The sequence below is a fragment of the Rhamphochromis sp. 'chilingali' genome (genome assembly GCF_963969265.1).
Source record: "Rhamphochromis sp. 'chilingali' genome assembly, chromosome: 6".
NCBI classification, from domain to species: Eukaryota; Metazoa; Chordata; class Actinopteri; order Cichliformes; family Cichlidae; genus Rhamphochromis; species Rhamphochromis sp. 'chilingali'.
In genome coordinates this window covers 8,047,889-8,119,977 of record NC_137933.1, presented here as the reverse complement: position 1 = coordinate 8,119,977, position 72,089 = coordinate 8,047,889, and the positions used below count along the sequence as shown (strand labels likewise).

At 39.2% G+C, this 72,089-nt stretch overlaps 3 protein-coding genes and 1 long non-coding RNA gene across 5 annotated transcripts; 2 read left to right on the top strand and 2 right to left on the bottom strand.

Annotated features, from left to right (window-relative positions):
- Positions 1-29,407: 29,407 nt before the first annotated feature.
- On the top strand, positions 29,408-33,605 carry LOC308398544 (immunoglobulin superfamily containing leucine-rich repeat protein 2-like; the record flags this gene model as incomplete). Its single annotated transcript, XM_080885223.1, has 2 exons — positions 29,408-29,525; positions 31,487-33,605. Exon 2 carries the CDS (start codon positions 31,497-31,499, stop codon positions 33,603-33,605), a length of 2,109 nt encoding a protein of 702 aa, XP_080741349.1. The 5' UTR covers positions 29,408-29,525; positions 31,487-31,496.
- Positions 33,606-40,154: 6,549 nt separating this feature from the next.
- LOC308398338 (receptor for retinol uptake stra6-like) lies at positions 40,155-51,880 on the bottom strand. Of its 2 annotated transcripts, none has more exons than XM_080884912.1 (17): positions 51,742-51,880; positions 51,489-51,555; positions 49,326-49,411; positions 49,113-49,252; positions 48,681-48,847; positions 48,017-48,124; positions 47,576-47,643; positions 45,805-45,884; positions 45,632-45,693; positions 45,369-45,531; positions 45,193-45,268; positions 44,826-44,959; positions 44,313-44,430; positions 44,114-44,215; positions 43,107-43,270; positions 42,757-42,894; positions 40,155-41,818 (listed from the first exon to the last, which is right to left on the bottom strand). In XM_080884912.1, the coding sequence occupies exons 1-17, from the start codon at positions 51,840-51,842 to the stop codon at positions 41,535-41,537; spliced, it is 2,058 nt and encodes a 685-aa protein (XP_080741038.1). In that variant the 5' UTR covers positions 51,843-51,880; the 3' UTR covers positions 40,155-41,534. The 2 variants fall into 2 exon arrangements, with proteins under 2 accessions (XP_080741038.1, XP_080741039.1); XM_080884913.1 differs by having other exon boundaries at positions 40,155-41,794.
- Positions 51,881-55,936: 4,056 nt separating this feature from the next.
- LOC308398259 (photoreceptor-specific nuclear receptor-like) lies at positions 55,937-61,090 on the bottom strand. Its single transcript, XM_080884791.1, has 8 exons — positions 60,734-61,090; positions 60,194-60,344; positions 59,430-59,533; positions 58,986-59,288; positions 58,166-58,344; positions 57,300-57,540; positions 56,850-56,955; positions 55,937-56,552 (listed from the first exon to the last, which is right to left on the bottom strand). The coding sequence occupies exons 1-8, from the start codon at positions 60,822-60,824 to the stop codon at positions 56,420-56,422; spliced, it is 1,308 nt and encodes a 435-aa protein (XP_080740917.1). The 5' UTR covers positions 60,825-61,090; the 3' UTR covers positions 55,937-56,419.
- A 4,829-nt stretch (positions 61,091-65,919) lies between these two features.
- Positions 65,920-67,959, top strand: LOC308398643. Its single transcript, XR_013971990.1, has 3 exons — positions 65,920-65,993; positions 67,001-67,049; positions 67,674-67,959. It is a non-coding gene; the product is annotated as an uncharacterized lncRNA (long non-coding RNA).
- Positions 67,960-72,089: the final 4,130 nt, after the last annotated feature.

Genomic DNA, 72,089 nt, shown 5'->3' with positions numbered 1-72,089 from the left:
TTTCATTTTTAGATTTTTTATTTTATTTTTGTGAAATTGTAAATTATGGCAGACTTTACTGGAGGAAAAATGTTTTTCCCATCACAATACCTGCAAACATTACTGCTCTTTTTCTTTACAAAGTAGAATGTAGAACCTTCCGTTCTTAAATCAGCATCTCAAGAGTGTTTGCTTTGATACACAATAACAGCCAGTGATCCTCAGGCATTCAGTGTCAGTGAAAACATGTAGGAAATGATGGTTAGGCAATAAGAAGATGATGAGCACACTTCTATAATGCACAATCATTCTGACAAAGTTTTTAAACATTTTGACCATATTTTAAAATATTTTTACTCAAACTGGCCTGGCACAGAAACCAGCTGTGGAATATCAAGCCAGCAGGCTTTTTCTGATGCCATTTTGCTGACCTTTGTGTAAATAAAATTCAAACTTTGATCCTTTTTTATTGTTTGTGATTGATAAAAATTATTGGAGTTGGGGTGTGATTTTTTTTTTTTAAATTACAGACTTTCAAATAGTTTTTTTTAAAGAAATGTAACTGTTTAACGGTTACATTTTTAGCAGTATGTATGTATGTATGTATATATGTATTTATTCAATTTTATTAGAAAATTGAATAAATACAAAACCATAAAAAATCTCCCACGACCTGGGGCTCCAGGTAAGATGTTACCTCGTCATTTGTACCAAATGATGTTGAGAACAGTGTCCCTGTCCCTTATGCAGAGACGACTGATCTGTATTAAGGAAAGGATGAGTGAGGCCATGTATCGTGAGATTTTGGGCAATAACTGCCTTCCATCAGTGGGAGCATTGAAGATGAAACGTGGCTGGATTTTCCAGCATGACAATGATCCCAAACACAACACCTGGACAACAAAGCAGTGGCTATGTAAAAAGCATTTCAAGGTTTCAAGGCCTAGCCAGTCTCCAGACCTCAATCCAACAGAGATTCTGTGGAGGGAGTTGAAAGTATGTTGCCCAGTGAGAGCCTCAAAGCATCAGTTCTTGAGCAGATCTGCATGTAAGATTGGGCCAAAATACCAGCTACAGTGTGTGAAAACCTGGTGAAGACCTACAGGAAATGTTTGACCTCTGTTATTGCCAACCTAGGACCACAGAAATAAGATAAGGTGAACAAAATCTAACCAAGTCAAGAACACTCCTGAGGTGGTAGGCATTTCATTTTCAAAGTCTATAATCCAGAGGTGCTTTCATGAACAGAAATACAAAGGGTTTACAATGAGGAACAGACATGGTTACATCTAAAAGAGCCTAAGCAGTTCTGGAAGAAAAAAATCTATTGGGCCAAAATCTTTCTCCCTAATGCAAAATGCAAACATAAAGTGAAAAGAAATGGGATATTCTTCAACAGCCAAGTCAAGTGAGCTGGTCTTTATGAAGGACTGGAGAGTCACACACACTGAAATAACACATTTATTATGAATTGTGCAAAAGTGGTTAATCCTGGCAAGGATTGTGAGATACTGTATGTAAAACGTCTGTGTTTTACATACAGTATTTCACAAAAGTGAGTACACCCCTCACATTTTTGTACATATTTTGTTATATCTTTTCATGGGACAACGTTAAACATATGACACTTTGATACAATGTAAAGTAGTCAGTGTACAGCTTGTATGACAGTCTGTCACCTCTAAATAACTCAACATACAGCCATTACTGTCTAAACCGCTGGCAAAAAAGTGAGTACCCCCCAAGTGAAAATGTCCAAACTCTCCCCGAAATGTCAATATTTTGTGTGGCAGCCATAATTTTCCAACACTGCCTTAAGTCTTTTGGCCAAGGAGTTCACTAGAGCTTTACAGGGTGACACTGCAGTCCTCTTCCACAACCTTCATGATGACATCATGGAGCTGGTGGATGTTAGAGCCCTTGCGCTCCTCCACCTTCCATTTGAGGATGCCCCACAGATGCTCAATAGGGTTTATGTCTGGAGACATGCTTGGCCAGTCAAATACCTTTACCCCCAGTTTGTTTAGCAAGGCACTGGTCTTTTTGGAGGTGTGTTCAGGGTTGTTATCATGTTGGAGTACTGTCCTCTGGCCCAGTTTCTGAAGGGAGGGGATCATGGTCTACTTCAGTATTTCACAGTACATGTTGGCATTCGTGGCTCCCCTTAATTAACTGTAGCTCCCCAGTGCCAGCAGAACTCATGCAGCCCTAAACAATGACATCCTACTACCATGTGTGACTTTAGGCAAGAAACACTTGTCTTTGTACTCCTCACCTGGTTGCTGCCACACACCCCTGACACCATCTGAACAAAATATTTTATCTTGGTCTCATCAGACCACAGGTAATCCATGTCCTTAGTCTGCTTGTCTTCAGCAAACTGTTTGCAGGCTTTCTTGTACATTATCTTTAGAAGAGGCTTCCTTCTGGGATGACAGCCATGTGATGCAGTGTATGGCATATGGTCTGAGCACTAGCAGGCTGACCCTCAACGTCTTCAACCTCTGCAACAATGCTGGCAGCACTCATACATCTACTTTCTAAAGGCAACGTCTGGATATGACGCAGAGCACGTGCACTCAACTTCTTTGGTTGACCATGGCGAGGTTTGTTCTGAGTGGAACCTGTCCTGTTAAACTGCTGTGTGGTCTTGGCCATGCTGCAGCTCAGTTTCAGGGTGTCGATAATATTCGTATAGCCTAGGCCATTTTTATTTAGAGTAACAATTCCCTTTTTCAGTTCCTCAGAGAATTACTTGCCATGATGTGCCGTGTTAAAATTCCAGTGACCAGTATGAGAGAGTGTGAGAGCAATAACACCAAATTCAACACATCTGTTCCCCATTTGCACCTGAGAACTTGTAAAACTAATGTGTCACATGTCACCAGGGAGGGAAAATGGCTAATTGGGCACAGTTTGGACATTTTCACTTAGGGGCTACTCACTTTTGTTGCTAGCGATTTAGGCAATAATGGCTGTGTGTTGAGTTATTTAGAGGTGACAGCAGATTTACACTGTTGTACATGCTGTACACTGACTACTTTACATTGTAACAAAGAGTCATCCCATATGGAAAAGATATATATAAATCTTATAAAGTTTGTATCTGTCTTGTATGAAACTTGTATGAAAAGCATACAAGAGTGAAAACAGATATAAGATCCCTTGAAAAATTATATAATGAAACTTGTATGTTTTGGATACTTACTAAAAAAATATATGAAAGTAATGAGAAAGTGGCCACTTTCATGAGTAAATCATATATGTTTTTACTATTTCTTTTCCATATGGGATATCTTCAGTGTTGTCACATTAAAAGGTATAACAAAATATTTACAAAGATTTAAGGGGTGTACTCACTTTTGTGAGATACTATAGATATTATATCTGTGCAACAATTTCAGAGATCGAGAGAGAGAGTAGGAGAGAGAGAGAGAGCAACGACCACTCATCAGCAAGAAATTGTTCCCTTTCTACAGCTTTGTTTGAAAGATATGGGAACAGGCAAAATAATAAATACCTCAATTTCAGGTAGATGATGAATAGGGACCTGTGGCAGGCAGTTCACATCCCTGAGCTGCCCTGTGCCAGAGCTCATAAATCTAACTTTACAATTTCCAGAAACAACAGCGACTTAAAATAAGACAGTTTACATACTTTGAAAAATGCTGGAGCAGGTATGATCTGACTACCAGAAGAAGGTCGAGTAAATGGCAATTTTTAACTTCCTTACACCATCAGTCCATTTTAAATTGGGACTTTTCCACACTTTATACATCATTATGCTAAAACATGTTTTTCACTTTGTTAAAAGATCTAAAAAAAAAAAAAAAAAAAAAAAAAAAAAAAAAAAATATATATATATATATATATATATATATATATATATATATATATATATATATATATATATATATATATATATATATAATGCTGTGGTTTTCAGTAGAACACGTGTTTCATAACTCATCCAAGTGATGAAGTGGATGTCATTTGGATAAAACATTTCTCCCACTGAAAAAAGATTGGCTCCGGATGAACTCAATCAACTTTTAGGGACTTGTTTATGTGGATTATTGAGCATGCATAAAGACATTCTTTAGCATTTCTTTTGCCTTATTTTCAGCCTTAACAAGCAGCAACAGTTTACAGAAGAAAAAACTGTATCTGTGATTTGCCAATCATCAAACAGAAAAAGATTATTCAGCCAAGTTTTATCCTCGAGTGTTTATTAGGACCAAAACTGAGCTGAAACAGTGAATTAACTTTATCCTGGAAATCAGTATTTGCATATAGTTTAAGTGTCTCTAACAGTCAAAATTCACTTGGACTGTATATTCATCTTTAGGATTTAGGATAGGATTTGATATGTAATCCAATCAACTCACAACATCATGCAAAATGAAAGAAAACATGAATTTGTGCCCTTATTTTTAAACTCCTGAAACAAGTAAAAGTATAAACATGTACAAGTCACAGACTTGTCTCCTAATAATTCTACACAGCTCTTTTGAAATGATTTTAATTGGGAGATTAAACGTGAGACTAGCAGATAAAGTAGGACACAGAGTCAAAAATCACTGAGGCCGGTCACTTTACCAGTCACTGCTGATAAACATATTTGTGCCATTTGTAGGCACAGTCCCATTTGATTAAACAAGGGGTATATAAATAGAAAATATATGAGGGTCAGGAGATGACTAAACCATTAAGGGGAAATCCCAACTCTGACTCCATCCTCAAATGTCAGAGTTTGTGCCATTCCTGGGGTACACATTATTTCACGTCCTTTTTCGACATTCATAAACAATGAAAAAGCTGATCTTTGTGGAATGAAGGCTCTTGTTCACTTTACCCACATTAATCGCATTTGATTTACTTTCACTGCGGTGACCCTATCCATCACCGCTCAGAGTCCACTTTAGAATTTGTTGGTACCTTAATCTGGAAAACACACCGGCCCATTACCTTGATAATGTAAGTTGTTGTTAATTCTGTTTTCCAGTTAAAATGTGTAAGGTAGCTGCAGTTAAAATGAACTTTAAAACAAAAAGAAACTCAAGAGGAGAGCTTCATCTGTAAAATCACATATTATCAGAATCAACAGTAAAGCGAGCAAAATGGAAAGAAAACGTTTAGTTTAAAACGCTCTAAGCACACTGGGCATGTGTTTGCAGTCTTCTCTGCAGAGGTCTCCAGTCAAAAGCCTATCTTTAGCCTGCTGCGTGATTGTGGCAGAGCTCTGTAGGCCTTGTTTAGTCCCCTAGTGCAGAACTAATGTGCTTCAGATCAATAGTAGCTCAGAGGCAGGGCTGAGATGAAGTCTGCACTACAGCAACAGGAACACGGCCACTGTGCTCCCTCTCTCTCTCTTTTAACAGAGACAAATGCAGGCTGGGCTTAATTTCAGACTTCTTCTGCTTGATCTGAGGTTTCTGACATTCCAAACTTTTAAATTAAAAGAAGAAAAAGTTCAGCATGACTGCATAAACAACCCTGGACTACTGGTGCACTTGATATTTTCACTCACTGTGTCCGCAATGATTTTCCTTTCTTCTTTTCAATTCTGCAATGCTGATTCATGTGCAGCATTCTTCAAGCTTTGGCCAGGACTAAACAGCCTTATCTGTGCCCGCCTCGTGCCTTGTGTACGGCATGTCAGAGACGATTGTTTTCAGAGGACATCACAAGCAGATGGACAGATACTGCCACGTGCCGACTCCTTGTCAATTCTCGGAGCGGCAGCGTATTCGTTCGCTCTGTGTTATCAGGCGGGAGATTGATTTCTGTGTCCATCTTGTTTGCCCTTCCCTTTTGTGTTTCAGAGCTCAATTTAGAGAGGCCTATGATGTATTGACGCACGTACTGTGAATTACTCTGCTAAAAGATGCAAGCGCACAAAACATCTCGCCGAAACGGATAGGTCCTGTCCTTCCATTTCTGATGGCTGGTTGTTGCCGTTCAGGGCACGTCCTCATTGTGAGGCAGCGTGTGATGTCTCGCAGAGATGAGGCTAATGTTTGGCAGCCAAACGTCTGACTGCAGCAGCACTAACCAGATCAGGCTGCTCTAAAATAGGATGTCAATGGTGACTAATATGAAGAAACTATTTGCCTCGTGGCGACGCTTTTTTTCTCTCTCTCTTTCTCAGTTTCGCTCTGTTCGCCTTGCAAACACATTCATCACCGAGCAACACAATAAGCGAAGAAACACCATCACTCTCTACTCACTCTATGAAACCCACCATCCCTCTACACACACACACACACACACACACACACACACACACACACACACACACACACACACACACACACACACACACACACACACACACACACACACACATTTGTCCTCTCTTTATCCACTCTCCCTCCATAAACCTGGGCCTTTACTTCATTACCTCGACAGGCCGTTTGTAGTCCTGAATGCTGCACATCTAATTAAGAAACTTGCTTAATTAAAAAAGAGGCAATAAGCCCTTAATGGTGACTAAAAATAATGATTATGTCAGTGAGGGAACCAATAATGACTAAATGAAATACTAATGCGGTGGAAGGCGTCTGTGTAAACATGGCTAGTTCTCCATACATCCAACCACTGTCCTCCTCCACCACAGACGGGTCCTCCAGAATTCTTCAGCCCGCTGCCGTCGTTGTTTGGTCAGGAGGAAAAATGAGACAGTTAGTGACTGTAATAGATGTGGCTGTAAAAGCTGGCATGGCTGTATTAGCTCTGCTCTCTCTGCCATCAAGAGCGGAGCCGAATATCTCAGCCACTAAAGGCCTTGAGGAGAGGAGGCACATGTCCAGCATACAGAGGAGCATCCAGCTAAATGCCAGCGGGCCGCAGTCATTTATCTCACCATAATGTTTTGTGACTATTATTATGCCCATTCATACACTGTGATGTACAGAGTGGAGAGTTCAGTGGCGTCAAATGGGTCTAATATTGCCAGTTGTTGGGTTTTTTTTCATGTTAATTGTCAAGCATTTGACCCTGCACCCCTGAATCTGGGGGAGGGGGGGGGGACCCAGACATTAAAATCTAGTGAAAATAGCTTGCATGTTTAATGACTGTGTTTGTGGAGATCACAGTCATCTGATTTTGTAAAACTCTGAAAGGATATGATCATCTGCACATTTGCTATTGCAAACTGAAATAAGACCAACTGCAAGATAACATATATTGCTCCGCGACATATGCTATGCTATATGCACAGACTAATTACAATTGAGAAAAATCAGTCATCAAGTCAAATCAAGCCTATCACTATGAATCAACCCATGATTGATTTATAGTTTGATGACAAAAATATTTGATAATGTACTTAAAGTGGTGATGGCATCAAATCAGATAAAAGGTAACAGGTTTAGATAACTGGAGCACTGCAACTGACACAGCTGATTGGTTGGTCCACGCACTGCTCAGCTGATCAGGGACATGTTAAAATGGGTGATGATCAAGAAGGGTGGTGACATGGTGAGGATAAGGAAAACTAAGATTAACTCGTATATACACTTTCTAAACACTAGGTAATGAACTCCATTTTTCAGCTTCAGTTTCAAAGTCCTGCTTAATTTCGTTCAGCTGAGTTTTACTCTTGCATGAACTTATGCCCATTCTGATATTTGGTCCTTGAAGGTCTTTGATTTAATTTCGAGTTAGTTATCTTATCTTATCTTATATCTTAACATTTCAAGTGAATAAGTCAAGTTTTGAGAAAATAATTCAAAGTTTGGATAACTTGAAATTTTACAAATTTGAGTAAGTTGAAATTACAAGTTAGTTTTAGGATTCAGACAGGTCTGTGAAGGACTGCACTTCTTTGTTACCCAGAAGAAAATTCAGCAGATGCATGCACGCTCAAAATCAGGTAGTGACAGCATCAGTGAGCTACCCATGTATAGCACACTGGCACCAGTGAATGATAACTGAATAAAAGGTATAGAATCAGTGTGTTCATGGTAAACTGTTGGACAGCTGATGCCTTCAGCTTCTGGATAACAAAGAAACTCCGGACCTTCACAGAGCTTCCTGACTGGCAGACCTAACTCGAAATTTTGAAATATTTTACTTGAAATGTCAACTTATGGATAATAATTTGTTTTTCATTGCTAGAAAAAAGCTTACATACCTTGAAGTCTGTGCTGCTCACTAAGACTGTGTGGGCTCAGGGTCGTTCCACTGTGAAATCGTCAAGTGCATCTGGGAAAGTGGGTGCCCTTTTTGAACATTTTTTACTTTTTATGTCAGCTGTATCAAAATTAAATATCCGACCTCAATTTGTCAAGATGACACACACACACACACACACACACACACACACACACACACACACACACACACACACACACACACACACACACACACACACACACACTTTTCAGCAAACTCACCATTTAAAATCTCAAATATGCATTAACTTTGAATTCATTGCTACTGATGGCAGATGTGCTTACTGTAAGACATCATGCTGCAAAAGCCACATGTCTCCGTGATTTGAAATAATTTACAGAGGTTTAGGTGTGGGGACTTGATTTGGCGTGTTTTAATTTAGCCAGTTATACTTAACACAAAAAGGTGGGAAAGCCGCAGTTCATCTTTTCAACATTGTGAGTTATTTGTTAAATTCTCCCTTTAGCGAGAGCCATTATAACTTGGAATGCCATAAGTTCTGCTGTGCGCAAGGTGTGATAAAAAATATCGGCTTGGAAATGCATGTAAATACCTTCATGAATGCTAATAGCACATTTACAATACAAAGCAGTGCGCTCAAGAAGGTGAAGGAGCTCGAGCATCGTGCATTTGCTATATAACAGATGGTTACATCAGGCTGTAAATTTCCTCACACAAGGCCAGCGACTCTACCGTGATGTGACCCAGTCTGTGAGGAGAATGGGGAGAGGCGAAATGGAGGAGGGTGAAGTCAAGGATGAGTGTGCTCCACGCTCAGTTTCGGCCAGGCTGTAATTGGTGGGCTAGAGTTCTACAGCTTTGTTGCTGTAGCGAAGCAATAATCAGTGCCTTTCTATCAGCATGAGAACGACTGTCTGAGGCCTGAGAGGAGAAAGTATGAAGAGCAGTGGTCAGGGATAGTGCTCAGTGTGAAATGGCGGCAGAGGTCATGGGCTTTCATGCATGACAAACAGGCCACAGTTGCTTCCTTTTAAACCCAGACCTTGAACTTAGCGATGAAAGTAAGTGCAGTCTTCCACATCATAATTATGGACATGAAAGAAGGGAAAAAAACCAAAACAAAAGAATTCACCTTGTTATTTCCTGCAAAAAGAACACACCCTTCAGTCCCTCAACGTGCTGTTTCTTATTTCATCCAAACGCATCTCGGCTCTGCAGCACTTTATTATGTTTCGCTGTTTCTAAGTTGATTCAATGAACTAAAATGAGATGAGACACATTCATTCCCGCAGGACAAGACAAAACCTCTCCAGAAGAGAATCACTGATTGAAGCTTAAACAGAAAAAATAAAAAGAAAAGCCCTCATGCATCAAGGTTGCGTTTTCCTGCTCAGGTAAATGACTCGTCATTCGTTAAACTGATCAGATTGTGTTTCTGTGCAGAGCCCTGGCATTATTTATTTAAAAAACTGAAGAAGAGTTTTACTTGAATCTTCTCCAGACATGACTTTAAAGTCACTTTTCTGTAAAAGTCTAATCACAAATTTAAAAAATGCACCAGGCTGACCCAAGTTCCCATAACTCTTTCAGGAAAAGATAATTCTGAGTTTCTGTAATATCCATGGTAAGATGTGTATAGGACTCAATGTATAGGTAGCCAAAATAGGTCACCCCCACATGCAGCAGGGCAGATGAAATACATCTGCTTCAGTATTGTATGAGTCAGCCCCAGTACACTGAAACCATGTCCAAGTGCTGACACTGAGTCCTGTCTCTATTTTATCATCAGACATGGCCTATAGTTTCAGTGTGACCACATTCACCAAGTGTCAGTCAAGCCGGTCCAAATTGACACCCCCCCAAATCTCTAAATTTTTTAATGGGCAAATATGTTTGCCCCTCAGGTTTTTCCAAGTCTTCACACATCCCCTCACGTCATTTCCATAGATTCAGCAGGCTCCATCATGGCACTTGTTGACATTTTACAGTCCTTATATTGATGTCATCATCAGTATTGGCTGTTGTCTCAACAGTATTGAGACAACAGCCATTGTCTCAATACTGTTTTACTTGTATTGAGACAATGGCTGTTATTTTCTCACTGATCAATTCAAAAACTTGCTGGAAACGCACAGGAGGAATCAGGTCTGTCTAGTACAAAGACAAAGCTTGAGGGGCAAACAGTTTGCCTCCAAAAAGAAAAGAAAAGAAAAGACAAAGCTAATAACAACATTGGCCACTTATTTTGGTTACAGATACTACAGTGCCACCATTCAGTTTTATTCCACAAAGCATTCACAGCATGCACAGAAAGCTTTGAGCTAAAAGCTAATGCCCGCATGCTAATGATTAGCTTGGTTTCATGCTTCCAAACACCAAGTTGGCAACCATTTAAGCATTTAGCTCCAGGTTTCAAAACTAGATTTTCCAAACTTGGTGGTGGATAAGTCGATCTTTTATACCGTCTACGCTGGAATTTGTGTTTGTCGCTATGAAAATTCATTTTGCTCTAAATAAATTTGACATGGTGGTCTGCTGGGAGATTAATTGGATATTACACATATCCCCAGATTTCAACACCAGTGTGGGGATCACAGAAGCGAGGAGGAAAATAATCTATGCCAAATGCGAATAAATCTAAGACACCCAAAAAATTCCTTACTATCTTGTCCTACTTTTTTGTTGTTGCTTGATTTGATACACACCTGATGAATAATTTTTATGCATTAGCCTGAGAGAACAGGAATCACTTTATTTCAAGATGTTTGGTAGAAGTAGTGAACTTCACAACCGCTGCCTCAATCAGTCATTACGGAACATTTATGTGTCTGAAAGACTAAGAGCCATTAGTTTGACAGATGAAGCCAGCCCTGTTATGTATTTGATGTCTAAAAGGGGCTTGGTCTGATTCACTGTTCATTTTTATTCCACACAGCACCGTGTACCCTGCCTTTACTAACGGCTGCCTCTATGATAAACAGAGCTTCACATGGCGCTCTTAGTGTTTGAGTGTCTGATGAGCGCATGGACAATGTAGCATTAATGGGTTTGTGAGTGCTGTTTTAATTTCCCATGTGGAGGCCAGGGGAGCCCGTCCTCCTGACCCTGGCGTGTGTCAGACAGCCCTTCCAGAGCTCAGTGGAGAAAAACGGCCTTATTAGCCCAGTTCATTAAAATCATTAATAGTCATGAAATGAGAGGCACCAGAGTCCAAAAGGCTTAATGCTCCATCCATATTAATTAGACACCCACAAATCTGAAGTGAGGGAAACTGGCCTTGCTGCAGCTCCTGGCGCAAACACACACACACGGGCACACACGCACACACACACACATGCATGCACACTCAAGCAACCTGTCTAGTGTGGCGTATCCCCCTCACACCCCTCACACTCCCCTCCTCCGACTGTCAGTGCCGCTACCCTCCTGTTACTACTCCCGATTAAATTCTGTTTTAATTAAAACTGATCACATTAAGAAACTGATGTGGTTAATTAACTGGACTCTAGTGGAAGTGCCTTCCCCTACATCTGACGGCTGTATTGTAGAACACTTCCTGCTGAGGGAAAGGGTGCTACATATAATACCAGGGCCACAGTCCACCACTGCCGCACTCGCTCTCTTCTCCAACATGATGCTTATTTGTCTTCGGTTCATGGAAACACTCATCAGTCCTCACAATGCATGCAGACGTTTTCAGTCTCAGTTTAAGGTAAATAAAGAGTGCACAACCAAACATCTTTACTTTGATCAGGAGGAAACTGCTCTTTAGTAACATCTACTGGCAGCTGTAGAAAACCAAATTAATAAAATGCATGTCCACCTGAATAAACCTGTTTTTTTTTTTTTGTTTTTTTTGGGGGGGGGTTGTAGAATTTTGCATTCATTCTGTATTTTTATTCTGTATCTCAATCATGCTACTATTTACTATACAGGTCCATTTTTAATCTAACCATCTAACATGAACAAAGTTTTTATTTTAAATGTTTTTGAGGATTCCAGACAAGCATAATGCGTAAAACCAGTGGAGAGTGTACAGGATGCCAAAATTAAATGTGCCAAAGTGTTGTTTATGGAGTGTGAGAAACATTGAGGTTACCCAGCAAATACACTAAGCCCATATAGAATTCTGTTAACTTGGAAAAGTGGACCTGTCTCTGTAAACATCCTGTTTTAGTCTGAATTCTTTGGAGGTTACAGAGATCGACTTTACTAGATTAAACTTCAGTGGCATATTATGGTTACATAAAAAACTGGCATATGCACCGACCCCTGTACAATGTGAAGAAAATAATGTTAGATTATTTAAAAGCTGTTTTAAAAGTGAGAACAAACTTTTCTGCAGGTTTTCCAATCTTTATGATCACCACTGTCCTTTCCCTCGTCGTGCCTTTTCCCTTCCTTTCCTTGTCTTCCTCCCTGCCTTCTTTGCCAGCCTCCGACCACACGGCGCTGTTGCTAGCAGTTAGAAGTTATGGTTTGTGGCTTGTGAGCTGACAGCGCTACAGCAGAGGGCGAGATAAGGTTGCGACCTCTCTGGCCAGAGAGGATGAGATGAATGCATTTGCTCCCTCTGTGATGGGAAGCCGGGATGAGGCAAAGAGGGAGAGGAGGTGTGGAGTGTGCCGTCCCTGGGTGCCTGGCCCCCCAAATATATCTGCTCTATCTGAAGCAAGACGGCACAAAGGCGGGCGGATGTGGGGGATGGGTATATGCGTGTTCATGGGTGTGTGTGTGGAAGTGGGGGTGGGGAGGTGGGGTGGGGTGGGGGGGGGGGGATAAATATATATATGAGTGTGTATCGTCTCTCCTTTTCCCCCAAGGCCTGATATTGGATGATGTCCCAAAATCAAGGCCTCCTGGCCACGAGGCCACTATTCATCACCCTGAATAGATTTGTGAATGCGTGTGTGTGTGTTTTCTACATGCACAGCGCACTGTATAGTATAATATTTTACTGCGTTTTTTTCTACCTGCAGTACATTAGCACGCCATAAAAAAGGTGAATTAAAATAGCTTCTTATCTGATTTTGTAGATCTAAAATGTGTCTGTGAAAATATTAAATATAGATATGCAAAACTGTTGCACTATCCCTCTCTGGCACTGTTACTTTAACTTTGTTGTTAAATTATTGCAGACTGTACTATTTTTACTCTGTATCTGGCTATTTAACAACAATTTGTGGGATCGATAAAGTTTCTGTGACCTTACCTGGAAGTTAACTTAATTTAGAAATGAGGTGGTCAGTTAGTATATATTATATATATTGGCTTTCAATTCTGACTAAAGTTCTGTCTAAACCAATAGAGATAAATTGAAAAGAGACATTTTACTACAACACTCCATTGCTTTTTCTGTTTTATGTATAAAACCAGATGTTAAACCCAAATGACTTACTGTCCACATAATTTGGGAGCTGTGGCTACGAAGTAAAGTAGATCTTTCACCTGACTTTGGTCCTGACTGCTCAGAGAATCTGTGGAAGAAATTGAGTGCCGCGTCTTGCTGCATCCGTCATTGTGTATGTTATAGAATAAGATACCGCTTCACATTAGGCTGGCCCCAAAACGTGGGGTTTAAAAATCTCTGTAAAAGGCATTTTAGAAGTAACACCAAAGTTTTTGGTTATTTGGCCACACACTGATCTTTTTTATTTATTGTTAATTTTATTTATTTGTCTGTTTTACTGTTTTAATATTATTTGTTATTTTTTATGGTTTTTATTATTTATGTTTCCTGTTTTTCCTGACAAACTGAAAAAGTAATATGTGGTGTTTCCTAGAAAAAAAGGAGACTTCTTACATCAACTGTTCACAACAGTAAAAATACTTTAAGGAAAGAGGCATTGTTACTTTGTCTTTCATGGCTTTGAGCAAAGCAAGGTCAGTGGGCTACCTTGCAGACAAGAGCACCAGAAGTAAGGAGGCAGAGTGGTCACTGTTGATGACCGAACGGGTATAAATGAAAAACCCACAGAGTTATTTTATTTAGTTTTGTAGGAGATCAATATGTATATTCATCTCCTGGAAAACAGAAGGAGGACCCACCTGTGTCACCTGTGTGTCAGTGGACCAGCTATGTGGATTTACACACATTCACAAATAATAAGGGTCCTTATTCCTCTAATTAGTAGTGCATTAGTGCACTTTCAGCTCCTTGCATGGCATTCCACATCACACAGGTTTGTCCACACTATGAGATTAGCTATGTCCAGAGCAGTTTAGTGGAGTTTAAGTTTAAAAGCCTATCTAAAAATTAGATAAAGCATATTAGGTCCTTACAAATTGCTAGTTGCAATTGCTAATGACTTTTATATCAGATAGAATGAAGATGAATAAACAGCTGCCTGCAACAGAAAACAAAGTACATCCACATTTCTAAAACACAGTAGGGAAACGTTAAGTTGTGTAAAGGGTAATCAATTTGTATTAAATGGCTGAAACATGCAAACACACTGGTGCAACCCTTCCTGCATGTCTTTGCTCAAATGTGCTTGTGTCTCTCTTTTGGTTGTGTGTGTGTCCACCAAGGGCATCATTTATCCACCAGCCCAGAGGCAAAAACAACCTGCTGCCAGTATTGATGGTTCCTCCTGCAGCACCTGTGTGGATTGGGTTCAGAGGTCACCAGTCACAGGCAATCAGGAGTAAATGGAGCCTGTGAAACACTAGACAAACGGCTAAGAGCTTTAGAACAAAGCCAAGGCTGCGTCCCGAGTGTGCTGCTGTGTATGTGTGTGTTTGTGTGTGTTACTGCAACGCTCCCTTATTTCACCCAACCTTAGCCACTGTAACAGGATTAATTCGTGTTTATTTTTAAGCGTCTGACCTTCCTGATGATCCGTTTATCCTTATTTGTCCTCAAGACTGCAAACCTCACCAAAAACGCGCATCTTTTTTTCTTTTTTTTTCTTTTTAACTCAGTAAAAATGACCGCCAGGTGAGCCGTGGCAGGCCTGAACACATTTCCAATCCCTTTATGCCAGTAGTAAGCTTTAACACAGTCAGCTGATACAGCCAGCATCTTCCCCCTGTTCATCCGCAGGCTAATCCAATGCTGTTTTATTGTCTTATTAACTCTCTGGGCCTGAACGCCAAGGCTCGTAACAGCTTGTGGGAAGCGTTGTGAAGCCAAGACGCCAAACGCATCTCCGAGTTGGCTGATGGGGGCTCAGTTGAGGAGGACGACACATATCAAAGAAGGTTTTAAATGCACTGATCTGCCTTGCCTTAACTCACTCTTACATCATCATAAAACATCATCCAATTTACCAGCACTGTCAGAGAGGAACCATAACATATTTGCATAATGCAGAGTCTTCACTATGTTAATCCTCCCTCAACTCAGCCATGTAAAGAGGACTCTTTTGTGTTTAGGCTCATTCTCTCTTACTCTGTCTAGAGTGTGTGCATGAGTGCATTGCACTGTACTTGCGTGTCGATGAATGTGAAAGATTATGGAGGTAAATGAGGCTTTCTACAGCCCCTCCAAGCTCTCCATACAGCGGTGTGATAGTCAGTGATACCGCAGGGCATCACAGGAGGAGCAATAGAAACGCATTACTGCTGAAATCACATTGCTCTCCTCCACTGAGGGGTGTAAGTTACTGGGGAAATGGATGAAGCTCGCAGGAGGAGGCGAGGGCGATGAAGGTGGGGGAGAGGTGCGGCCTCTCCACAATTTGCACTGACACGTATGATCTCTTTTTAATTTCCCTGGCAGTGTGAAATATGGATGATGACTTGATTAGATTGTGTCTCGGCTGGATTCAGATGCAAAGCAGCGCGTGTACTGACTGACTGGCTGCACACCCACCTCTGGTGCATTTGGAAATTCAAGTGTGTTAACGGGAGAAATGCTCCTTCAGACCCTATGACACAGTTTTGTAGCATCGATTTGTGGCTTTCAGTGAAGTGCAGGAGTGATTATTATCACTTTTAGCAATGCTGGCAGCTGGATTCATCTTCCTGTAACAACATCATGAAGTAGATATTTTTTACTTTTAGTGGAAGAAGTAAAAAAATTTAAATGGTAAATGGGGTTTTACAAAGCACTTTACCATTCCACATTTAAACACACACATAGGAGGAGGTGGCCATAAACTACCAAACCCTGCATAAGTAAGAAAACAACATTACCTTCATGAATTGGTACAAAATACTGAAAAGATGCTCAAAAATGAGTACACCACATGATTCAGCAGCTTGTAGAACAACAATAACTTGAAGTCCTAATTTTCTATGTGTATGTAAGACTCTGAGAATGATGTGGAGGCCCACTCTTCTTTCCAAAGTGACCTCAGTTTAATTGGGTTTGTGCGCATTCATGTAGACACAACTCTCTTAAAGTCCTTCCGCTGGATTTCAGTCGGGTGGGTCATTGCAACACCGTAATTCTTTTGTTGTAGTTGCTGGCGTGCTTGGGGTCATTGTCCTCTCGTACGAGGACCACGATGCAGCCAAGCTTTAGTTGTACATCAGATGGACTCACATTTGACTCTAGTTGGCACCAGTGTTGGTCAAGTTACTTGAAAAAAGTAATCAGTAACTAATTACTGATTACTTCCCCAAAAAAGTAATCCCGTTACTTTACTGATTACTTATTTTCAAAAGTAATTAATTACTTAGTTACTTAGTTACTTTTTAAAAACACGATTTACAACCTGAAGAGGTGATAAAGCATAGATCTTTCAGCCCAATTCGACTTTTTCTACATAATCCATCATACAAAATGTAATCAAATGGAGAGGTCCCTTTTCAGTAGGCGGAGGTTTACCCTGGTGCAGGTGTGCCACGGTCAGTTGAAGAATCCGCGAGTTTCTCTGTGAGTTTCCCATTACGTCATTGCGCACTCGGTGCTTGCTTGGAAGTTTAGGGGGTTTTTTCGCTGTAAAAAGAAGTTTTCTTCCCATGCACGATGGACACTAATGTTTTTGTCACTTTTTATGGAATCAAACTCAAAGTAAGGTCAGTACTTCCACGCTTTAAACGCTGCACGCTCATACTCTCTCCCACAATCGATATGTGATCCATTGTTGATCTGCACACAGCTGTTGTCACTAACGACGCACTTGCTTACGTCACTGTCGTGAGACATTCTCGCAAAAAATCACGGTTTTAGTAACGCAGTAACGCAGCGTTCCTACGGGAAAGTAACGGTAATCTAATTACCGTTTTTGCAATAGTAATCCCTTACTTTACTCGTTACTTGAAAAAAGTAATCAGATTACAGTAACGCGTTACAAGTAACGCGTTACTGCCCATCTCTGGTTGGCACACAATTAACTCACAGTTAATTTGCAACTGAGTCACAGTTTACTCAGTTCATTGTCCACTCAATGACCGCAAGATGCCCAAATCATCACCCCTCCTCGGCCGTGCTTGATAATTGGTATGAGGCGTTTAAATGTGACACTGTGCATTGATTTTGTCATTGTTCGGGAAGTTTTGTGGTTTCTTCAGGTGCAATTTTAGATAGAGGTTTAGATAGAGGCTGTCTCCCAGCAACCTTCCAAATGAGCCATACTTTTTAAAGACTTTTTTAAATTGTGCCGTTATGAGGCTAAAAGCCTTTGGCATGCTAAGTGAGGCCTGTAGAGTCTGAGAAGTAGCTCTTGGATCTCTTGCAAGATCTCTGAGCATTACAAGTTTACTTTGGGGTGAATTTGCAGGGAAGCAGAGGCCCCAGTCCGCGAGATCTTCAACGGACACCTCCGGCAGAGCTTCAACAGTATTCCGAGGGAGACTGGGGACATTGAGTCCGAATGGACCATGTTCAGCGTCTCCATTGCCGAAGCTGCTGCATTGAGCTGCGGCCGCAAGGTGGTTGGTGCCTGCTGTGGTGGTAATCCCCGAACCAAATGGTGGACACCAGAGGTTAAGGGAGCCACCAGGCTGAAGAAGGAGTCCTATCGGGCTTGGTTAGTCTGTGGGACTCCGGAGGCAGCCGACAGGTATTGACAGGCCAAGCGGAATGCGGCTCGGGCAGTGGCTGAAGCAAAAACTCGGGTGTGGGAGGAGTTCGGAGAGGCCATGGAAAAAGACTTTCGGACTGCCTCGAAGAGATTCTGGCAAACCGTCAGGCGTCTCAGGAGGGGAAAGCGGTGCTCTACCTGCGCTGTGTATAGTGCTGGCGGAGCGCTGCTGACGTCGACTGAGAAAATTGTCAGGAGGTGGAAGGAATACTTCGAGGACCTCCTTAATCCCACTGACACGTCTTCCGAGGAGGAAGCAGAGTCTGGGGATGAGGGGAATGACCCGCCAATTTCCGGGGGCGAGGTCACTGAGGCAGTTAAACTACTCCTTGGTTTCAGAGCCCCTGGTGTTGGATGAGGTCTGCCCCGAGTTCCTGAAGGCTCTGGACGTTGTAGGGCTGTCCTGGTTGACACGCCTCTGCAATGTCGTGTGGAGATCAGGGGCAGTACCCGGGGACTGGCAGACCGGGGTGGTGGTCCCCATCTTTAAGAAGGGGAGGGTGTGTTCCAACTACAGGGGGATCACACTCCTCAGCCTCCCTGGGAAAGTCTATGCCAGGGTGCTGGAAAGGAGAGTTCGTCCGCTAGCCGAACCTCGGATACAGGAGGAACAATGCGGTTTTCATCCTGGTCGCGGAACACTGGACCAGCCCAACCAGTCTACATGTGTTTTGTGGACTTGGAGAAGGCATTCGACTATGTCCCTTGGGGTGTCCTGTGGGAGGTGTTGCGGGAGTATGGGGTGTCTGGCCCATTGCTACGGGCCATTCGATCCCTATACAACCATTGCAAGAGCTTGGTTCGCATTGCCGGCAATAAGTCGGACTCGTTCCCGGTGGGTGATGGGCTCCGTCAGGGCTGCCCTTTGTCACCGGTTCTGTTCATAATTTTTATGGACAGGATTTCTAGGCGCAGCCAAGTGGCGGAGGGCTTTCGCTTTGGTGGCCTCAGAATCTCATCTCTGATTTTTGCGGATGATGTGGTTCTGTTGGCTTCATCGGGTGAATTACCTCCAGCTCGCACAGGAACAGCTCACAGCCGAGTCTGAAGCATCGGGAATGAGGATCAGCACCTCCAAATCTGAGGCCATGGTTCTCAGCCGGAAAAGGGTGGAGTGCCCACTCCGGGTCGGAGTGATGGGAGAAGGGAGCCGGAGATCGACAGACGGATTGGGGCTGCAGCTGCAGTAACGCGGACGCTGCACCGGTCCATTGTGGTGAAGAGGGAGCTGAGTGTAAAAGCGAAGCTCTCAATTTATCGGTTGATCTACGTCCCTACCCTCACCTATCACCACGAGCTGTGGGTAGTGACCGAAAGAACGAGATCGCGGATACAAGCGGCAGAAATGAGCTTCCTCCGAAGGGTGGCTGGCCTCTCCCTTAGAGATAGGGTGAGAAGTTCGGCCATCCGGGAGGGGCTCAGAGTAGAGCTGCTGCTGCTCCACATCGAAAGGAGCCAGCTGAGGCTCCTTTCGAGCCATCTGACAAGGATGCCCCCCGGGCGCCTCCTGGGTGAGGTGTTCCAGGCATGTCCCACCGGGAGGAGGCCCCGGGGCAGACCCAGGACACGCTGGAGAGATTATATCTCTCGGCTGGCCTTGGTGTTCCCCCGGATAAGCTGGAGGAGGTGGCTGGGGAGAGGGAGGTCTGGGCCTCTCTGCTTAGGCTGCTGCCCCTGCGACCCAGCCTCGGATAAAGTGGATGAAGATGGATGGATGTATTAACACACAGCTGAATGCTCCAGATGTAAAAAAACAAAACAAAACAAAAAACCCAACTACCAAAACTTCTCCTTTTATTTCACGCTTTTTGATCACTTCATCAAGTGCATTTGATTAACAGCACCTCACTGCTAAGTCATCTGGAAGCATTTTTTAACAGGACTTCATAGAGTCACATGAAAACTTTATATGAGTGTATTTTAACCAGTGCTAGGTCAAAGGTTTCCCTTATCCTATTAAATATTTCCAAGTCTACAAATTTACACCAGCATTTCTTCAGACAGTTATAGTCCCCAGTGGACACATTGTAATGACTGTAATGACTTGGCAGCTCTGCTGACCTTACCGTGTGGTTGACATTTGTGGTTTGGAGTGAAATGTCTCAAGAACTATCAAATTAACTGCCGTTAAATTTAGTATTCATTAAATTCACCTTCAGGATTTTCTAGTTTTTCATCTAGGGTGTTGTTGCTCAAAACTTTTATCAATAATTTATTCAGTAATTGTTTCTCCAGCCAAATACCATCTTAAAAATAATACAACACTGCACCATAATGTAGATTGAAAACTATCACTTCACTTCGTCGCCATGCACTGACCCTAAGATGATGAAGTTAAATTGAACTAAGTCTTTAGTCATTTTCTCTGTCATATTTCAGTGGCAGGGAAGCAGCTGCACTGACAAAACTCTTTTACAGGCTAGATTAGTCTTTCTTGTTTATTTATTTATGTATATTTATCATCTATTAATTTTCTGAACATGACTGTGTTTGTCAGTTACTTTTTCTGTAGGTTTCATAGCATTTGACACACTATACACCAGCTTATAATTACAGTGAAACATGATACAGAATATTAAAAACAAACAAACAATTAATCCAGTCACTAAACTGAGTGTAGTTTAATTAGTTTAGGAATCAATAATACATAATGCAACTGATTTATATTTTTTAATCACTTGTGCATGAAACACCTTTAGCAGGATTCCAAACTTAAAACTTAAATTTAATTATGACACTAAATCAGTGGTCAGAGGTGAAAGTAGTAGTAGTACACCTTAGGATTTCTAGGCGTACTACTACTACTTTCACCTCTGACCACTGATTTAGTGTCATAATTAAATTTAAGTTTTAAGTTTGTCCAACATTTGAATACCAAATAGCTGCAAAACTAACACCATTCCAATAAGCCTACATTTTGAGTGTATTTAGATAGAGCACAGATACCTTTATGGTAGATGCCATAAACTGTAAACCCTGCTAACTTTGGTGCAGAGGTGCTACAGCAGAATGAGCTCAAATCTGATGTGACATGGTTTGATCTCAATCCTTGATATGTGTATGTAGGTATATATTTACATGTACATATATGGGTCAGTTTGCATGATCTCATTCTACCATGTTTAATGTTTTACTTTTATAAATTTTATTTGCTGACCTCTAGAATATTCCTTTATTGACTTGTTTTTTTTTCCCAGTGTAACAACATTTAAGTAATTACAGCCACCTGTATAAACAGTTACATGTTTGTTTGCTGGTAACTAACACGTGAAAGTGCCCCACTAAGTATTTATGATAGATGTGATTAATTGTTTCTGTTTCTGTTTACAGTAGTTGTCTCTTCATTTATGAGGAATCTTCACTTTACAACCCCAATTCCACAAAGCTGGATCACAAATGCAAATAAAAACCGAATGCTATGATCTGCACGGTGGCACAGTGGTTAGCACTGTTGTCGCACAGCAAGAAGGTCCTGAGTTCAATTCCACCATCAGGCCGGGGTCTTTCTGTGTGGAGTTTGCATGTTCTCCCCGTGTTTGCGTGGGTTCCCTCTGGGTACTCCGGCTTCCTCCCACCGTCCAAAGACATGCAGCTTGTGGGGATAGGTTAATTGATTAATCCAAATTGTCACTAGGTGTGAATGTTCGAATGAATGTGAGTGCAAATGGTTGTCTGTCCCTGTGTGTTGGCCCTGCGACGGACTGGCGACCTGTCCAGGGTGTACCCTGCCTCTCGCCCTATGACAGCTGGGATAGGCTCCAGCGCCCCCCGCGACCCTGAAAAGGATAAGCGAATGGATGGATGGATGCTATGATCTGCAAATCTCATAAGCCCATATTTTATTCACAAATGTTCACAAATCAAATCTTTCCCATGTTCAGCAAAAATTACCGTGGACATTGGGCCAGGTAAAAACAGATATACTTTCACCACACAGAAAACTCAGTATTTGAGCTCAATATGGGTCACTGAGCCATTAATCACACTTTGTAGTACACCTTTGTGTTTTAATGCATAAACAGGGTCAGTGTGTCATCAGAAGCTAACTGTACCAGTAACCCTGCAAAGCATCTGGAAAAGCAAGACCTTTTTTTTAATGAGTGGTCAGGCTTTCTGGCCAAAATCAAAAAATACTGGATTAGAAAAGAAGCAGTTCAATTAAATGTAAAGAAAACCTTAACAACAAGCCTGATGGCAGCAACACTTTGCTTTTTTGTTGTTTGGCTGCGACTTGCACAAGAAGCATTGAATTCAATAAACAACTTCAAAAAACAGAAAATGACTGCTTTAAGTATTTACTAAAATGTTGTTTATAAAGAAATGGTCAATTAAAACTCTCCACTGAGACTTGATAAAAACAATAAACTTGAGATAACAGCAGAAAGACAAGTTTTCTCTTTTTTCACTTTGATGCAAACTATTACTTGATGTGAAAGCAAATCGTGATTTTATTTTGTTTAGACTAGAAGAGATGCTCCTTCATGTTTTGCGACATATTTGCCATCATGCACTTGTAAAGGGAGGAGTATGCATAAAAGGACTGTGGTGCCATCTGCTGGTAAATTCACCTCTTTGCAACAAAAATGTAAACCAAAAAAAAGAGTAAAAAACAATGTAAAAAAAAAGGTCTCTTTTTCTCTTTATCTGCTTTAAACAACAAACCCCAGACACATTGCCAGTGTGCCTATGAATCTCTTTTAATCACCCTGTTTCCATGTCTTTAGTATTTAAATAAACAAACAGGAACTTGAAATTAATAAAACTGTACAGTGTCAAAATCATTAAAATAAAGACTGTGTTGCTTTTCTTTACTAAAAATGAAGATTATGAGATCGTATTTAAGCTAAACGGCTCTTAAAACATACCTCTCTTTCAAAAACCATCACAAAGAATACCACGTCAAATTTCAAAGACACATTATTGTTATGTACTTACTGTCTTTTTAGCCATGTACACATTTGCATTACAATGGAATGCCAATATAACTAAATATAACTATGAAAACGCTGTGGTATGAAGATAATATCCTCTCAGGATATTCAATCCAGTAATACACAATATTAAAGAAAGAAAAACCCAATGTGATGAGATGAACAGGAAGAGACTTCTGACAGACCCAGCTTCAGGTCTTGGCTGTCACTGGCTGTGACCAGGTGGGATGTGAAGACCTTAAACAACAACCAGGAATTTCAGTGGAAGAGTTCCAGATGAGACCCAGCAATAATGATTCTCAATACACAAGCCAGGTAACATTGAGTCCATGGTAATACTGCAAAATTCAAATTTATTTTAGCACAAGCTCTACAGCCACTGTAAAATAAACTATGAAACACTTACTCGGGAGGAATGATTTCTGGGCTTTTGGTTTCATTTTGTTGACGATAGAGCCATAGAGCTAATCACAGAGAGTAAAGAGTAAAAGAAGAAAGAAGCCTGACACTGATTTATGCCTCTTTTCTAGAACATACATAACCCCTTTAACTACGGGTGACCACAGTAGTTCTGCTGGTAACTCAAACATGTTGGTGATCAGTTAACATTCACTGATGATCAAACCCAGTTGCATTACGAAAAACATGTTTTTAAAAATGAATTTATTTGATTTTGTGATTTACAGACTACGTTAAGCTGAAATGAAACATTTACCATGTTTTTCTTCACACTTATTTGATTGTATTGTTTCATGACACAGTGTGGGCCATGTTTTCCTGAATTTTTACAAGAAATAGCTTTCCATACTACCAGATCATTTCACAGAGACAACAGAAAACCTGACAGGACGTGATACTGTAGTCCTCCCTGCATCTGGCCCAGTGATGCTACAGTTGCTGCCTGCTAATTGAAAACATGACTTCTCTTTGATTTCATATGTCTCATTAGATTTGAAACCAGGCTTTTGTGCTCAGGAAATGGCAGATCACATCTAAACATGATAAAACTGACCTCATGTTGAACATTGCACTGTTGCCTCAGAAGGATGGATTACACAGTGTGCAGCTTTAAGACAGATTCAAATAGAACAAACTGTGCACCATTTAAAGTTCATTATGACTTCTGGTACTGTATGTTTAATTCACTGAGCTATTCTAGTGGATTATTCTACTATTCACTCATTTGATGTTATTAAACTGGTCTAATGATGCCACACATGAAACAAATCCAGACTGGGAGCTGGTCCAACAGATGAGGGGCCTGAAAGCTCAAGGCTCTGCCTCCCATTTTACTTTTAGATATCCTAATAAACACAAGTAAACCAGCAGTCTGAGAGCAAAGTGCTCTATTGGGGTGATATGGTTTTATAATCTTATTAAGATAAGATGGGGCCTGATTATTCACGACTTTGTACATGATGAGAAGAATTTAAGCCAATGAAGAGTCTGGGCGAAATGTGCTCTGTGTTACTAGAGCACATTGTCAGTGCTCTCACTGCAGCATTTTGGATCAGCTGAAGGCTTTTCAAAGACTTTTTAGGACAACTTGATAATAATGGTGGTGCAGCCTAGTAATAAATGCATTAATTATTAATTATTTTACAGAGTCAGTCTAAAACAGGATATTACAAATTTTAGAGATATTGTGCAGATGGAAGAAAGTCCTACATATTTGTTTAATATCTGTATACTGGAGGACATATCCTGGTCAAAAAAAAAACCTCCAAGCTTCCTCTCAGTGTTACTGGAGGCCAAGGTAATGCCATCCAGAGTAACAATCTGGTTAGGTACCATATTTCTAAATTTTTAGGGCCGAGTACAATAACCTTTGGATTTAGAAAGAGACAATTGGAGGTCATCCAGGTCTTTATGTCTTTAAGACATTCATGCAGTTTAACTATTTGGTGTGTGTTAACTCACTTAAGTTAACTCAGGAAGAAAGAAAAAGAAAGAAAAAAAGTCTAGATAAATATCAATGGTACTGAAAATAGCTGTCCATAATGCTACGTCTGTGAGATGGCTTGTGTGTTATAAGCCTTTATGAGTCATTTATGAGTCATTTTTTCTCTAATGGTAAAATTTTTATTTTTAGAGAAATTCATGAAGTCATTACTAGTTCATGTTAAAGTGCTTGGCTAAACAGAGCTCGGACATTTTGTCAGCCTGGCCACAGTGCTGGAGAAAACGTTAGGGTTGTTCTTGTTTTTTCAATCAGTGATGAATAATAAGCTTTACAGTGGGCTTTAAAAAAAACAAAACAAAGCAGTAAACTATCTTTCCAGGCTAAATGATCTTCTAAATTAGTGAGGTGCCATTTCCTCTCTAGCTTACAAGTTATATCCTTTAGATCAGCGGTCCCCAACCTTTTCTGCACCATTGACCGGTTTAATGTATTTTCACGGTGTCGGGAGTAAATACAACAAAATAAAATGATACGACCAAGACAAAAACTGTGGTATTTTGTAAATATAATAATAAACCCGAATTCACTGTGTAATTGTGTAACTTTATTAGCAGTGTCCTCCTGAAATGCACCAACAACATTGAGCGTAACATCCTCCTCTCTGCCGCTCAATGCTCTCTGGTCGGTATGGTAATGCACAAAAATTTATTTCAAAATAAGACACACAACTACAACCCGGGAAAAGACCCAGGGAAACCCCCCTCCCAACTCACTGTACATATATATAGCACTGACGTGATCCCTGTTGTAAATAAATCTCCTTTTGTTCTCTTAGAAAGAACTGTCTGCGCGTGAGTCCGTTCAGTAGCCATGACACCACTGCTGGCACTGTCATCTCATTAGAGGGCCACTTTAGTGTTCAAATAGTACAAAACAAACAAGAAAACACCCTCCAATATTTCCAAAAATTGTTTTTTTATATTTCAAATATTGTATAACAAGACAAAACTGCAAACGTGAACCTATTTTTTGTTTTCTCATCACTCCTTACTAACTGGTACTCTCTTTCTGGTCAGATGTGGCAGCACTTCTGCTTTAATTTTGTTCGTATTTAACAAAATAAAAATGCAGACATAAGTGTACAAATTAGTTTTCGACTGCTGCTGAAAATTGTTTTCTTTACAAATAACTCTCTTACTGCCAGTCCCTCAACATGTTTGTACTGTTTGCTCATATTATCTTCATATTAAATAATTTTTAGCCTTTCAAAGAACTTGTTTTAACATTGCACTCAACAACAAACAAATCCTCCCTAACAAACCGGTAACTTTAAGGGCCAAATTGCATTATATTTTTTCACGTCAATATACCTGCTGTAGGGGGTGACATGGGCTGCAAGTGGTCACCGGGCTACAAGTTTGAAACCCCTGATTTAGGCCATACTGAGTGTTCACAAGAGCACATGTCATCTCAAATACAGACTTTATAACACAAATATTAAATGAAATGGTAAGGCATCCTAACAGACCCTGAATGCATCACATACATATTGATATTGTTTTGTCCTCTTAGGTGTGACAAAAAGCCAAACAAACCTCGTCAAAGTTCAGATCAATGTCTTATTAAACTATGAGAAAGAATTAGCATTCATTATGCCATGGTCTTAGAAAAAGTACATTTAAACTGAATCCTTTCAGTTTTGGAGTAACTTTGCCAGAATTAGCAAAACCAGAGACTCAAAACATTCTTTTCAAAAGTTTTTTTTTAACCATAAGGTGGCAGACTTTTACCAGAAATTTTAAGTCTAGCACAACATGATTCAATCTTTTCTTCTATGTAAGAAGAATATTTCATAAGAAATTATTCCATTGTGTACTGGTGTTACATGCAGTAGATCTGTGTGTGTGTGTGTGTGTGTGTGTGTGTGTGTGTGTGTGTGTGTGTGTGTGTGTGTGTGTGTGTGTGTGTGTAGTCTTGCTCTTGAGAAGCCAGCGTGCACGGGGCCTCACTCAGTAATAACCTGGTTAAGAGCTACTTGGTCAGTTAGTGTGTGAAGCAGCCCTGAGAGTTTAGAGCTGTTGTGATGTGATTTGTTTGAGCCTAGTGTTGTTTTAGTGCTGCTAGTGAGGAGCTTGGGTTTGTTTCTCTTTTGTTTAACCATTTCTTTTTTCTTTTAGGATATTTAGGTTTGTATTTAGCTGATACAGTGACACAGCCATCTCTTCATGTTGGGTTTGTTGTCTGATGGTGTGCTATATTCTTTATATATCATTTTTGTCTGACCTGTCAGGGACTACAGATGGAAAATAGCCTTCTGGATAAATCTGGCATATTTACACTGGTATATGTTCATCAATATGCACTGTCCTTTTTAAATAAAAATAAAAATAAATAATGAAAGCTTACTCTTTATGTACACCACTCAGTTTGACTTCTGTCTTTCCTGGCTCTTACTTCTCATTTCATCTTCTAGCCCTTGTTTGGGGATGTAGCAATTGGTTAAGACATTTGCCCTTCATGAAAAAGATCCCTAGTTTGAGATGTTTATATCTCAGGGGGCATAAGCTAATATGTGCCTCATATTGGTCTCAAGCCTGGGTAAATGAGAGCATCAGGATCAACATCCAGCATAAAGTCAGTGGTAAATCAAATATACGGATGTACTGTGAGGGGAATAAGGAGCATCCAAATACCTTTTATTTTTATTTTGAAAAATGACTTTGAAACAAATATCTGGTTGTTTGTTTTTTGTGTTTTAATCTGTGCTTTCATAGGTACCAAAGTAAATTGGTGAATAACATGAATCACATTATATGTTTAACATTATCTTGAATAATGTTGATATCAGTCCACTCCATTTCAAGTCAGAAGCTGATATTCTTGAGTTCCCAGTCAGAATTTTCAAATGGACCTTTAATAAGTCATATTTCCAACTCGGAAAGTTGGAGCTTTCCCAATAACTCTGTGTTCACAATCCAAGATAGCAGCAGTGCACATAAACAGCAGTAAAACTGTCAACCTTGTAATCTGTACTGCAACTGCTGTGTATAATAAGCTGGGCCAGTTCCCAACAACTGTCGCCTCAAGGCACAACCAGCCGAAGTCCCCTTTCTGTCAGCGTAAAGGAGTTTAACTACATATTTAAAACCTGAGATATCTTAATACAATAAAAATAAATCTAATCTCAATTTTTCTACATGATAAAGAAATGCTGCTGAAGAAATTTAAAAAGTAAATAATCTGTCAGTGCGACTTTTTCTTCTTAAATTGGAAGAAATAAACGTGTGCAGTTACGGAAAAAGTTCTGGTAGCTCATAGCACAGGCTGTCTTGTAATTATGACACAGAAAGTCACTGAGTTCTTTTTCTTTTACTTAAGTACTCTGATGTATGATGAGTATAGCAAAAGCTGTAATGTTTGACAGAAAATTTTGTCAAATGTCCAGAACTGATGTCCTCCTTCACATTTTCCAAAGCCATGAAGCTGGGCCAGATTGGAGTCTTTGCTGGGCCAGTTCTGGCCCATGTGCCTTATTTTGATACCCCTGCCAAAAGCAAGGGTCTAGGTTCTACTTGCTGCATTGTTAGTGATGCCTGAGCAGTGCTTCCTAATCTAAATTTTTCTGAATTTGTTGCTGTGCTAGACTGAACACAGGAGTATATCCCTCACAGCTCCAGATCCCAAGGCAGCTGAAAGACCTCTCTTGCTGAACTGTATACACTCACTCAGCTCCCCATCCTGTGTTTCAGAGTGGTACTAGATAAGATTAAAGCCGGCCCTGTTTCAACTTGGTAGAAATGCACCGACCTCTTCGCTATGATCATATACTGGTTCTCTGTTTTTAAGGTCTAGGTCATTTTCGAAGGTTTAAAATCTTTTAATGCTTTTTCCTTTGATATTTCAGATATTTTAACATTGAAGTCTGAGTGAAATGTTTTGTTTTGGAGCCAGGTTTAAGTGGGCATGAGAGGAACTTGGTTTTGTTTGATATCAGAAAACGTGATGCTGTGTGTTCAAAACCTCTTTCCTGCTTCAGATTAAGGTTTAACGACTATTTCACACAATTTCTGGGGAAACCATCAGAAGCACAAATACGTATTTACAGATGCTAACTACAACTAACTAACTGTAACTAACTAAGTACGATAAGTAAGCAAGCTTTGAAATACACATGAAGACTTGATGAATAACTATCTGGCTGATCAGCAGGATAATCGCTGGCTGCTGCTGTCATGATTAAGCAGCTCTGCCACATTTAAAGAGCTCTCACATCAGTCGCCATGTCTTTCAAACCAAGCCGGTCAATTCCCCTTTAAATTTATTTTTTTTGGGGGGGGGGGGGGGGGAGACGAGACACTGGTGCAGTTCTGTCCGGGGCTGAGGATGAGTAGGGGAGATGTGTATGTGTGTGTGAGGAGGGGGGATACCTCAGTTTGACATATATCCCAGGAGACACGCGTGTTTTCATCATGTAGAGGCAGCCAGAGAGCCGAGCTAAGTCACATTCAGCTTTAAACTTCCATCCGGCCTGAAGCTCGCGGTGCCGTGACTGCAAACAGCGGCTTCTCTGCAGAAACAAGCAAAACAAATCACACGCAGGTAAGCACGTCACCGGGTTTAGGGCCGCTAACGCAGAGAATAGGTGTGCTCTTTCCTCCCGCATTATTTTTACATGCTGACCCAACGTCGAAGTCTCTGCGCACAGGAAAACTTTGGTGTTTTGGTCGACCAACAGCGGGTGGCGAGCTTCACAGTTTCTTTCACAGCGACATTACAGGGTGCGTGGACGCAGACGCGCTGCTCATCTTTCAGAACCAAGGACAGAGGCTGCTGCGTAGTTTGCAACCAAAGGCTTTCCCCAGCGGCCCAGCACTCAGCTCCACCGCTGCTGCTTTGAAGGATACACTGACTCACTGTAGTTTGTCAGCGCATACCTTCGAAGCTTCGAAAATTACATCGTTGTCACTGTTTTCTTTTCTTTCCTGATTTTCCAGACGCTACAGGGCTCCTCCTTGTTTGCCATTTCCGATAGAAACGTGTTTAGTCAGAGTACAGAGCTGGCATGAGAGAAAGCCACGAATGCGTGAAAATATTTAAAGAGAAATAGAGAAGAAACTTGAGGAATATCAGCGGTGGGGCATTCTTTCTCCAGTACAGTTTGTTTTATGTGAATCGCAGAAAGAACAAAAGTGAGACGGCACGGTGTAAAACAGGTTAGCATTGTATTGTAAATGGATTAATAACTCATGCTTGCTAAATATTATTTCATGTTCTCTGCATGGAACAGTGTCTGTGTCTCTGCAGGAACTGTAGTGAGATTTCTCCACAGCTTTTCGTGTGCCTGCAGGAGATGGATCAACTTTAAGCGTTCAACAGTGACATTTACTGAGCCAGAGAAATAACTGAGAAATTAACATTTTGCTGGACCGGACTTTACCACTGTTAAAAATTTCTCCATTTGTGGATAATTGCTCTCAAAGTTGTTCGCGGGAGTCCCAAAGGGCTAGGAATTGCTTTGTAACACTTTCCAGACTGATAGATGTCAGTGGCTTTGTTTCTAAGTTGTTTCTTTAGATGATGGTATGGTCAATCTGTCTGTCACTGTTAAAATTATAAAAACTGTGAAAAAAAGTGACAGTTTTGCTTTTGTATCTGTAGGAATTCCAATGCCTAAGTGAAATTTCTCCATAATTAGTCTTGTATCTGCAAGAGATGGGCTCAGTTAGAGCATCAGTAACATTTACTGAGCCAGAGACACTCTGTAAATATTTGAGACTTTATATTTTTGGTTTAATTTTGTTTGCCGGCCAGGATCTTAAACATTCAAACTTCACTGCTTTTGGCTTTTAATTAAGAACAATTTGAAGTCATAGAGCAGTATTCCAGCTGGAACCACCTCTGTGCTGTTTTAACAGAAAAAGCTTCATTTTATTTTAATTCCATGAATTCTAAAGATTATCAGTCCTTTCAAGCTATGAAGCAAATTATTTAAATGATGTTTTGTGTGCATTTCCTTTCCATGTAAAGTCTCAAGCACAAATACACAGTTTGGCTAAAAGTAAGGTGATCTGTAAGCTCATTGTATCAATGGTGTAAATGTTGGGAAAATTAGATTTTTTGTGTAGCTTCTGTCGGGCTGCAGACTGACAGAGAGAGCAGTGTGCACGCTTGTTAATGCAGTCAGGACTCTCTCCAGCTTTTTGAACTCATTTGGAGACTCTCTGAATGATTTACAAATCTGTCTTGGATTATATAAACACGCTCCATTTTCATGTTGTTTATATGCCAATGTTTCTTCTTTTTAATATTGTCTTTTACAGCACTGTGAAAAAGTATTTGCCTGTTTTTTAGTTTTTTGCATATTTGTCACACTTACATATTTCACATCATCAGACAAATGTTCAAGTTAAACAAAGATAACCAGAGTTAATACAAAATCCAGTTTTTAAATGATGGTTTTATTTTTTTTAAAAATCAGGAAGGGGCGGATACTTTTTCGCAGCACTTTTTATCCGATTTAATGCACTCACTAACAGATGGACTGTGACTCCATTTTACAGGAACAGAAGAATGGCAGCTACATACATCCTCCTCTTCAGTTTGTGGGTCTCTACAGCCTTCACCACAGGACTGATCTGCCCTCAGCTCTGCACCTGCTCGGTTAAATACAGCCGTCTCTTTGCAGATTGCTCCTACAAGGAGCTAGATAAAGTCCCAGAGGGTTTTCCTCCCAGTGTTGCGACCATTAGTCTCTCTGCTAATAAAATCAGTGTACTACTTCTGGGGACATTTGACAATGTCACCAGGTTGATTTCCTTGTGGATGTCACACAATGAGATTGTGTCCATTGAACAGGGGGCGCTTGTGCCTTTGGTTCATCTGCAAAACTTAGACATCAGCCACAATAAAATAGTAGACTTTCCTTGGGAGGATCTACAGAACCTCACAGGACTGTATATGCTGAAGATGAATCACAATGAGATGGTCAGCCTGCCAATGGACGCCTTCTCCAACCTGAAAGATCTGAAGTCTCTTCGGCTCAACAATAACAGATTTGTGACCATAGCTGAAGGAACATTTGAAGGTTTGCTGTCTTTGTCACATTTGCAGATTTATAATAATCCATTCGCTTGCACCTGCTCCCTGGAATGGTTCAGAGTTTGGATTTCAACAACCACCATATCACTCACTGAGCACAGTCCCATCACTTGTGCAACACCAGAGAAATTTAAAGGAATGGAGATCAGGAAACTGCCTGAGACAAAATGTACAAGCCCCAATGTCACAGTATGGACTGAGCCAGATAATGCACAATTCTATGAGGGCAGCAAACTGGTCTTGACTTGTGATTTCAAAGGAAACCCAAAACCACTAGTCCTGTGGAGCATTCACAGCAAAAGCCGAAAACAGGAGCTGGCTTTGTTGTTTGCTGAGGAGGGCTCTGCAGAATCCAGCGAGGACTCCTCGGCGTCCTACGAGTCGGATTCAGTCAAAGTCTTTAATAACGGCACACTTCTCGTTTCAAACCTCAGGAAGGAAGATGGGGGCAACTACAGCTGCTCTGCCACAAATGAGCTTGGAAGAGCGGAGGATTCAGTTTTAGTTGAGGTGATGGCGCTGTCTACACCAACACCCACGAAGCAAATGACCACAGTACCCAGTTACACTAAAACAAACCCATCTACACGCCAGGAAACAGTCAAAGCATCTGCTTTTAATGCCGTGCAGAGAAAAAAAATTACGAGCATCATACCCACTCACCGACCAACTGCAGACAGTGTTTCCGAACCTAATGAGGATTTAACAAAATATCTATCTAGCAAATGTGGCTTGACGGCTAATACGAGCTATATTTCAAGCCCTGTCTCAAACGGGAGCCTAGATGACATTAAATACATGTTTGACTTTGGTGTGATTGCATTAGGAGTGTCAGAAACACAGGCAACAGTGCGACTCAATCCTCTTCTCATGGCCAGACAAAAGGGCAACCAGGCAGCTGATGCCACCTCTGACAACAAAGAGCACCACGGCCTTCCAGACATCTCAGAAAAAGCCCCTTCAAATGGCTTGTATCTGTGCGTCACCGCGGACCTAAAACATTCTGCCGTGCAATGGTCGAAGATCAGGGATGGCGTCAACTCGTATCAGTTCAGCGGTTTGCGACCAGGCACCAACTACTCCCTCTGCCTGACCTACAGAGGGGAGGACTGTGAGGTCCACGTGCTGTTCACCACAAGAAGGAAGGTGCCAAACCTTTTCATCATCATCTCAGTCAGCATCTGCCTCCTGACCGTGTCCACTGTGCCTCTGCTCGGGGCTACGTGCTTCCACCTGGTGTACAAGTACCGCAGCAAGACCTACAAGCTGATCCTTAAGGCCAAAGACCAGTATCACATAGAGAGGAACCTCACCACCAACTTCAACATCTACGCACCTCACGCCGAGTCTCTGAAGAAGATTGACAGCAGCCAGCTGGATGAAGAGGAAGACGAGACGGAGAGCGGAGATGGGGACAAGGAGGCTGATACGGAAGAGAGTGTGGTGACTGACTCCTTTACTTTGTCTCAGTGCAGGGGGAATTTGGACGACTGTGAGGTGGGATCTGAGTACAGTGACAGGCTGCCTCTGGGAGCTGAAGCAGTGAATATTACAACTAATTACAAATATCCCAGTCAGTAACTTGTCAAGTCAAGTCAAGTCAAGTCAACTTTATTTGTCAATTCTGCCACATGTACAGGACATACAGAGAATAGAAATTTCGTTACTCTCAAACCCTAGTGATTAAAAATGCAAATAAAATAATTAAAAAGTAAATATCACTACCTGTGATATAATGTAACTTGCTTTCGTAACATCCCCACCACCTCAAAATTACAATCCCACACAACTAAATGACATCCTCCAGAATGATTGTATTTGTTTCATTAATACTGATTGTAATTAACATATCAGTTATATTTTCACCTTTCTCTGATGCTCCATTTTTTAGCAATTATGTAAATATTAGCTGCGCAAGACCAGTCTCCATGGAATTTAACCCAAACCATGATAATTTAAATCAAAAGGTTCCACGGAGGAGCTGAAACACAGTGTCCTGGTTTAAATTATCGTAGATGATGACTTTGGAAACCATATTTCCCCTAAAATGTGACTACTGATGTAGTTTATGAATAATAAACTACATCAGTTAATCAGTTAATCCAAGATAATTAAATTCATAATTTAATTATCTTGGATCCAGGATTGTTTATCATTTGTTTATTAATTGTTATGTTGCTTCATTTGTTGGTGCCATTCAGTTTCATAGAAATATGACTTTACTATACTCGCTTGAAACAACAATCCATGCTGCAGCATTCAATGATTGGATGGGCAACTGGTTGCCTGTCTATTGATCACTTGTGGAAATTTTCCAGACACTCCAGTGCAGCAAATAGGACAACAACGCGCTGATAGAATCCCCTCCATCAAAGCAGGAATTGTCTGTACACTTCTACCTTGTTAAGAGATGACTTGAAAATTATTATTTTAAAATTTGGAAAGAAGTTTCTCTTCTTGGTGAGAACATGATTATCACCATGGTGACCATTGATTGATCTTAGCACTAAACAACTAAAGGTAAAAAGAGTTCATTTGGTCATTTTCACACATGTAAGAGAAAATAGGGGATTGTCTGTACAGATGTGTATTTACTACTGAAAACACTCCTCCTGCACATTGTGAGGAGCGTGCAGGAGGCAGGATGTGATGTTCATCACCGGGCACACTATCGCCTGCTCTGTTCACACGTGGGCAAACCACGCAGTGTGTAGACTTTCTAATATCACGCTTGTAGGGTGAAGTGTATTTAATGCAGAGATCTGTTCTGCCTGGTGAAGTTCGAGGTTACAGTGAATTTACGAAAACTGTAATAAAAAGTTGGAGAAAGTTGAAGAAAGAAAGCAAACTGAAAAGCATAGAGGACGTATGCACTGTGACCACATCTGCAGAATTCCTGGTTTTCTTCTTTGAATAAAAAAAATCTTTTACATTTTTAAATGTGCACCTAGATACTAGAGGTGCAACGATACTCGTATCGATATTGAACCGTTCGATACAGTGCTTTCGGTTCGGTATGCATATGTATCGAACAATACCAAATTTTTAATTTATTTTATCAACTTTCCTTCTTACGATGCTGTCTGTGTTGAGCGCTCAGTGGATCTGCGCGCGACAGTGCAGCCTAGGCAGAGTAGTCGAACGCAGATTCACTGAGCGCAGGGCGAGCTAGCGAGACAGAAGTTAAGCTCTCCTTGCAACATGGCAAATTGAACCTCCCCCACCCTCATTCAGATCTGGCGTTTGGAACTATTTTGGTTTTCATGTGACGTATGACCCTGAATGCCACTTGTTTTGCACATATTCAACTCTGTATATTTTATATATTTTATTATTATTATTATTATTATTATTATTTTATTTTATTTTTTTTACTATTTAATTTGTAAAAATGTGTACACACACACACACACACACACACACACACACACACACACACACACACACACACACACACACACACACACGTAGGAAAATATTTAGTATACACATCCAGAAATGCATACACTATTATATATTGTACATATATTTATTAGTTTCAGGTTGGCCATTCTTGTATTTTGCTCGTTTGTGTTGTTGTGTTTGCACATCTCTGTTGCTTGTGGGGCTCGCACACAAGAATTTCACTCGCATGTGCTGTGCCAGTGTGCCTGCACATGTGATGTGACAATAAAAGTGATTTGATTTGATTTGATTTGATTTGAAGGTAAGCGCGTCATGGACTAAAGTAAAACAGTATGTTGGATGTGCCACGCAATGCTCAATTACATTGGTGGGAACTAGTGTGTTAGCGCAATTAACTCGTTAACGTGTTGGCCGTCCAGCCCCATGCACAGGGTGGTCCGCGATAGCTCGTTAACGGAGATTTGCCGTGTTGTGGCGTTAACGTCATTTCAATGAGATTTACACTGACAGCACTGGTGGGAACACAACGAATATGACTGCACATTTACGCCGACAGCATCCTAGTGCAAAGACAAGTGGAAGCAGACAAAAACAACAAGCACGCATGCTACAAACTTTACCCGTGTCATTTAGACAGCCGTTAGCACATGATTCTCCTTATGGGGACCTGATATGTTTAATATGCTGCTGAGAATATAGCCCAGAAGAAGCGTATAGTATAGCTTTTATTTTGGAAAGAGCCATTTCTCTGTAATAAACTCTCTTTTCCAAAGATGAGTGATTCCTCAATCAGATATATATATATATTTTTTTTATTACTTTGTTGTTTCAGCAACATTAAATTTAAAAACTGTACTTTTAGGGTAAAATATATATTTATAATTTTAATAAATGACAAATTAAAAAAGCATGAACATTTTTTTTGTATCGAAAAAATATCAAACCGTGACACCAAAGTATCGAACCGAACCGTGAATTTTGTGTATTGTTGCACCCCTACTAGATACAGATCTACACGAAAATACACATATACACACATGCACACAATAGCAAGTATACTATTCAAACGTCTTTTTAAAAATTTATTTCAGTACTGGTGATCTTGAGAAAGAAAAAAAAGCCCCACAAAACATGCACGGACTTGACCAAATTTTAGTAACTCTATCCCAGTAAATGCTGTTTACATAAAATCAGAAAGTTACGAGTTAAAAATTCACAGTATGACCAAAACAGCAAGAATAAAATCTTCTGTGGTGTGAAGGTAAAATTTCCACAGTAGGGACTGAATATCTATTAATAATTTCAAAGTGCACACTATGACTAACCAACACTAAGTCCTGCATGTAAATGTTTTTTTCAGACCAGTTATTCAACGGTTATATCCACGTTTACATGAGTGCAGGTATGACAAGAAATGGAAGCCTATGTAACCTCAGAAACGTTGATATCTCATTCATTTTTAAGCACTGTTGCTAAACCTGTTTCTAGATAACAGTAGGCGGGTCATGGATGAGAGCACACGTTTCTGCCTGTCAGGATGAGTACAACAGTCACAATCAAGGTTTGATTAAGGGAAAAAAAATGACTTGTGTCAAATATGAATTGCAGCGCAAAGCAATGTGCGTAGTGAAATCAGTACTAACAAATATGCCTATGTTCTGCTTTAAAGTAAATGTGTGTGCTTCTATTGGAGTGTAGTGGCTTAAAATAGAAATTTAATAAAAAATCACTTAATGGAGTTTAAATGTTAATGAAAACTGTGTTGTTTCATAAAAAAAACATCAAATCTTTGTGTACTGCAGCTGTGAGCATTTTGTTCAGCTATACGGTAAACATGTCCAATAAGGAGAAGTGTGTTGACTCCAAATATAAGGCTGCTTTAAACAGACTCCATCGTGATAAAATGTAGACACCCTACTCCAAATGTAGAAGCACCTATGAGTGTGTGTGTGTGCTCTGTTATTGCTCTGTTGTATCTGGGTCATGTGTCCGTCCTGCTGTTTTTCCCAGGGCACAGTGTTAGAGGACCTGCATGCTGCCTGTTGTGGAGTCACAGTATGTTGTGTCTTATAAATGGCCCAAATAATAACTTTAGATCAGTATTTCTTGTTGTCTATTTTCTGTTTTTTTTATCCCTGTGATAAAGGGAACAGTATGTTTTTACCAAAGTGTTTAAATATTGTAACTGCCCTATGTGCCTCAATAAAGTTTGAAAAAACCCCACATTGTTTTCCTCTCTCTCAAAATTCAAAGTGGGCTACGACATGCTGTCAGCACAGCTGTCAGTGTACCTTGGCATACCTACAGTATATTCTCCAAGTCCTTCTAATCCACATAGCAGGGGCAAAGCGCCATTCTTCAAACAAATGTCATGCTTTTGATGCCATGGTGGACAGCACGCTAACGTGTCTAACCCTGTGAAGGCCATAGCATATAATTTGTGTCATATTTATATTCATCAGATTATTCAGTAACCAGTCTTGGGATGTGGCTGGAGTCATTCCTTTCAGAACATAAATGTTTCATGACAGGATAAAGATGATCACTCAGAACAACTTTTAATTGATGCTTAGTGATGAAATGGAGCAATTGAGAGTGGACCTAAGAGAACGCCCGCAGCAAAGAAGTACCCATACAGTTCAAGCATTCTGGCCTGTACTTCTCGTGTAACTTGTCCACTTGTCCGTGCACTGTGACTCATTGGAACGTCTCTCTATCACTCTAATGTAATGCACCTCAACTGTCAGTCCTGTTTACTTTTAAAAAGTAATTTCTTATTCATTCAAATTTTATCTCACAGTGCACATCTTGAAGCACTAACATTGTTTTGTTAATCAGAAAACAATAATGCAATAGGTGAAATGTACATGCATGGAAGATGATGCACAAGTTCTTGTAAAAATGATCATGTGATTCCTTAAAAATGTAAGTTAAACATTAAAAAAAGAAAAACAGGAAGTAAAAGACTTCTTAGTAAAAACTTACTAATGACTAGATCAAACAAGAAAGCTGCTTAATGATTAAGATAATAAGATCAATAAACACTAAACATATGATAAATTCTGGTATTTGGAAGAGTACACAGGAGGAAATTTTTACTGTTAAATTACAGTAAAGTAGTATATCCTTACCCTGGTCAGCATGTCCTCCATTATTTACCCTTTTAGTTTATTGTCTTTCTTTAACAGTAATAAGATGTCAGCCCAGTCTGAAACATTTACATTTCAGGATATTTTCACTCACCAAGCAAGAACTGTATTAAACCATGAAAACATATAATATTTAATATATTTGCTTAATATTCTTAGTACAGTGGAACCCCGACTTACGAATACCCCATTTAACGAAAAATTCAAGTTATGAAGGCACTTAACAGCAATATTTCTGCCCCTGTAACGGCAAAATGCCTGTGTAACGAAATCCGCTGGCTCTGATTGGCTGAGCCCAGAAGATGCATGCATTATTGGATAGTAATTTACAGTCATCAACAAAATAAATTCATATAAAAACTGTGAATTTTCTTTAAAAAAATATTGACATAGTTTTAAAAGAATGACTAAAAAAAGAAATATGCAAATTTACTAGCACATTATCTTTTTGCTTTTTTATTTATCTTCAGGACTTGTATGTAAAACAGCAAACATAATAGGAAACTAATAGGAAACTGTAATTAGGTATCTAAATATGAGATAAGATAAGATATTATGACAAAGCTGAAATGTAAATAAAAACAAACACACATACAGTCTTCTAACAGCATATTAAGATCGTACACTGTATTCTGCAGCAGAAAACAATGTTTATACTAGAGTAAATATAAAATATTTGTATCTTCAGCTTGTGAGATTTTGCTGTGAAGTTGGTTTATATATAAATTTGCCCGTCCATGGTCTTAAAAATCCTCCTACACCACTGAGAACACAAATATCCAATCAGTATGGGCTGGCATAGCTACATTACCCAGACAAAAATAAACTAGGACTGCTTATTGACTCCGTGCTGCATGTCTGATGCTGACATTGATCACTGCCATCAGTCTGTGCGTCATGCAAGTCAGTATTAACTAATTAAAAAGGCTTCCAGACTAATTGAACAATACTGTAAAGTAAAGCTTAACAAAATTAAATTATATTTTTCATACATGAGCTGAGACCTGCATTGTTATTAATATTTCTTTTGGAATCCCATTGGATCTTCTTTTCGCAGCCACATTTCTTCAGAGTTCCTTTTGGTTGGTTGAAATGTGATGTACACTCTGCAGGGATACTTTAGTGATAGACACTCCAATCAACCTCAAGGTTATAACCACATATTAAGTTGTAGACTACCTAGGGTCTCTGACCCTTTGGGTCACCGACTGGGAACTTCTCAGCACATCCTTTATTCTCTGGCACTGAGAAATGCACAGTGGTTCCTTTGGGTCAGGCTTCAGTGTGTCCCTGCAGCACTTTCAGTAGTTTTAACTGGTGGAGTCAATTTGTGGCAAAGAGAACTCTGTCACTCTAACTGTTGTGTGAGGGAGTTCTGTGAGCTATCTCAGTAAACACAAACTTCACATACAATGCCTATGATTTACTTTGTTACACATACAGTAACGAATTACAAAAACTTACTGAACTTGAGTAGAATTTTCAGGTATTTGTACTTTACTTGAGTAGTTTTTTTTCTGACAACATTTTACTTTTGCACCCTACATTTTAAAATAAATATCTGTAGGTTCTACTTCTTAACAGACTTGTTACTTTTGTTTTAAAACATTTGACAGGGAGTTATTATTTTACGTCACTGCGGGCCTTCATACATCAAACCGATTTAAGCCTGAATAGTAACTCAAGACAGGCAGTCCTGTTCACCAGGGGAAAAGAGATGAAAGAGGCAAACCTGTGTGCCAAAGTCAGGGGTTAAAGTGGTTTGTGCTTTCTTTTTTTCTGGCACAACACCGACACAACATAAGTACTTCAGCATCTAGCTAGCCTAACAGAAGAGGACAAAACAAAAATGGAGTGACATAGTTTTAGTGGCAGGTAATTTCACATACAACATTTTTATCAGCACAGCAAGCATCATCAAAAACACTGTTTGTGCGCAGTTTGTCTGCTGCTACTGCTTATTTCACAGGGAGAGAAAAGTCAGAGAGCTAAATTCATTCAGAGATGGAGATAAGAAAGACAGGACAGGAGAGGAAGAAGAGAAATAAGGACTACAGCTATTTCCTCATTAGGATTTGATAAACCAGAAGTTTAAAGCTTACATGATGTCTTCATGTTTTTAAATTATAATTTCTATACTTTTATTGTACATGACAATAAAGGTCTATTTTATTCTAAATAAAACACGTTTTTTTCATATTGTGAAACAAGCTGCAACAAAAACTGAGGTAGACTAACCCTACCTGTGTTATTTAATTTCATGTGTGATGCTTTTCTTTTCCCCACTCTGAGCCATTAGAACTGATTTTAGGTTTCCTGCACCTGCTGAATCTCACTTTAACCCCTGACTGTACTCATTTTTAGAGGCAAAATCAGCCTCGGCAATGTAAGCAACAAAAAAAAGAGCTATTTTATTTTATTTCCTTCTTTTTCTCTTCTCATAATCGATTCAAGCTGAATACATTTATTAGAATTAAAAATGAGACTGAAACATGTTTTTTGTTCCCTCTACTGATATTATTTTATCATTACATTAATACAGCACAGAGTTCAGTTAACTTTGCACAAAAATAGGTAGTAGAAACACTCTCCAAAGAGCTACTTTTATTACTTTGAGTTCATTTCAGAGCCGGTACTTTTTTACTTTAGTATAGAAGTTGAATCCATACTTCAGCTTTCACTGGAGTATTTTTTAACACTAGTATCTGTACTTCTGTTTAAGTACATATTCTGTACTTTTGTGCTTTCTGGATGCGATCTTAATGTAATGTTTTTGTTGCCTAAAGCTAACCTAAGAGAAATAAACAGAATAATTTAGACAACTATTTACATAAGTTAAATGCTAAAAGATCTCTGAAGCAAAGCGGTTGATTGCAGTAGTTATATTTAGCACTTGCAGGTTTGTTTAATGCAGATTACACCCAGTACAATTTTGAAATATATTGCCAACTCAAACTCATTCAGTTTTTTCTTGGCTTTCAGGGGTCTCAGTGGGCTCTGCTGGCTCTGCGCCCAGCTTGCTGGCCTCCATCTTGCTGCCCTTTTTGGAGGTTCGGTTGGGGGTGCCATTCAGGACGTTCTCCGAGTTCTGCAGAGTCTGAAAATGCTTCCTGGAGCCCAGCAGGGAGGGGTTGTTAACCAATGTGTACATCAGCTGCCAGCGAGAGCGAATCCTTTGACTGCTGTTCGCCTTGCTTGGCTTATTCTCCTGAATTCCTGAAAGCATGAAGGAGGAGCAGGCTGAGGGCAGAACGAGACAGCAAACCAAGGGGCTGAATATGCTTAGTGTCATGTATCAATGTATGCATGACGTATTTTGAAAACAGTGGCTAAGAAATTGTTACAACCCCATATAACAGCATAAGCATGCTTCATGTGTGTGTCACTGAAAAGAACACATTGTGGAGAAACACTCAAAGCCTTCTGTATTTGGCAGCTCTGTGGGTTTAGAAATTGTAGTCAGTAAAAGCTACACAACTAAATATCCATTTTGATATTTGTCATTACAAGCATATTCATCTGAGAGTCAGCAACTTATAATATAATATAGAGAAAAGTGGATTTAATGAAAACACAATGGTCCTGTGCTAATTTTGGCATGCCATTCTAAAGTGATAAATGTTGCTCTTTCCTGTAAGCTAAATTTTTTATCATTTATACTAACAATGTTACACAATTGCAACATGCAGTAGTAATAATCATAAAGTGAGGATTGCCAGGATGCAGATTTCAGCATGGCAGCATAATAAGCAGAAATGCTAAATAATAAACATATTATGATTGGACCACAGCATTAGCAGTAGCAATTAGCTGAGTCTACGGTAAAAGCTCTTCCTGACAGTGAGGATAATTAAGCTGGACAGTGTAGAGCTGAGCTTGACATGTTGAGAGTAACACATTGTGGCCTTCAGAAGTTAAACCACGGCTGTATTAAAAGAATAAGTCAGCACTGCTTAATTTTTTCCAATTGTGATCATTCTAGGTATTACAACAACTCCCTCTCCTGCCCACAACGCATTTTTTTTCATAAAGCACTATTATTACATTCTTATTAAATACTTAATGTTCAATATGTTTTAAATGTAGTGGCACAAAAGCTGGACTGTGTTTGCGTGTGTGTGTGTGTGTGTGAGAGAGAGGATGTTTGTCTTTATGTGTTTCCAGTTTAGGATTTCTACCTTCCTCTGCATCTTGTATTTTCTGTCCAGCTCTCCCACCCCCAACCATCATGTCCAGCAGCAGCCCACAGAAAGCCTTCATCACCGGGTGCGACTGACTGACCTCCACCTTCAGGAAGTGTGTGTAGTAGCAGTAGGCTAAATAGAGTTAAAGGTCACAGAGTAGAATTTAAATCAGACTATCTGAAAAATGCAATTGCATACTTTTGTTATTATCATCAAGTCATTCAAGATGATTAAAATTAGTAACAGTGTTACTGTACATAAAGGATGTGTTCACAAAGGTCTATATAGCCTATTCCTCAATACTCCAGGATTCCATTGTTCTAGACAAATTGAATGAATCGTACCTGGGTCATAGGACTCTGCTGTGCGATGCAGCAGACTGACATCAATACGACCAAGATGGATGATGTTGTACAAAGCTGTTATTACTATTCTCCATATGGCAACAACCAGCCCCACCACGGTGTTGATTAGGAACAGCAGGTACGTCAGGAGGAACAGACTCTCTCTGAAAAGCATCATGGAGGAGACTGTGAGAAAAAACTGAGTGTAAACATGAAGTTAATTACATTAGCAATACAAAGCCTGTGACAGAGCTTGTGACCCTGAAAGTGCTGACCTCTGATGAGTGGAGGCTTCACATTTTTAAATGAAGTAATAACAAATAAACAACAACAACAAATAAAGGATTCTGAGTTGCATTGTGGGAAATGGTATTTGAGATTGGACCATAATAGGTCTTAAAACTCAAGAAATCTCAACCCTTTCAGCTAGATTTGTTCTTTGTTCTCCAACTTTATGCCTCAGTACAAAATTAAATAAAACCACTCATTATTCTTTAACAATCTATATAAATTAAATAATGTCTTTGTATTAAATGGATGTTTTTGAATCAGTTTTCAGCCTAAAGCTAAAACTACTCAACAGAAACTCTCTGAGGCCCCCTCTCCCACAAAACAAAGACCCCAGTGTCCTCAGAAGTAGTTGCATGTCTCTAATTAACAAGTTGAATCCCAGTGAGAAAGTATTCATGTTGTAATCTACTTAATCTACTTCTTTAGTATTTTTTGACGATACAGATACAAAGCCTTCAGTACTAATAGTTGGAAAACCATTTATTTATTTATTCAGTTCTTTGTAATTTAAAGACATCATTTATGCTGTAAAAGAGCTAAACTAAATAACTGACACGTGTTACTAATAATTAAACAGTTTCATCCTCAGAATTGCATTGCATTTTTATTAGTATCGAACAAAAATAAAATTACAACTAGTAATTGAAATGTCTAAGTAATAAACAAAACCTAATTAAACTGCATTCCAACAAATGAGTAGGACTAAACAAACACACCTGTTGTTCAGGTCTCTTGTGCCGGCTTTTTGTTTGATGAAAGCAAACTTAGCAGTCACATGCTGAAGCCCTGTCACCAGTATCAGTGTGACCCAGGCCGGCCTGAGACATCACAAAGGTGGAAAATGAAAGTGTTTTGAATCATTGATTCATGAAAAGAGAAAAAAGGAAAGAGCTATATGAATTGTTGCTGACTCACCATGCCTTTCCTGCAATTTCAAAGACAATGATGTTACGGCCGTAAAACACTGGGATAATGATCAAAAACACCAGGAACAAGAAGCAGATGAAAAACACAATGGTCTGGATAGCCATTCCTGCAGAGTTAACACAGAAACAGGCCACTTTGAATATTAAAATCATTTCTAAAAGTATTTTTTTTCCTTAACCCCTTAAGCCTTTTTTAAATGGCCAGCACTACAGGTTTTATTAAGCATCACTCACAAGCATTTGCAAAGCTGGATTACTACATAGTTAGTACTTTAGTAAACTACAATGAGTGCATTCATGGTAATAAGGGAACATGCCATCCAGATCAACAGCCTGTCTTTTTTAGTTGTAGTTCTTTTCTTCGGACAAAAAACTTTTTGAGAGACAATCCCTATTAAAAGGACAAGTCAAAAGGGTTTTGTTTTTTTTCTTTTCATGATGTGGTATTTTCCAGCATTATTCTTAAAACTAAAGTCAGTGATGCAGTTTATTCAAGCTTTACCAAGGCTGACGATTGCAGCCTGGTATCCCGTCAAGCCCATCCAACAGACAACACCTGTTCTAGATGGATGCATGGTTTTCTGGTTGTTGCAAAGCTTGTAAATGTCTCCCTTATACAGTCCTCTTAGGTTTGATCTGAAACACATTAAGCCAGTGACACATCAGGTTCAGACAGGAAGGCCTGTCTGAGAAAAATCTAGAGAAAAATAAGTAACAAAGTTGAAATACTTATCATCAGGCAACAATGAGAAGTCTGGCAATATTGGGGTTAGACTATAATCAGTATTCAGAATAAGTAAACTTTTCATGGAGAAAATAGAGTTTCCTTTAACCAATGCCTCCAGTCTCTGAGGATTTACTGCACATACCTGTGGAGAACCATGGACCTCATGAGCATAATAAGGCTGACCAAGCAAGACAGGGTCATCGCACAGAGGTAGCATACTAACAAGCAAATGATGCAAAAGAAAAAACAAATTAGTCTTACTTTAAAACAAAAATACTTTGGTATTTTGTTACAGGGACAGCAAACAGACCCACATACCTTCCAGCAGCCATGTGTAAAAAGTTACAATTCTAACAACCTCCATCCTGTCATCTGATAACACAATCCCAAAACCCAGTAACAAGAAGGCGATATTTTCATCAATACCAGCACGAACAATGTGGAGAGTGGGCACCACCAGGACAACTATCAAGAGTGCGGTCTGTAGGGTGAAACAGGCAATGGTGAATGTAAAACAAATGAACCAAGATGGTATGACATTTTAAAATAGGTAAAGGTATTATTGGCTTATTTAAGCTCACATGGTGTATAGCCACACAGGTAACAAAAGATGATACCGCCAGCTTCAGTGGAAAACGAAACACTGAAAGGAAAAATGATCAAGTAGGTTACTGCAGCATTTCCAATATGTCAGATATGCAGAAGAAGTTAAGTCAGCGTTACATAAAAAATATATCTGTATGAGAACACTCACCTTTTTCAGGAATATAAATGTAACCCTTAATCACCTCCAGAATTCTCTCTGCAAGCGCTGGTTTGTCAGATGCTGACAAACTACAAGAGAACAAGTCGTGAGAGCTGCAAACTACATGAATGCGATTTATATTTAATTTATTTAACTTATTTACTTATGTATTGCTGATATCTGCAACTGAATTGCAAGTTCCTTTTCAAGCCTCCCCCAGTACCTCACTATGGGAAGAGCCCTCCGGTATGATCCATCAGATAATCAGAATCAGAATAATCTCTCATATCCCCCTTGGTTTTCAGAGAATCTGGGTTACGCTAGTAACCAAACATTTTCTACAGTAACAATTCAAGGCCACAAGCTCCATTGCAACACTGTAGTACTATATTTCCTCCTATTTTGGTTCACATCTCACTCTTCCAGTAAGTATTTATTTAATAAATGCTTAAAAAATATCTTTAAATAATTAAAATTTCAACAAGGATATTAACGTAATTGTTTATTTAAGCATATTACAGTTCTCAAAATTAAAAAACCTTGTCTATAAAATAATTTAGAAAATACTACCTTTGATTTTGATTAGATTAATCCACTGTTCTCATTTTTTTTGCTCACACAACAAAGACAAAGAAAACAAACTTGAGCTGATTCAGAATTACACAGTCAGACTGATCGTCAGGTAAAGCTGAATAAATATCCAAATCCCATTTTGCAATGATCATTTCGGTTATAGAGGTTTATCCCCCGAAATATACAGTAAACCTTCTGTAAGCACCTTAATTGTTCAATGGCCTGTTGAAGATAAACAAAGATAACACTTCATCTTTTTTAATTCAGCATTTTCTTTATTTTTTAAAAACTGTCACTTGCTTTTGGCCTGTCTTTATATAATAAACTTCACTCATACTTCTTTAATTGCACGTAAACTCTTTGTACCTTGTTTTGAAAATAACTTTGTTCTTCCTCTTCTTCCTATCAGTCTTAACAGTAACCTGGATTTTTAAGGTGAATTTGGTTGTTTTAACTATCCTAATTTTATCACCTTTGAAGGTGCAAGCAAATATAGGTAATCCACAGTTTTAAAATGCTTTTACTTTGAATGAAAATCATGCATACATGTGGTGAGAAATGTGGTAAATTTCAACATATTTGTGGGTTTAAAGGATTATACACCATTACACAGTTGAAGCCAGTAGGAATCTCACTTTTAAAAAACAGACAAAAAATAATAATTTTGGCATGTGGCTTGAAAGTGCAATTAATTTGATTTGCATGAAGCCAGAGAAGCAAATGATCAGTTGATTTAATATCAAATGCTAGACTCCACTAATCTCATTTTTGAAGTTACTCCAAAAGAGCGATTATTTTAGCTTATAACTTGTGGAGCCTGGGCTCTGAACCAGTGACAGTCAGCTAATACAATGTAGAAAGAAAAGAATATTCTGAAAGGAAAATCTTTAGCAAATACTACTCTATAAATATCGATTAAAAATAAACCTACAAACATTATCAGGCCTTTGTCACATATTACATTCTGAAACTGAGAAGTCAGAAAATGATCACACTGCAACAAAGTAAGCTGCTAGCTCACTGTAATGGCACAGTTAATGGAACTGGAACTGAACACATTAAAGTCAGCAGCAAAACTGCCAATGAGCAAGCTTTCATTATAAATTTTGTCGTCTTCATTGAAATATGATCCCGACCTCTATCATGTTTTTTTTTGTGTCACCACTCTGAGTCTAATAAAATAAATCACTCTTTAATCTCTGCTCACCTGGCAGTTGAGGACTTTTTCTTGAGAAGTAACTTCACATAGTTGGTGTAGTAGCTACTGTCAAGGTCCTGTGAGCAAAAACATTTTAAGGTGTCAGTATTTCAGAACATAACTACAAGTTTAATTTCCTTCATAACTCTGTAATTTCAATGTTACCAATTAGTGTTTGTTGGGGATTTAATCTGCTTTTGAAGTATAAGTCTTGGATTAATATATTTGAAGGTGGGAAAATGTCACCTCTCCCGTCATAATCTGCTGAAGGACACAGGGTTAAACCTGTTCTTTTTCTGCACAAGCTGCTCATTGTAATCACAGTTCTGTTTTACATAATTGAACTATGTTACGTACTTATTCGTGTGCACCAGCCACAGCCAGAGATAAATATCATACATTTTTAGAATGTTGAAATTTAGAATGTTTGTGTATTCTGACTTTTCTCACCTCGTCCGTCTTTGGTCCTTTCACAAACAGCAAAGGGAACTGAATGCAGAGATATGCAAGGCAGGCCAGCTGAGGCAGACTTGCGAGTAGAGCATAGTATTTATAGATCTGTAAACAAATAAAATATGCTGTCCTTTAAAGTATCAGTTCCTTCAATTGTAACGTGATGTATTTTATACAAACCCAAAATTATATAAAATTATCAGTTACTAAAGGACTTACTTAATGACAAATCACAAAAGTTAAACAACTATAACCAGACTTGGCTGTTCCCATCTTGTTTGGGTTTTATTTCTTCCAGCTTTTGCACTGTTTTCAAACTTTTTAACTAGACTAGCTTATGTCTGCTACAACTAGAAGCAAGATCAACACTGTACAAGCATGTCATGAAAGTGAAACATGGAAAGGAAAATCTTTGGGATTGGTTGAGTTGTTGCCACAGTAGCTTGTTCATGCACCTCAAAATCTACCATGAGGTTGCATAGCAACAAATGTCTTTAAATTCAGCAGATATTTGAAATCTGTGTAGGATTTTTTTATACCAAGTCTGACGTTGAAAACAGAAGGGCAACATAAACTTTTAAAGAAAGTATTCTTCTCAGATATGAAATTCATTTGTTTCCCTTAAACATTATACATCAGTATTTTTTTGTTGGTATTTTACCTCTGGAGTCTTTGGACAGTCAAATTTCTGCCACACCAGGACTCCAAAGTGAGTGAAGGAGAGCAGTGTCCCAAACACATAACCTGCTTTGCGCTGCAGAGTTCCACATACCAACAGAGGATAATACAGGATTGGGTAATAAAATATGGCGATTATCTTCATGTACTCTGGAAAAAAAGGACCCAAAAAAAGACAGGGCATATCAGTTCCTAAAATGAAACCTCTAATCTAATCAGTATAGACAAAATGGAAAAACAAGGACTCTCTAGAATCCTCCACGTGAATAATCTGATTTTTAATAATAAAGGGATAATAATAAAGGCAGTGTATGTTCAAAAACCACTGACTGGCATGATAATCAAACCACCATATAACTGAAGCAATTACAATCTTCATTGCAACTAAAGAACAAACAAGCATTCAGATGTCTACCTTTATTATCTGCTGGAGTATCTTTGGAGAAAGGCAGAGGGTCTGGGGTGATCACTAGCATTGCCAGCTTGCTGAACACCAGTCCAAAAACAGCCATAACCACTCCTTTTTTCTGAGTCTGATCCAGGAAGTTGGCTGGACTGTGAGATCACACAGGGAGGCTCAGATAACATGAGACAAATGTGCAGTTAAATTTGTATTTACCAAATTTACCTGAAGATGCTTGAGGATCCTCTTGCGAAACCCTGGCAGAATTTATTTTTCCTGGTGAGACCTGCCAGGATTAACATGATCACCAGCTAGATGGAAGGACAAAATTTTAGATCTTCCGTTACGCGTCATACAGTTAATGCCACATCAGTGATTGTCATTATATACTAATATAGTAAAGTAGTATAGTTTTTTTACATTACATGCTGGAAACGTAATTTTAGGCTAGCTTGTTCTAAAAAGTTTCCTTTTGTCAAAAGCTGCCCCAAAATGTTGGCAGATTCATAAAAAAAGACTGTTTGTAACACACTTGTAAACAAGTGTAATCGAATGCTTCCTTGAAATGATAGGACAATCTGATTAAGACAGGATTATGACATTCGTTTCAGGTACAAATGGTGAACTGCAAACGTTATTCTTAATATGCTGTCGTGTCACTAAATGATAAGGCTTTACTGTGCCCCCTATCTTTCAGGGCTAAGTTGTATTTGATTGTGTTTATCAGAGCCTTTGCCAGCTCCAGGAGCTCATTAAAACTTCAACTTTCCAAAATAACACAGCACTGTAGATATGTCAGGAACTGACCTATAAGTCAGAAGAACCTCAAATAAATAACCTTGTTTGGTAGAAAACATATTTCATGACCCACCTCTAATAGTTTTTCAGATTGTTTACCGTACAATGAAATTGGGTCGTGTCCATTCTATACACAGTAGAGGGGATTTTTATGACTGAGTCAGTTGTGTTCATTCGTAATTGGTTGAAGGCTAAATGACAGTAAAAGTCCCTAAATGGCATATCCTTTGGGAGCAAAGACAACTGACGGATTCCTGGAAAATGCACCAAAGGATGTACTGGGAAATGAACCTCTCTCATCCTCTTATGTTCCACTTAAAAGGAGAATAGTTTAAATGTTCAAGCTGTGTTGGCAGCAGACATTCAAATCTATAATTTTATCTGATACTACATAAAAATTTCTTGGCTTGTGAGTCAGAGCTGACCCCTGCTTGTTATGTTTGTTTGCAAAAAGCTATCTTAAGACTAAGATGACTAGCGGATTACATTGGTGACAATGTCCACTCTTTTATACAGTCTATAATTGCTATAAACTGCTTAAGCCATGCATTCCCAAGAAACTACAAAGTTATCAGTGTTTCTCTTGTTCATTCTGCCTTACTGTAGAAACAAGCAGTGTTGGGTGTAACAGATTAAAAAGTAACACATTACTGTAGTCACACTACATTTTCAGCAACACAGTAATGTAGCATGTTACTGAACTAAATTCAGTCATTTCATTACAGTTTAAATTTTGCCACTGCTTGTGTTATAAACTGCGTTCTTCAGTCATCTGCACACAGGTGGATTAAAAAAAAACATCTAACAAATGTTTTTTTTCTGTGCACTTATTAAAGTATTCAGATTCTGATTCTGATTCTGATTCTGATTCGCGCCACAATCAGCCAATTTCAGTTCTTGTGCAGGAGGAAAAAAGCTTGTGGGGTGATACAGCCTTTGAGGAGTGGATATGCATCCTCTTATTTTTTATTGCATTTTAATGAGTAGTGTAATGAATTACTAATGAATTACTAAGTAATGAATCACAAAGAAAGTAATTAATTGCATTGCATTACTTATAAGAAAAGTAAAGAGTAATATATAATACTTTACTTTTTAAAGCTGCATCTCCTTAGACACCTTTTAAATTATAAAGGGACTTATTTTAGCCTAACACAACAACAATTTGCAGTTATACATTAATGAAGCAAAGCTATAAATACTACATTTCATTGTGCTACTACAGTAGCCTATAGGTCCGATAAATTAATGCATTATTAGCATTATTTCCCATATGATCATAACTTAGATGGTGATAAAAGCAACACTCAGTGACTTGAGTAAGGTGTTGTGTCACCATGTACAACCAGAACAACGTCAGTGCACTGTAATATTGATTCTCCACGTCTGTGGATCTGTACTGGATTAAGAAGAACATCATTCTTCTAAATTATTCCCTCTTTTGGTGTTTGGAATATGGTGATGGAGAGTGCTAATGTGTTCAACAAGTTTGATATTATGCTGTATTTTAAGTGACCCCAATTTATCTGCAGTAACCCAACAAAACAACCCCCCGCCCTTAAGAGAGTAGTCAGGTCCAAGTATACTTACTGATATCGATAATATGCATATATGGAAGAGCTTGTCATCTGCTGTCGGGTCACATGGTAAAATAACTCTGCGACAAAAAGAAAATAAGGAATAAAACCATCATTAAAAAATGTGCAAAGTAAGCCTAAAACAAATCAAACCACCACATCTCAGCACTTTTCTGACCTTGTTGATGTACCAGGACCCAACCTGTGAAAATAATCAATGCTTATGGCCCCATTTGACACCTTTGACTCAACTTTTTTATACTCACTCTTTGGGTGGTTTTGTAGGCTCTGCGTTGTTTGAGTACCAGTCTGAATAGTCATAATAGGAATATTGAAAAGGCTCAACTCCCTCTTTGCTCTGATTCATTGCAGCTGTTTAATCAAGTCATACAGGTGAAGCAGGACAAATAAGGATCCAGAGGACTCCTCCTGGTCCAGCTCCAGTCAGCAGTCTGTTGGTGCTGCTGCAACGTGTCAGGACAGCTTGGCCCAAGAACCCCAACACATTCCAGTCCAGCTAATAACTAAACGCAGCAGATTAAGGGCTGCACAGAAGGGAGGGAGAGTGGAGCAAGGTTTAACATTCACGTGAAATGAAGCAAGTGGAGGAACAAATGTTTTAAACCTTGCAACATAATCATTTAAAAGTGATTCATAGAATAATATTTGGTCAAAGACAATGTAGCATCACGTTTAGGGATTTAATTAACAGTCAAGTTAACAAAAAAAAATGCATTGTTGAGTTTGGTGGTGCAGATATTTAAATGGTTCGTAAGTAATAAGTCTGAGTCCAGTAAATTCTTCACATCTGGCCAGTACCATTTCTACAGTGAAACATGCTAAAGTTGTATTATCCAATGGGAGTGTTAATCAATAACAAGACTACAGTCAAGAGCCATGTATTAGGCACAATCGCTCTTCAGCACAAATATGAATTCAGCCAGTCACATGGGAGAAACATCAAACTGAGCATCAAATTAGGTTGTCGTTTGGTTGTTGCCAGACAGACTGGTCCAGCTATTGCTGCTCATCTAATGAGACATCTCATGATCTTCACCTACGACTCTATGGGTTTGTCATTCAGATTAGGTAATGTTATTTTTGCACAGCAAATGGCACCAACCTGTTTGCCTCCCTCCGCTTGTTACTTAACAGACTAATCTTTTAAGATGAAAATCTCACTGAAACAGAGGCAACCTTTGTGTGAACGAGTGACAGAAAGGTGAAAATGAGAATGGGACACGTTACGTAAGGACCTCAACTTAAAGTTTTATGAAATAAAAATGAGACAGAAAGAAACCATGTGACGAGCATCCAGTGCCGCTGCAGAGGACGAACACTAACAACAGACCTTCACCTTCTCCAAACTGCAGCTGAAGCAGGACTTTATGATGATTTCCAGTGCTCATGCTGTGTATCTTAAAAGAAAATTTAATAGCACCATTTGAGTCAAAGCATATTTTGCTGGGAAATCTGGTGCCTGTGGGAGCTGAAAGTGTTTTAATCTGGACTGGTGAGTTTCTGTCATAAGGCTGCAGAGGGCCAGCTGATCTGATCCAAAGACTGGGACTGTAAGGGCCTGGCACTGGATCCAGATGGCTCAAATGCTGCTATTTCAACATAGAAAAATCACCACAGATGTGCTGGATGCTGTTCTTAACTTCTTAAACCCCAGACTTCAAGCTCAGTTCAGCTTAGAATGAAAAATATTTGTGTTAAAATAAGAGTTTTCAGTTGCTTGCCTTTGTAAGCAACTGAAAACTCTTTCAATTCAGCTTGCAAGCATAAAAAAACAAGTTTGATGTCTCAATGAAATGCAGCAGGGGTCCACTTCCTTTCCTCTGCTGTGTCTCTTTGATAGTGGCAGTGTGTTTGAATCAAAAGGTAAAGAAATACTGACTGACGTTTCTTATCAAGCTGACATTTGGCTGAGGTACACCAACGCTCATTTAAACCACATAGAACTCATCATTTCAAACCTCATTTCAAGGTGGAATTTACTTCATTTTAATAATACTGTTATAAGGTCACTGTGTAGATGGAAATGTGAAGACACGTGGTACAGAGTGTAAAGATCCTACTACTTCTTGATGTAGTCAGGTGTCTGACTACAGTCTGGTCAAAATAATTTTTTTGTTTGTTTACCTTTTAAATATTGGATGTTAAAAGGGAGTTTTTCCTTCCCACTGTCGCCAAAGTGCTTGCTCATAGGGGGTCATATGATTGTTGGGTTTTTCTCTGTATCCATGAACCGCCTTGAGGCGACTTTTGTTGTGATTTGGCGCTATATAAATAAAATTGAATTGAATTGACAATCAGAGGCATAGAAATACATGGGAGTATACATATACTTATATATTCAAATGTGTATTTGTATTTTGAATTTAATGCTTTTCACAAAAAAGACAAAATACATTAAGCAGAAATAACATAATAGTGAGCAGTTACAGCATGATAACTGATGATAAGTTGTAACTGTTACTTTCTGTGACCCGTGTTTCAGTCATGTGTCCATGTTTGTTTTGTCTAAGTGTCAGGTTCCTGTGTTATTTTGAAGGTCCTCTTATCCTGTGTGCATTGTTTTCAGTTTAACTGCTTTTGTTTCCTCTTCCTTTATTGACTGTATACCAGCTGTATCTCAGTCCATCCTTCAGAGGCCGCATTTGAAGGCCGATTACGTCATAGCGACGCAACGTAATTCGAAGGCTGCTCCAGCCGACAAATGCGTCCTTCAATTTCCCGGATTTCAAGGATAGGTTGGGTGTATCCTTCCTGGCCCAACCTATCCCAGAATTCAAAGCACGGCCCAGCCAATTCCAGTTTCCAACAATGGTGGCAGCTACTTAGTTGTAAAATTACTCTTATTACTTTATTAATTAAATTATTATTCCTAAAATTTCCATAATAATATAAAAATACTTTTCAAATGCGGCAATGGCGAAGAAGTGCGGCTAACGAGTTTGAAATATTACTCTTTCTGGGTCACAAAATAAACTTTTAACATGTTTTCAAGCAAGAATGTAGGTGTGTAAACTGCAAATTTTTGCTCGATTTATCAAGACATCACATATTTGTAACACGTCTGTTACTCACCAGCTCGATAGCTGACCGGGTGGCCAAGGTGAGAACACCGGACTCCCGGCACATCGTTTTCAGACCCTGCGCGGTCTTTCACTACTCAGGTTAAACGTGTCACTTAGATAACTTAAAAATGTTATTGTTTGGCTTTTTTCAGTGTTCTATTTGTTCCTGAGTAAATCGGTTTGGCTGAGATTAAAGTTATAGTTTTCATACAGCTGAATAAACATCAAACAGAAAACTGATTAAACAGAAAACTGATTAAACAGTGTGAGATGGTAGCGAATTTACTCCAATGTCCTGTTATATTTTAGATAGCAAGGAGCAGACGGCTCATTTTATTAAACTCCACCGAGACAGCTGGCGAGGCAAATCTGAAGGCTAGACCATCCCACTTCACAGCCTCGCTTCCGGCCTTCTCGGTCTTCGGAGGATCTGGCACATGTAGACCGCGAAGGCCGGGTCCTCCGAAGACTGCAGCCTCTGAAGTGAGACACAGCTATTGTCTCGGTGTCCCTTTGCCCTTTGTTGTGTTGTCCCTCATTCCCGCTTGCTGAGTGTCCTCATGTTCCAAGTGTCTCCTGTAGTTTCCTAGTTAGCAAATTCCTAGTCTCTCCCTAGTTAAGTTCTTTTCTATTTTTGATCCTTGTGAGTCCAGCACAAAAAGCTGTATCTTGAGCTCAGTGGCGATTCTGATTCCTGCACATTGGCTCCTAATCTTGTCAGTAACACAGCAATATATACCTGTCAAAAAGCTGCAAAAGAATTCAGAAGCATTTCTGTCCCGTATTTACAGACAGTTTGGACTGACCGAAATCTGTCAGTCCAAACTGTCAGTGTGTGTTCTGCAACATTCACACTAAAAATTGAGTGAAAATGGTTCATCTGGAGTAAAAAAAAGTGAAAAAGTAAAAAGGTTTTTTGCTTCTACCAGCAGTGTTAAAGATGTCTCACCAATGTTTTTTGGTTTTGGTTTTTTCGTTGGTTGTCACTGAGAAAGTGGGTGGAAAGGTGCCACATACATGATGCTGTTATTCCAACACGCCAAAATAATGAAGTTTCACTTAAGGCTGAATGACAATGTTTTCAAATGACTCCACAGCTGTATTTAAGAGAAGCAATAAGAAAATTGATACAGTTAATGCTTAACACAAAGACATAAAGTGAAATGTCACTCTCCACGTCTGTGGAAAGCAGTAATGCTGATACGCCAGTATAAGCATTAGTCTTACTCACACTTTGCTTAATTTTCATAATTCTAATTTAAATAGGAGGTACAGATTAAAGGGGCTCAACTTACATCTTAGTCATCTTTTTTATTATATTTATTGTGTGTGAGAGTGTGTTGAAGAATCTGTGTATTAACCAGACAGAAGAGGGCACTGTTTCATGGGTTCGGTGCAAGCTCTTAGTAACATAGCAAGTATACTGAAAACATTCCTGCTCCATAGAATTAAAGCAACAGGTATATTTTAGATTTTTTCTTCTTTGTTTTTACTTTTTCAAGGCGTAACAACATAAATACAACAGTCACATTAACATCAGCAGGGCCACACACACGTTACCAAACAAATTACACTATTACCAAACAAAGTATTTTTATTGAAACAAACAACAACAACAAAACTAGTATGACCATAACTTTAAATCAGAGACTCTTGATATAATACAAAGAAAACGCATTATGACAAAAACTGAACTGCATTTTCTTCTTTGTCAAATTAACTGATGTGGAGGTGACAAAAGAAGACAACAAACAACAGCATGCAGAATCTCTTGTATATATACAAAACAAATATCTGTCAGTCATCATCCCATCCAAAACAGGACATTACTGATGACTGCATGGGTTTCTCTGTGATTCTTTTAGTTTTTGAACATGTCACACAGCAATTTCTCCATGGGAGTGTTTCCAATGGTTCTGTGGAAGAACAGCAGCTCTATCCGCTCAGAATTCACAAAGCGCAGAGAGGGAAGGAGAAGAAGCAGCTTTCCGAACCTAAACACAAAGATCATAATAAAATTAAGGCCATGTCAAATAATTTAAAGCAAAAGCCTTTCACATTGTAGAATCAGTTACATAGGGAAATCAGTTTTTTATATAAAACCTCAAATTAAGGATGCTTGTCATGAAACAGAATGAAGGAATGAAGGTTACTTTCAAATCCAGAAATCAACTTTTAAACATAATAAAGAACAAAAATTCTGTGTTTTGTTATAAACACACTGGAGTTTTGTTTTGTGTTTTGTCATTTTGTTCCATTGAATTGGTGACCTTTATCAGGTAGGTTGTTACCTGGCTGGTTGGCTAGGGTAGTGTGACCGTATGTGTTGTCCCAGCATGACTTGCGACTGATCCTGCAGGTTCTCCACTTGTTCTGGATCTTTCAAACCTCGAGTCTCTGTGAAGCAGAAGAAATACTTTATGGAATCTTTGCTTTCTAGGGAAAACTGTTCCTGACAAAAATTGTATAACATTCCATGTAATAAAAAAAAAAAGACTCTATAATTTTGATGTACCATACTGATGGGCATCATAATTATAAAGTGATGATATGATTACTAAATGACATGTATGGTAATATAGTGATCTTAATTAAATAAAACACACTGAGGGAAATTTTAGCCTCTGCGTGGTGCTTATCTCTTGAAAACAATGACAGTGGACATAGCTACGTACTGTGATCATGTTAAAGGTAATCTGCCAGATTGTAGACAATCAACTGAATAGTGTTTTGTTCCTCACCTGGCTTGAAGAGCACAATGGCCTTCAGGCAGGCGAACTCGGTAGGATCAACAGCGAGGGCCTTGAAGCGGCTGAAGACCTCCTGTAGGAGGCGCAGGTCCAGGCTAGTGTAGCTGGTTTTTCCCTGCATGCCAGGGCAGAGGTCTGGCAAAGACAGCAGTGGGCAGCTGTCTAGTGGCAAAGACCACTGGATGGCGCAGAGGAGGAAGAGTTCACTCCATGCTTCCTCCAACAGGATGACCTGGTGAAGAAGAAAAACCAGAAACTGAATATGCACCCCTGTACTCAGCTTCACCTTCGACCCAAAGAAATCCCAAAGAAAAACTATAGATGCTCATTCCTGACATTCCCTTTTATTGCAGAGCCAATCACATTGTAATGTTGTCAAACAGGAATGGGACCACTAATTCAGTGTTCACTTACTTATTTATAGTCAGACAGTATTTGTGGTACTATTAACTGTCATATTGTCATTTCATAATGCTGAATGTGCTTTGTGGTCATTGTGGCCATGTCATGAATGTCATGAACATGAAGTTACATCAACATATGTAATCCTGTAAGCACATAATGACATCGGTATTTGGAATTTACAGATAAAAATAAGAATTTCTGTCTTTTTCTGTCATTGTCGCATATAAAGATAAATCATGATTCAATATATTTTTAGATATAAAAGAGACATCTGCATTTTATATTTTTTATATCTGTAACTTTAATTTGTCTTTTATCATTATACTTTTTTTTCTAACAAGAATAGAGGTCAATTTTAACCTATTAAAAATAGTTCCAAAGCAAAGTGAAAAAGTTTATAGAGACTATCTTAAAAAACAAACAAACAAAAAAAACCCTCACTTTCAGCTTACCTGGTCTCTGAAGGGCAGGTTGGAGAAAACGGGCAGGTTCTTGGCCCATTTCACGGACATGAAGAGAAGCCTTGCTGAGGTCTCGTATACATTTTCAGAACCAGACGGGTACAAAGCCATGTGGTACTCTGAAGACGCCTGCTCTGGTTCATTGCTGGTCACATCTATGTTTTCATCAACTGAAACAGAAAAGATGAGCTCAGAATCAAGAGTGCAGAGGAAACAAAACCAACTTGTTGCATAGACAGATGAAACTAAACTTCAGGTAGTTGTGATGTGCTTCAGTTCAGGTTAGATTAGACTTTATTACTATGTAATAAAGTCATAAAATTTGAGCTCCAGCTGAAAGTCAGCAGATGCCCATATGGACAAAAAAAAGTCTCTCTAAGACTAAAGAACATGTCATCATAGTTTCACATGTTAGCATTTTGTACATGCTACTACTCACCTGATGTTTGCTAAATAGTAACTTTAAAATATTAAATTGAATTAGAAGAATATTTAAGCAGAGTTGCAAATTTGGTTAGCTAGTAAAGATTTTTGATCACTCCAGAATGGGATTGATCATCATGGTGATCTCATCATGCTCCGGTAAGTGGAGATGTAACCATGACAGATTTGAAATCAACCCCACCTTCTTCACTGCCCACCTGATAACACCCTCTTATGCTCTGCTTTTTGTACTGAACCCCACTCATTTGCGTTTTACCCAAGAATATGTGTTTTCTAACCATCATTTCCCCTGCAAGTCCTAATGTGAAGGAGAAAGCTTCACCTTAAATTTACAGCAAAAACCTTTCATTTGACAACTGTTGCTCACCATCCTCAGGCTCCAACTTGGCACAGGTCTCAGCTGTCATGAGGCTTGCCATAAAGCGGTGGTTGTTCTGGGGACTGATGCAGCGCTGGGTTGCAACAGAGGAAGTGATGGACATGGAGGAGGTGATGTGGGGCCACGTGATGACAGACCCATTGGAGGATGATGAAGAAGATGAGGAAGAGGAGGAGGAAGAAGAGGAGGTGGGTTCCCGTGTGGTGGCCAGGTGCTCCTTCTCCGGGTCCACATCGATGGAGTCCAGGCGGACCTGAGCTGTGCTGCGGGGCTGCCGCTCGTTCTGAACCGCTGCAGGGGGGAGACAGAAAGGCACAACCTGTTATCTAAGGTGATAATACAGGAATGATTTTAACCGCTCACAGGTTCATGTTTGAGTTCCACTGGACACCAATCAGTTTAATGAAGCTCATGAATGCTAAAACGACTCACCGTCCTTATTCATGCCCGCCTGCAGGCACTTTTTCAGCCGACATGCCTGGCACTGGTTACGATGAGCCTTGTCCACTGGACACATGCCTGTACCGGCCTGGCACCTGTTAACCAACAGTCACGCATTTTAAAGGGAGAGTCGACTCAAAATGACAAAATAACATTCACTTATTTTCTTTTGGCTTACAGAATATTGAAAGCAGTAAGAACATATTAATTACTAAAGATCAGCTATTAGAATGTATATGGAAAATGTCCGAATTCTGAGTAAACCAGTGTGGCTAAGTCCTTAATTTTAACCTGCCATTCATCAAAAGAAAAATATCAAAAGTGAAAAGAGAAGTTTTGGGTTCTACTTTTAATCACAGATGGAATTAAAGGGGATTTTAATATATATTTATTAAAGCTATTTGTGTTTTACTTACTTTTACTTCTCTTAGTTACTTTCTGTCAATATTATTATTATTATTATTATTATTATTATTATTATTATTATTATTATTATATTTGAGTGCAAAAAGTGCATTTTTTTTCATTCACACTGACTTGTGCTGCTACAATTTTTTTTAAATCTGAAAGGCATTTACTTATACAGTAATAGGAAACACTTTAATTTACAATAATAGTTGGCAAAATATGGGGTTTGTAGAGGCTAAAACCAGAGTTTATATTCCTTTCACCTTGAATATTGACTATTTTAAATAGATGAGGAAACGTCACACGATGAAGCTGGAATAACTGTCTACAGCTGAGTTTCCTCTTGCCTGTAAATGAGTCTCCTCCTCACACTGCGCTTGAAGAAGCCGCTGCAGCCGTTGCAGGCGTAGATGCCGTAGTGTTTCCCGCTGCTGGTGTCTCCACACACTTTGCAGACCAGAGCTGGGCTCAGAGCTTTGCCCGGTGCAGGACTCTTGGCTGTGAGTCAAAAACAGTCACAGAGTAGGTCGGTTATTGCCACTCATTAGGGCTGGTATTGTTTCATACATGTGCCTGCCATCTGTACAGTCAGCTCTGTCTGCTGGTAGCAGGACAGTCTGTCTAAACACTCACAAAAATTGAATAAAATCCTTAACTATAATTTAAAAAAAGCATTGCTTGCTCATAATTATGTGTTTTTATGAGTTTTTAATGTTTTTGTGTTGGATTTCATTCATAACCCGATGCATGTTGAGTAAAGAATTTCAGGTGTTTCAAACTTTCATATTGTTTAAGTGCTAACTTTTCCTCCCTGTTACCGAGCCAAGTCAGTGTTACACTCTTCAGACTCCATTGGCAACTTGTTGTCGTTGGTGTGGAGCTCTTACCTCCCCTGCTGTCATCAGTCCCACCGCTGCCAGATGACTCTGTGGGGGAAGAGGATGGCATCATGGGTATCTTTGTAAGGTGATCCTCCATTATTTTTCTCTCAAAATATCTCCTCTAGTGATTGACGAAGGCAGATAAGAAAAAGTTTTGGTCCTCTTCTGCTCAGTTGCTTCAAATAAAAATACGTAGGGCCGCAGGGCCTCCGGTGGTCCCCGGTGGACAGATGGCAGGGTGAGCCCGTGCTGTGTGTTGCAACCTCTGCTGTGGTTGTTCAGATGAGCTGGGGTCCTGTCATGAGCTCCAGCTGACACTTGTTGCACGTGAACAGGTTGTGTGTGGGTGTGTGTTCCCTCCGATGTCTGTCACTGTCTGTGGGCTCTCCTCAGCAGCAGGTCCTCAAAAGGGAACCCGGGGGGTGGTGGAGGGGGTAGGATTAGCCCCAAGCGCTGTGTAAGCAGCATGCTTATTTGTCATCCTCTTAATCTTTACTGTTCATCTACTGATCAATCAGTCACATTGCCAGCACAATGGTGCTGCTCAGACATGGATCGTCATGAAGTCTGCAAACAAACAAACAAACAAACAAACAAACAAACAAACAAGCAAACAAACAAAAAAGAATCAGCAATGACAACAAAATCTCCAGCTCTGTGCTAGAAGTCTTGTAACTGTAGACCAGTCCCCATCCAGGCACTCCTCCTTGTGTCTCCTCTGTCTACATCAGTCAACACTCCTCTTCAGTATCTGCATTTAAACGGACAATTACATGAGGCACACATTATTATATTTACCAGCATCTTCAATTTGTATTTCCCCTCCTTTTCTTTTCTTTTCTTTTCTTTTTTTTTTTTGCCTCCTGAATTCCAGACCCATTTCCCCTTGCTGTATATTTGATCTGTGTGATTGCCTCCTATTCATAAAGACTCCCAGTGTTTGCAGAGGAGCTGCCTATTAACTCCCATTTCTACCCCTTTTTTTGTCAAACTGGAGATCATCCACTTCCTCAGGTTGCCAGGAGAGAAAGGTCACAGAGAGAATGATGGAGTTTTGGGGGGGCTGATGTGATGGTCAGCACTAATTTGGCTCATTCATGAGGTTTTCCCATTTATTATTGAGAAGCTAGAATTATCATACATGTGGCATTTACATAAGCGGCAGTTTATTAGCCGGAGCAGGTATGAGATTGGATCTGGTGAGGAGGTGAGGAGAAGCGTGCAAAACTGAGGTAGGAAATATGAAACAAGCAACTTTCTTGTCATATTTAAATAAGACTGGGTTCTTGTTTTACCAAAATACCAGTAAGTTTATGGCTAAGAGAAAAGCTTTCTACATTATTTTATGATTAAGGTGCGAAAGGACTCAAAACCAAGAAAAGCAAACTATAAAATATTCTTTGCTAACATGATTTTTACATCAAACTAGAGATAAGAGATGGAAGGTTGCTGGAAAGTTTCAAATGTAAAATTCAGAACAGGTGTCAAACAATACTTCTATCTGTTAGTGCCATCATCATCGTCATCCCTTGACGCTTCAATGCCCTCGTGCCTCCCCGCTCATTTTCATCATTTGTCTCTTTGAACAGTTGAGCGGTTCAAGTGAAAGATGCAAATCTGGAGGGGACACAAGCTGCTGGGTCTCTGACATCTGCGCAGTGGCATCTGTACTCATTCACTGTTTGTTTGCTTTTTGTTCTGCGCTTGTAACGTGTGTGAATAACTGCGCTAACGACTGCTCTTAGATTGGACGTATGAACGCTTTAATTAATTTTGTTTTACACCATCTGACATAATCGCTTTAGAAAACAGCATCCTGCATATGCCAGCAAAATTCACAGTGTTCATTCGTGGTCTGTTTTGGCAGAATGATAAATCTAAGTCCAATGTTTGTTTGCATTTCAGCTCTGGTGTCTTAAGCTCCAATATATTACACACTCTTAACTAGCTAATAGCCAACTGTCTGCTTTTTATTACAGAGAAAATCACGTATGGTGTGTTTTTTGAGCTCTCTGACAAAAGGCTTCTTACTGGGACTGAGCTGAATAGAAAATAACTGCTAAAATAGACACACAGAAACACTCTGGAGATCTATGGATTCGCTTTCTGAGGACTTAAACAGGGTCATGGATGACACTAAGGATCCTTTTCTTGAGTTTGTTTCTGTAAGTTTGTGAAATTTAACAACCTAACAATGCATTTAAATTTTTCAATAAACAAGTTAACACATATTTCAGATGAATTAATAAATATGCATTCAGTGGGGTGTGTTGAAGAATTTTACACATGACCTCTGTATTTCTGAAAACTTGCCATTAGCTATATTTTATTTAACTAAAAACAAGCTATGAAAACAATTTTTAAATAAATGTTATCACAAAGCACACTGTAAAATGTAATATTGTGTTTAATTCAAAATATGAAATAGGCTGAACTCATTTTTTATCAATTTGTTATTAGAACTCGATTTAAATAAGTTACCAGTACTTTATATGCAAAATGCTGATAAACTCAATTTATTTGAGTTGTCTTAACTTAGAAAAACTAAGTAAGCTGGAAGTTTTGCTTCTCAGGGCGGAAGGATGAAAGATGTGTTTTGAAAATGCCACGTGACTACCGTCCTCCTCCCTCTCGGATCAGTCCGCATGTTCATGGCGCCAGCATTTGTTATGGAATATGTTGAGCAAACTAGTGATGTGCGGATCGATCCTACATGTGGCAAAAAAAGTGAGGTGTTGTGGCCATAATTGCCAACCTTGAGACCTCAGAATTAGGGAGACATTCAAAAGGGCTGTTTGGGGGGGGGGGGATAAATACATTTTACAGTGTTTATTTATCGGATAAAATACGCGAAATGTCACCGTTATTATTGGCTGGCCTGGAACCAGCCTCTGAATTTGGACACCCCCGTGTCCAAATTCAGAGGCTGGTTCCACCTGAGGACCCGGCCCGACCGCGGTCTAAAGAAAGCCGGGTAGTACATCACGAGCTCCCTCGGTGGAGTGAGACTCTGCCGTCTGCTCCTTGCTATCTAAAATATAACCGGGCGCTGGCGTAAACTCTCTACCGTCTCACACTTTGTTTAATTAGTTTTCTGTTTGACGTTTATTCAGCTGTGTGAAAACCCCGGAGGAACCCTCCCGAGGGATTAATAAAGTTACATTTAATTTAATCTAATCTAATAACTTTAATCTCAGCCAAACCAATTTACTCAAGAACAAATAAAACACTGAAAAAGCCTAACAATAACATTTTTAAGTTAGCAAAGTGACTTATATATCATGTTTAACGCGAGCAGTGAAAGACCGCGGGGGTTTGAAAACGATGTGTCGGTCGGCTCAGATGTTTGAAGTTTACACAGCTACATTCTCACCTGAAAATATGTTAAAAGTTCTTTTGCGACCCAGAAAGACAAATAAGAGTAATATTAAAACTAAGTAGCTGCCGTCATTGTTGGAAACTGGAATTGGCTGGGCCGCGCTATGAATTCTGCGATATGGTTTTTCAATTTTGTTGTCCGGGTGGAAAATTGGGAGAAATCCTGCCATGCGATTACATTTGTTCCTGACCACCGAGAACACTCACGTTAACTTTTATCGAGTGGAAAAAAAGTTAGCTTGTTTATATTATGCTAACATAGCTGTGTCGCTAGCGGTCACGTAGCACATCATTATATACCAGCTAGCCCAACTTCAGTAACCCTACAAACGTCACTGCTGTTTAGTTTTCTGTCTTCATTTATGCTGGAAGTCATAACAGAGCTGTACATTTTAATTTGTTTCCAAAACCCCGCAGTCAGGACATGCTATATTGTATTTAGATAGAAGCTAGCGAGCTAACTCCCTGCTAACTTCTAATTACGTTAAATGTCATAAATTCCGTTTTCATGGATGCCTGGATGTTAAACTCAATTGTTACACCTGGTAGAGCAGAACGCTGATCATTTTATTAAAGATGAAAGACTTTAGACAGACAACTCTCAGTAATGCCATAGTGATCGTTTGATATATGGACCTGCAGCGGAGTTTAGACCCAGACACGGCTAGTACAATCGGATACTTGTGGAGCCGCAAGTTTGCCTCTCTTTCGTCCACTTTTGTCTTTACGCAACGTTACTCGGCCTCGCCCCTCCTCCCCCATCGCTTCACCTGCAGGAAGCGACAAGATGGACACGGCAAATCTCCGTTAACGAGTTACTGCACATCGCCGTGCGTGGGGCTGGACGCCGTCAACGTGTTAGTTTGCTAACCACGCTAACGAGCTAACCACACTAACGCCATGCAGCCCAGAGGCGCTGCACAGCCTAAAATCCTTGCATTTTCTCAAAAGTTGACAGCGCGCCTTATGTATGAATTCTGTTTGTGCTTGATGGCCGCGAACCGATTTTATGTGGTACACAGCGCTCAGCAATCAAAAGTCAAAAATGTTTTAGTACAACTTTGGTAAGCTATGGTGCTGCACCGCTTGATGGATTGTCAGAGCATTACGGCTACCGAGGAGCCTTTGCGGAGTGATACGTACTGTGCTTCAACGTAATATTACCCTACTGTGTATAAGGACTATAAATGGCACCTGTTAAGAGACGTGGTTACAAGAGGATTTCAAACTCCAGGCTGTCAGTCACACAGTAGAAGTTGGGAACAGAGCAGCTGTGAAATCTGTCTTTGTTACTATGCTCAGCGTCTTTTAGTTTACATTTTGACTGCACAATTGTGAGCTTTTTGTTATGCACAAAAACAACATTGTTTTCTTTTATTTATGGAGCATTATTATTTAATAAATGCTCATAATTTATTTTTGAGTAAATCTTATGTACATCTATGCTCTATGTTAATAAAAGTGCCTGTGTGACATCTGGGACACAGCTTTGACTAAGAACTCTCTTTTTGTTCTTACTTTATGGCTTTTAAAAAAAATATCGAGATATATATCTTATATCGCCGTCCAGGTAAAAAATATCGAGATATGAATTTTGGGTCATATCGCCCAGCCCTATGATGAACTCTGCATTATTAAGTGATAAGAACAAATAATCTGATGTTCTGTAATCATTATGACACTATAATTTGAGATACAATAAATAAAATAAGTTTTTGTACAAAGTATCGGTGTCGGATCAGTATCGTCGATACCACCCTGAATAGTACTTGGTATCGGATCGGAAAGGAAATCAGTGGTATCGCACATCACTAGAGCAAACCTGGAAAAGCGTCAGCTCAAGAGATTATTGTCATTGCTGTGGATCTTTACCTGATACACTGACTTGGTGAGTAAATGTTTACTCTTATTCAAACTGATTTTGTGGCTTCTCTTAGTTTAGCACCAGGTTTACAATCTTGCTAGCTAGTTAGTGTTAGCCTAGCGTTGCTGCTGCCGCTGGGCTCATGTTACTTAAAAATTAACACCACAGCCTTAAAAACCTTACATAAAACTATGTCGGTGAAATTTTCTGTTGATTGTTTGAAATAAAAAAGTGAGTTAAGAGCCCAGACAAAATTCTTCGGGAGGTGCAGCCTTTAGGGGTGGGGTGTGGGGGGTATTTTCAATCCATAGCCTAACTAACTAACTAACTAACTAACTAACTAACTAACTAATTATATATATCATGTTTAACCTGAGTAGCAAAAGACCGCAGGGGGTTTGAAAACAATAAGCCAGGAGTTAGTTGTGCTCGCAGACTGTTATCAAGCCTTGACCTCCCGGTCAGCTATCGCGCTGGTGGATAACAGAGCTCTCCGAAAACGTGGAAGTACTTTTGCAAATATGTGATATTTTGATAAATTAAGTAGATATTTGAGCATTACACAGCTACATTCTCGGCTAAAAATATCTTAAAAGGTTATATTGTGACCCAGAAAGGGTAGTCTGGGGAAAAGGAGGATCGCATTTGTCGGAGCCTGTGCATACTTGTAAGCGTGGCAATGGCAGAGGAGCGTGGCTAAAAAACGTATTACTTTTTCTGGGTCACAAAATAAACTTTTAAGATATTTTCAGGCTCGAATGTAGCTGTGTAAAGTTCAAATATCTTCTCGAGTTATCAAGACATCACATATTTGCAAAAATGCGCCGAAGTTTTCAGAGACGTCCATTTTTTTCATGCTTTGTGGCAGCTTTTGAACATCTGTGACATCTATTAATGTCAAATCTAGCCTTTATTTAACAACATAAGCAAACTCTATGTAACAATGATTGCACAGCCATTAAGGATCAAATCAGTTTCTGAAAAATGTTCTGTTTTTTTTCTCCCTCTGCTTGCTTCTTACTGTCTTTGAGGCTCGGGACCAGCACTCCTGTTGTTGGACAGAAAGACATCAACTCAGTGGTAAGTATTTTGGTTTTCCAATATATTAGCAACTGTCAGTGACATTTATATTAATCAGGCTGAACTTTCATCATACTTTAGATCAGCCTGTTTTACTTATTGTTTTTTTTTTTGTGCTTTGGTTTGAGGAAGTTGTTTCTTTACTGATCTTTTCCTGTCTTCTGTTATTAGACTTGAGATATGACTGCACTATGCTGTTGCTGGTGACTCCAGTTAATTCTACAAGACATGCTGTGTAAGTAAACAAACAACAACAGTCTGCATTTCTTGAAAGATCACATCCCCCAAACTTAGTTTAGAGGGTCTACACTGTATATAGTGAAGTCTGCAAGTTTTCTAACAACAAAATTTGTTTTGTGCCCAAATCATTTTGCACATCATTAGAATGAAAGTTATTGGCCATGTTTGCATAGCCCTTTTTAAAATGATGCTTTCATGACATTATTGTATGTTGGGTGGTGGTCACGGCTATCCAGACTGACAATTGGGACACTGTCACCTCTTTGATTGGGAGGAAGCTTGAGATTGTCTAAATTGGAGTCTGTTCTATACCAAATGCAGAAAAAAATGTTTTAAGAAAGCAATTAAGTTCATGTTCCAAAAAATATGATTGTTTGCTTGCAGGACACCAGGAGAGATGAGTCCTCGGTCACAGATGGTGTGGTCAGTGAAGATGGTCGCCTGCCGGTTCAAGCTCATTGCATCTCCAACCCACATCCACTGCCACTGTATTTAAGGGAAGTTAAAGACTTTCTTCTGCACCTACATTTGGATCACCTCGATCCATGATAGTCATTCAGGCAGTAATGCCTGGACTGGAAACAAGCCATCCTTAAAACATTACAACATTCCAGCTCCTGTGTTGGAATGAAAAACAAATGTGTTGTTTAAATCAGAGATTGCACTTGTGACAGAACAATAAATATTTTATTTTGATTATATAAGTAAGTACAAAACAAACTTGTGGTAGACCTAAACTTATTATTCAGAATAATTACATCTGAGACTTAAGATTATAACATTATAACAGTGATGGCAATATTAATTGTTTGTTGTTCAGCAGAACAGTGTCCAGTATGTTGGCTGTTATACTTTGTTGTGTTTGAAAATAAAAGTTGGGCTGATTTTAACATCATTACAAAAAGTGTTGTTAATTATTTTTAATCATATTCAGGTTACCACAAATTGTTTTTTCATTTAGTTGAACTTGAAATGTTTGTCAGTAAGTAAACAATTAGTATTGTACAGTCAGAAATATCAAGTTATTCTTAATACTGCAGACTTGCAATGTATAAGTTGTCCTAACATTCATCTTAAGTAAGCTTTACTTAGTTTTTTTGAGGCAACGAGTTTCCTTAATTTTTTTTGAGTTCTGGGAACTAACAAGGCTGTACAGTGTACTCAAAATGAGTAAGTTGCCCTAACTTGGTCATCTTAAGTAAACTTGATCCAATTTTCTCGAGTTCTGGGAACAAATGAGCTTGTACAGTGTACTCAAAATAAATAAGTTGTCCTAATTTAGTCATTTTTAGCTAAGCTTTACTCAATTTTTTTGAGGCAACGAGTTTCCTCAATTTTTTGGAGTTCTGGGAACTAATTAGATTTTACAGTGCACCTTACAAAATTTGCAACCTTACAATTCATTTACATCTCCCTAAATGAAAGGTAAGTATAAAATGGGCTGTTCTTCTATAGTGTTCTCTGCTCAAAGTCTGAACATGAATACAAGTCCAATCTTCACAATCATTCAAGTACTCTTTCAGGTGCTCCACTGTGTTGATTAGCCAGTCTGACACTTTCTTGGTTAGCAGTAAATTTAATGAGATTCTTTAGTAAAACTTACACTGTGAGAGCAGTGAGAGTGAACTGTTGTGGGCTGAATAGCTAAATAATAACTCATTACAACGCTCAGCAAAAGTGATCGGATCAGTATCCTCACACTGTTTCTGTGTATTCATTGGATAAATGATTCTTTCATAAATTGTTGGTTGTATCTGTTTATTTTACGCTGTAAAAACTGTTTCACGTCTGTTAAACTCTGAGTAGAAAATTTGCTTAGAAAGCCAAATAAATGCTGATGTCAGCGGGTTTCAGCACTACAATAACAAGGCCTAACCATAATTGGAAAAACAAAGTGCCAAGCAGTTAAGTAGATTAGAGTTTGACCACATTTTGTCTGCCTGAGCACTGGCCACAATCACGAGAAGACTGGGGGTGCAGGGGGGGCACAATTAGCTCAAAAGATTAAAAGAGCAGTGAAGACACACTTCTTGAGGGCATCTTTAGCCATATGGTGGCTACTCTCTTCATCCTTAGCCAACACACTGTTGACCTTTGTAAGATTTACCATTTAATTAGTCTTCTGATGTCAGTGATCTGCTGCTTTTCCGCGTGGATTCCCCCAATTACACACTGATTAGTTATGTTGAGACGGACTCTGTAAATGTTAACAGCATCCACATCTGCCTGCCTTCATGCACAATAATGAAATGCCTGGAAACCTAAGTTTGAATTTTATGTCTGCTCTCTTCTTTCTATCCTGATCTTTTTGGTAAATTGGGGAAATGCTATGATGAATCAGTTACTGTGTTCCTTCCTCTTCAGCGAATTCTTAATTATTTAATGGTGTATTTAATTAATTCATTATGGCAGTCCTGGCGTTCCATAGTAGAAGGATGTACACATTATATGTACAATAATGCACTAAGCAGCATATATATTTTCTTGCACTTGAATATATCAATACATTTGAATTAAGATGTTTTTATCAGACATTTTAGGCTGGTCAGTTTATTGGTCCTGTTTCAAATAAACCAATATTCACTATGTTATAAAATGGGCATATCTTTTGACTTTATAGCTAAATTAACCCTGTAACCAAAGTTTGCTCTAATTTGACTGGCCAAAAACATCCAGTACCAAAAATCTTCTCCCTGCATGCATATTCTACATATTCATATACATTTTAGGCAGGTGTGAAAAAATGCTGTAAACAAAGAATGCTTTCAGAAATATAAATGATTGTTTATTGGCCCTAGATGTATTCTGCAGCAGGACAATGACCCCAAACATACAGCCAATGTCATTAACAACTATCTTTAGCGTAAAGAAGAACAAGAAGTACTGGAAGTGAGCCCTGATCTCAACATCATCGTGTCTGTCCGGGATTACATGAAGAGACAGAAGGATGTGAGGAAGCCTACATCCACAGAAGATCTGTGATTGGTTCTTGTTTGAAACAATCTACCAGTGGAGTTCCTTCAAAAACTGTGTGCAAGTGTACCTAAGAACTGATGCTGTTTTGAAGGCAAAGGATGGACACACCAAATATTGATTTGATTAAGACTTTGCTTTTGTTCATTCACTGCATTTTGTTGATTGATGAAAATAAGTGATTAACACTTCCATTTTTGAAAGCATTCTTTGTTTACAGCATTTTTCTCACCTGCCTAAAACGTTTGCACAGTACTGTATGTGTATTTATAGGCAATATAATATCCATCGCTTATTACCATTTCATTGGAAAATTTTAGGAAGTTAAAAAGCTTGAAAAGCAGCAATTTCACCAGTAGGTGCTCAAATGACCGCCTCATATGTGACTTGCTTCAGATTCATAAATAATGCAGCTTTAATCTACACAGAACGTGCTGGTGGTTCCTTTAAATAGCTTATGAGCTTGGAAGTATGTAAGTGGCTGCATTATTGCTTTATTATTTATTGAAACTCCGGTATAGAAGGTTGGGATTGGTATAATTACCAAAATGGATTAAGAACGCTGGAGTTAAAAATTTTGAGATATTTGGGTTTATAAAATGGCTGTGGTACTTTTTTGTTGCAGATCTTATCAAGCACTACTTCACCTTCATTTCACAACCAGTAATTAGCCTTTACTTTGCCTATCGGTATTGTTACTTGGCTGACTGTAATCACTGCGCACGGCATATGAAAAAAAACAAAACAGATTTATTATATGTCGCACAAGCCACTTGGATTTTTACTTGAGTCTACATAATACTTCTGTTGTAGAAATTTGTAATTACAGTTCTCTGCTATTTTATTCAGGATTTTGTGGAAGAGATGAGAACATGTTAACATCGGGTAAGGTCATCCAGTAAAAATTATAATTGTTTGTCATAACTGCTCCTACATCTACCCTCCAGGTAAGAAAACAATCAGCTCAAAGCAGGCAGATTGTCATGCTCTTAGTAGGCCTCAGCATGCCTAACTTGGTTTAGTCCAAAGGTCAATTGTAGGAATATTTGCTGCCATTCTCTACTTTTCCACTTATTTCAAGATCATTCTGAAAACTACGAGACATGGTTCAAACCCATGTTTGAAAAGCACATAAGCATACAAATGCAAAACTACAAGCACTATTACAGTTTTTCTCCATTGGTTTGGCTCATTTCTTGAAACAGAAATTACATTCTCAAAACTCTAAGATCATTTGGCAAAACACTCTTACAGTTTAGCACAACACTATAGCTCACCTGCAAAAGCTCATATCTCTTCCAAAACTGTTCACTCAGGCTTCAATCTAAATCCCTTTCTCATTTAAACAGTCAGTGTCTCCAAAATGGCAAAGATCCTTCTCAATAGTTTTGGCTCATTTCTCGACACAGATCGGACATTCTCATCATTCTTGGTGCTTTTGTCAAAATAAACCTGGATGGTTGATCACAACAACATGGTCCACCTGCAAAAGCTCATATCTCTCCTAAAACAGTTCACTCATGTGTCAAAACTACATTTCTTTCTAATCTGAATAGTCAGTGCCCCCAAAATGCATCGTCCCTTTGGCATTGTGTGAGTACTGCCATACAAAATGTTTAGATGTTTTGTCACTATGGCAGAGGACCAACAATATACAACAGAAAAAAGTAGCCTCCAAGGTTTGACATCACAGATTGCACTCTCACTACCAAGGAAATTATAACCATTTTTTATTCACAGGCAAAGAAAGTTTCATACATATGTAAAAAGAAAATGTACATTACAGTAGTAAATTGTATGAACACAAAATCAAAAAACAAGGACTTA

Coding starts and splice junctions, on each gene's coding strand:
- LOC308398338 (XM_080884912.1), bottom strand. CDS start 51,842: ATGAATCAGAGCAAAGAGGGAGTTGAGCCTTTTCAATATTCCTATTAT. Junction 45,885..47,575: donor AAAAAGTCCTCAACTGCCAG/GTGAGCAGAGAT, acceptor GTTCTCTTGTAG/TTTGTCAGCATCTGACAAAC. Junction 44,216..44,312: donor GAAATTGCAGGAAAGGCATG/GTGAGTCAGCAA, acceptor GTGATGTCTCAG/GCCGGCCTGGGTCACACTGA.
- LOC308398259 (XM_080884791.1), bottom strand. CDS start 60,824: ATGGAGGATCACCTTACAAAGATACCCATGATGCCATCCTCTTCCCCC. Junction 59,534..60,193: donor AGGAGGAGACTCATTTACAG/GCAAGAGGAAAC, acceptor GTTGGTTAACAG/GTGCCAGGCCGGTACAGGCA. Junction 57,541..58,165: donor ACCTGCCCTTCAGAGACCAG/GTAAGCTGAAAG, acceptor CTTCTTCACCAG/GTCATCCTGTTGGAGGAAGC.